We start from the raw sequence: 57535 nt of genomic DNA, 5'->3' as shown, positions 1-57535 counted from the left end.
GGACACATTTTGTTTCCAAATATTTCTCCTGTTGCGATTCCAAGCTGACATTTCTTACTTTGTAATTGTCAATTTGATACTGTCATCTGGAAAAAAAATGGAGAAGTCAAGTTAAATGTGAGAATTTCTAACTTGTAAACAAAATACGAAATTTGAACTTGGAACTCTGGAAATAAAATTTGAACTTGGAACTGTGAAAAGGTCAGATTTTAACTTGAAACTTTCAAAAGGTCAAATTTGAACTTGGAATTTTGAAAAGGTCAAATTTAATCTTGGAAATGTGAACTTGAATATGAGAAATGTCAGGTGCAAACTGCAAACAGCTTATTTAGAACTGCGATAACATGGAATTAAAAAATATCCATTTGGAACTGCGAAATAGCAACTAGTAAATTCGAAATAGCAACTTGAAGTTGAGAAATTGATACTAGTGTTACGAGAAGCTCACGTTTTGTTTGTTTAGCTCTTGGGATTCCATTAATTTCATCACAAAACTAGGTTAAACCCACCACTCTTCTTTAAAAAAATGTCCTGCACCAAGGCACATGGCAGTTGTTATCTTATAGTTAGTTTCTGTGTATGTTGCATTGTCGTATGGTTTTTTGTTACACTTTTGAATCGGAGTTTCTGTTGTTTCGTTGTTTTCCTCTTGTAGTTGGTGAGTTTTGCTAGGTTTTGGTTGGTTGCCCAAATTAATTTTCTCTCAATCGAATTATGACTTTTGAATAGCAGTATACTACTGTTGCCTTAATTCGTCTCGTTAACATGGATTTTCAAATTTTAAGCATCGGTTAAATTGTCACCATAATGAATGTAAACTTGGAATTGAGAAATATTAAGTTCTAATAATATATGGTCCTGATGATGTATCTGTATGGGAAATAACCTTCAACAATTTACAAACCAAATTAACATTTGAAATAGGTAAAATGATTTTTGTGACAAGAATTGATGCACAATAAAACACGTATGTCATAAAAATTTGTTTTCGTAGTGATTAATAGAGAGAAATTATTACAAAATCCGGTTTACAAGCATATATAAACCAGTTAACATTTAAAACAAAGAAACATTTATCTATCCACTAACAGACGGTAAGATATATGTAATGTTTGACTGTTAAATCTTTACTCTTTTTTTCCTTTATGACATGTATGATATGAGATGTATAATTCTTTTAAAACCTGCTATAACAAGAAAACATTACCATTTTATACAAACCATATGCAAGGCTTATAAGATCTTATACACTTTTGACTGCTTTTTAGTTTTTGTCTCGTATATTTTTTTATTTTCAGATTACATCCGTCCAATTGATTGTATAATATTAAGAGATCATTAATCGATTTGTGTCCTCATTTGCTCATGTTGTTACGGTACCGGCTTAAGTCAGATGATGAAATGTTGTGATAATAATCTATCTGTGACATATAATAAAAAAACAAACATTATTGCTTACGAAAATATAATCGTTTTTGTCTTTATAATATTTTCAAATGGTTTTGATATTATTTATTACATTTGTTGAATACATGTTTGATAAAACGTTTATAAATTGAACTGACAGTCTCAATATTGAACAACATACAGACATCTTTATTTCAGAACAACGAACAGTCTCAATATCGAACATTATACAGACATCTTTATTTCAGAACCACAATGAAGCTAACAATAGTGACCATCGTTTGCGTTGTGTTGATAAATTTAATTTCTGAGGCCTATGGATGTTCCTGTTTTCCTGGAACAAATCAAGAAAGGTTCTGTTCCGCTACATTTGGTAATAAACATATATATTTGCAGATACTGTGATTTAACTAATTCCTCACTTTTCTCATACATTTGATAACTATAATTGACACTAATCACAAATAATTCTGTTAGAAAAAGGAATGTATATTCCGTACCTTATCTTTTTATCAAAACGATTGTTTAATACATTATACAGATATACTCTCTATGGTCGGGTGGTTGTCGCTTTGACATATTCACCATTTCCTTTCTCAATTTTATCTCTGAATGAATTATTTATTAAAACAAGATGATTAGGTCTCAAACACTTCTATTGAATCAACAAATTTTATTTATTTTTGAGTAACCAAACAAAGTTGAAATGGATTTAATTCGGTTATTCTGCTGAAGTTCTTTATGGTGATTATGCATCGTACGTTTCATCATATCAATGCTTCACTGAATTCAAATGTTTATTTTTCAATTTTATAACCACTTTTATACTGCCAGGTTACTAATAATGATAATCATTCCACTGTTGTTTTTCAATTTACCTTAAATTTCATGTGGTATTGAGATACCACTTTCTTCTCATGAAAATTAAACAGAGAGGGAAAAAGACAAATCATTTAATACGCTTTGTTTATATTTCAAAGCTTCTCGAGGACGAGTAACATATAAGAAGACTCTCCAAGGAGGCGATATCGAATACACAGTAGCAGTGAATTATAATTTTAAGGTAATTTATACTTCATATGATTTAGTTTAGATACACAAAAATAAAGTAATTGACACAAAAACTACTAGGCCAATGGGACAATAAGACATACAACACAACAAACTTAAGTAGCCAAACAAACATAAAATTAAATATAAATTAACCTATAGCTGTACAATGTAACCTATGGGAATGCAACACGAGTATAAATCCCAATAACCGAAAATTATACCATAGCTATCTATGGTATAATTTTCACAATTATACCATAGTTTGTGAGAACAGCTCTGTTCCTGTAAAGGTTCCGGTTTTCGTTTTTTTATGAAAAGCAGATGTCAATCATTTTGTTGTTGTAGCGAAATAAAAGTTTGTGACAACCATAAAACTGAATGAAAAGACAAAATTGAATACAAGTACGAAAAAATGACTTTCAAAGTAATTCACTAGATTTATTTCTAGAAATGATAGGGCGAGACAAATTACCGTACTAGGTTTAGATTCTCAAAACGTGACGAAGCACTTTCATACAAAATACATTTTTTTCCAGAATAGTGAAGCAGCAGACTTGCTATGCAGTATGGGTATTGCTCATAGTTGAAGGCTGTATAGTGACCTGTAGTTTCTCTGCATTTTTGTATAGCCTCAATGCATTTTTGTCTCTGGTGTAGTTTCTCTTTGGCAAGCATACGAGATCTTTTTAATATTATTTTTTACGTTTAACTTGATACAAATTATCTGAGGATAACAACAGACTTTACCATAATTATTTTTCAAGAACTAAACATACTTTTTCTATAATTGTATGTATTCTAATAACAGATTTATAAAAAGATTACACAAAGATTTATTGAGAATTACTTCACATTAACCTTCCTAAAAGAAAAGTTTTCTTTCAAACTTTAATTATAGAAAACAATATTTCGGAAATAGTAATTTAACTGTCACAAATCAAATAATCTCAGGATTCCACAACTGAAATTTAAAACTGAAACACACACAAAAAAAAGGCATTCCCAGTCTTTTTTACACCGCATTTACCGGCTGCATTTTTACTTCCCAATGTTAAAGGTAACATTACAGTTGTTAAATCCTCCGAATGGTACGCAACTCTTACTCTGACTTTGAAGTTCAACAATATGGCACTTTTCGTTTTCCTTTCCGTCAGAAGAATTGTTCTCAGTTTTGATTTTAGATGATTTACAGTTCGGCTCCAAAACGTTTGATATGTCTCGTAGCTGATCATCTGAAGGCCTTTTGTATTTTCGAACACCCTGGACACTGCGGTGACCAGTTCGCGACATTATAGTTTGCTCATCTATTCCTGACTGGAACATAGTAGTTGCACAGGTACGCTTCCCGCTATGATTAGTAAAGTTGCCAGAGAGTCCAGCTTTGGTGCACATGGTTTTCATAAGGTTTTCAAGCTTGTTGATGCCAAGGTTTTGTTTGGAGAATCTCAATGAATCTTGCAATGGACGCTTATAGAACTTTGAATTTCCCTCCGGACTAATTTCAGAATGTCCAATGTAGAGCTCGTATAGCTTAAATAAATCCCTGTCGCTGCTCGCATTTGTGTAATGCTTAATATTCTTGTTCTCAACATTTTTCTGCTTTAGCCCACCTTTAAATGTTTTACTGTTTGTCTCTATGAACTGAATATACTTTCCTTTATCGTCAGTTCCTATATTAATCTGAGATGCATCCAAGCTATGGTGTTCATCTCTCCCACGAATCCCAAATAATTTGCAATTATAAAAGAAGACACCATTTAAAAGAGCCGCCGACGAATCGTACCCAACAACTTCTTTATCCCATAAAATCATTTCCTGTTCTTGCGAAATAGGGTCTGCTTGCTTGGTAGTCATACCATAGCCTGAAATGATCAAATTTAAATTCATATTATTATTCTACTGAATAATATTAAATTCTAAGGCTAAATAAAATAATATGTGTATAGAAAGGTACCAAATTGGAATCCCCGTCCAAGCCTTTACACCGCATACGAAGTTGACCAAAAAAAGGTCATAGGAACATAGTTATGCACTATAAACATAGTGACACGGACGGACAGACGGACAGAATGGTTTCTATGTTTTTCTTAACCTTGTTGGAGGAGAATCATTGACAATAACTTATAAAAGATTTTGATTTTCAATGTTTTTTCTGGTTATCGGCTCAATACAAAAAAAGTGTTTAAGAAAATTAACGGATTTTACTAAAAAAAAAAATATTTATTATCAATGAAAATGAAAATATCATCATGAAAACGTTGAATAGTGAATATATATAATGCGAAGTCATCTATTATAGGACTAGTCTCGAATTAAAACGTAAATCATGGTTTATTGAAATTCTAGGAATTATTTTCTTGAAATTGATTTCATTAGATTAGTAGATCTGTTTTTCGTTCATTTTTTTACATAAATGAGGCCGTTAGTTTTCTCGTTTGAATTGTTTTACATTGTCTTATCGGGGCCTTTTATTGCTGACTGTGCGGTATGGGCTTTGCTCATTGTTGAAGGCCGTACGGTGACCTATAGTTGTTAATGTTTGTGTCATTTTGGTCTTTTGTGGATATTTGTCTCATTGGCAATCATACCACATCTTCTTTTTTATACTATATAATAAAAAAATAATTGAATAACAAATATAAAACTTGAATTGCTTTCATTTGAAAAAAAATAACTCACCCTTTGCAGTTAAACTTTTCATCTGGGAATCAAGAACTCTTCTAAATCTTAAGAATGTATCATCTCTCTCGTCCATAAAGTTCATGCTAATTCCAGCGTCTCTGATACTTCTCAATAGCCCGACGGATAGGAGATATAGTGATTTTGGTGGATAAAAGTCTCCATTTTTTTTCCGAACCTCTACTATGAATCTGGACAACAATTTATTAACATCATCAACTGAAAATTTCTCAATTTCAGGAATTCCTTCCCCTAGTGATGTCCTATAATTTCTCCATGCTTCGAAAACATTTTTTGCCCAGTTTGTACTCTTTTTGGTGTTTTTCGGGATAGTGTCCGATATTAACTCGTTCATGTCATCCTCTGTTGTCAGGTTGCCGAATCTAGAACTTTCATCGTCTGTGTAGACTTCGGCATTGACAAAACTGTTCACATCCGCTACCGCATCAATATGAAAGTCCCCATAACTAATATTATCAAGGTCCGGAAGAGGCACATCAAAATTAATATCCAAAATATCTTCTGTTTTAAAAAAATCTTTTTCTGCTTGGGCGGCAATCTATGATAGACTGTTATTTTCATCATCGTCGCCTAGAAATTGGTCTTTACTTATTTCTGCACATAATTGTGTCAGGCTTACATCTGTGTCAATGTCACATAACATATCAATAACGTCCAGATCCTTCATCAGAATTTGATCAGAAACGTGGTCCATGTTATCGGAGGCCAAAATAAATGCTGCCATCACTGTCGAATTTCTTTTCCATCTGATATTCGCGCCGTTTTTGAAGTCCGTGCGTTTTAGAAAAAAATGGGCGGGTTTCATTTGTTAGGCACAACCAGGGGAAATTAAGCCGATTTTATAAAAAAAAAGAAAAAAAGTAAAAAGTGATAATACGATGCAATATACTTTTTCAACAGTGAAAGCTGCGATAGGTTAAAACAGATATTTCATTTTTTTTGGTTAGTTTTATGGTGTTTCGTAAATTATACCATAGTTTTTGGTGAATCCCCTCGGCAACCCCACTCGACTTCGTCTCGTGGGGTTATTGCCGGGGGATTCACCAAAAACTATGGTATAATTTACGAAACACCATAAAACTATCCAAAAGATATGAAATATCTATAACTTAACCTATAGCTGTACAATGTAACCTATGGGAATGCAACACGAGTATAAATCCCAATAACCGAAAATTATACCATAGCTATCTATGGTATAATTTTCACAATTATACCATAGTTTGTGAGAACAGCTCTGTTCCTGTAAAGGTTCCGGTTTTCGTTTTTTTATGAAAAGCAGATGTCAATCATTTTGTTGTTGTAGCGAAATAAAAGTTTGTGACAACCATAAAACTGAATGAAAAGACAAAATTGAATACAAGTACGAAAAAATGACTTTCAAAGTAATTCACTAGATTTATTTCTAGAAATGATAGGGCGAGACAAATTACCGTACTAGGTTTAGATTCTCAAAACGTGACGAAGCACTTTCATACAAAATACATTTTTTTCCAGAATAGTGAAGCAGCAGACTTGCTATGCAGTATGGGTATTGCTCATAGTTGAAGGCTGTATAGTGACCTGTAGTTTCTCTGCATTTTTGTATAGCCTCAATGCATTTTTGTCTCTGGTGTAGTTTCTCTTTGGCAAGCATACGAGATCTTTTTAATATTATTTTTTACGTTTAACTTGATACAAATTATCTGAGGATAACAACAGACTTTACCATAATTATTTTTCAAGAACTAAACATACCTTTTCTATAATTGTATGTATTCTAATAACAGATTTATAAAAAGATTACACAAAGATTTATTGAGAATTACTTCACATTAACCTTCCTAAAAGAAAAGTTTTCTTTCAAACTTTAATTATAGAAAACAATATTTCGGAAATAGTAATTTAACTGTCACAAATCAAATAATCTCAGGATTCCACAACTGAAATTTAAAACTGAAACACACACAAAAAAAAGGCATTCCCAGTCTTTTTTACACCGCATTTACCGGCTGCATTTTTACTTCCCAATGTTAAAGGTAACATTACAGTTGTTAAATCCTCCGAATGGTACGCAACTCTTACTCTGACTTTGAAGTTCAACAATATGGCACTTTTCGTTTTCCTTTCCGTCAGAAGAATTGTTCTCAGTTTTGATTTTAGATGATTTACAGTTCGGCTCCAAAACGTTTGATATGTCTCGTAGCTGATCATCTGAAGGCCTTTTGTATTTTCGAACACCCTGGACACTGCGGTGACCAGTTCGCGACATTATAGTTTGCTCATCTATTCCTGACTGGAACATAGTAGTTGCACAGGTACGCTTCCCGCTATGATTAGTAAAGTTGCCAGAGAGTCCAGCTTTGGTGCACATGGTTTTCATAAGGTTTTCAAGCTTGTTGATGCCAAGGTTTTGTTTGGAGAATCTCAATGAATCTTGCAATGGACGCTTATAGAACTTTGAATTTCCCTCCGGACTAATTTCAGAATGTCCAATGTAGAGCTCGTATAGCTTAAATAAATCCCTGTCGCTGCTCGCATTTGTGTAATGCTTAATATTCTTGTTCTCAACATTTTTCTGCTTTAGCCCACCTTTAAATGTTTTACTGTTTGTCTCTATGAACTGAATATACTTTCCTTTATCGTCAGTTCCTATATTAATCTGAGATGCATCCAAGCTATGGTGTTCATCTCTCCCACGCATCCCAAATAATTTGCAATTATAAAAGAAGACACCATTTAAAAGAGCCGCCGACGAATCGTACCCAACAACTTCTTTATCCCATAAAATCATTTCCTGTTCTTGCGAAATAGGGTCTGCTTGCTTGGTAGTCATACCATAGCCTGAAATGATCAAATTTAAATTCATATTATTATTCTACTGAATAATATTAAATTCTAAGGCTAAATAAAATAATATGTGTATAGAAAGGTACCAAATTGGAATCCCCGTCCAAGCCTTTACACCGCATACGAAGTTGACCAAAAAAAGGTCATAGGAACATAGTTATGCACTATAAACATAGTGACACGGACGGACAGACGGACAGAATGGTTTCTATGTTTTTCTTAACCTTGTTGGAGGAGAATCATTGACAATAACTTATAAAAGATTTTGATTTTCAATGTTTTTTCTGGTTATCGGCTCAATACAAAAAAAGTGTTTAAGAAAATTAACGGATTTTACTAAAAAAAAAAATATTTATTATCAATGAAAATGAAAATATCATCATGAAAACGTTGAATAGTGAATATATATAATGCGAAGTCATCTATTATAGGACTAGTCTCGAATTAAAACGTAAATCATGGTTTATTGAAATTCTAGGAATTATTTTCTTGAAATTGATTTCATTAGATTAGTAGATCTGTTTTTCGTTCATTTTTTTACATAAATGAGGCCGTTAGTTTTCTCGTTTGAATTGTTTTACATTGTCTTATCGGGGCCTTTTATAGCTGACTGTGCGGTATGGGCTTTGCTCATTGTTGAAGGCCGTACGGTGACCTATAGTTGTTAATGTTTGTGTCATTTTGGTCTTTTGTGGATATTTGTCTCATTGGCAATTATACCACATCTTCTTTTTTATACTATATAATAAAAAAATAATTGAATAACAAATATAAAACTTGAATTGCTTTCATTTGAAAAAAAATAACTCACCCTTTGCAGTTAAACTTTTCATCTGGGAATCAAGAACTCTTCTAAATCTTAAGAATGTATCATCTCTCTCGTCCATAAAGTTCATGCTAATTCCAGCGTCTCTGATACTTCTCAATAGCCCGACGGATAGGAGATATAGTGATTTTGGTGGATAAAAGTCTCCATTTTTTTTCCGAACCTCTACTATGAATCTGGACAACAATTTATTAACATCATCAACTGAAAATTTCTCAATTTCAGGAATTCCTTCCCCTAGTGATGTCCTATAATTTCTCCATGCTTCGAAAACATTTTTTGCCCAGTTTGTACTCTTTTTGGTGTTTTTCGGGATAGTGTCCGATATTAACTCGTTCATGTCATCCTCTGTTGTCAGGTTGCCGAATCTAGAACTTTCATCGTCTGTGTAGACTTCGGCATTGACAAAACTGTTCACATCCGCTACCGCATCAATATGAAAGTCCCCATAACTAATATTATCAAGGTCCGGAAGAGGCACATCAAAATTAATATCCAAAATATCTTCTGTTTTAAAAAAATCTTTTTCTGCTTGGGCGGCAATCTGTGATAGACTGTTATTTTCATCATCGTCGCCTAGAAATTGGTCTTTACTTATTTCTGCACATAATTGTGTCAGGCTTACATCTGTGTCAATGTCACATAACATATCAATAACGTCCAGATCCTTCATCAGAATTTGATCAGAAACGTGGTCCATGTTATCGGAGGCCAAAATAAATGCTGTCATCACTGTCGAATTTCTTTTCCATCTGATATTCGCGCCGTTTTTGAAGTCCGTGCGTTTTAGAAAAAAATGGGCGGGTTTCATTTGTTAGGCACAACCAGGGGAAATTAAGCCGATTTTATAAAAAAAAAGAAAAAAAGTAAAAAGTGATAATACGATGCAATATACTTTTTCAACAGTGAAAGCTGCGATAGGTTAAAACAGATATTTCATTTTTTTTGGTTAGTTTTATGGTGTTTCGTAAATTATACCATAGTTTTTGGTGAATCCCCTCGGCAACCCCACTCGACTTCGTCTCGTGGGGTTATTGCCGGGGGATTCACCAAAAACTATGGTATAATTTACGAAACACCATAAAACTATCCAAAAGATATGAAATATCTATAACTTAACCTATAGCTGTACAATGTAACCTATGGGAATGCAACACGAGTATAAATCCCAATAACCGAAAATTATACCATAGCTATCTATGGTATAATTTTCACAATTATACCATAGTTTGTGAGAACAGCTCTGTTCCTGTAAAGGTTCCGGTTTTCGTTTTTTTATGAAAAGCAGATGTCAATCATTTTGTTGTTGTAGCGAAATAAAAGTTTGTGACAACCATAAAACTGAATGAAAAGACAAAATTGAATACAAGTACGAAAAAATGACTTTCAAAGTAATTCACTAGATTTATTTCTAGAAATGATAGGGCGAGACAAATTACCGTACTAGGTTTAGATTCTCAAAACGTGACGAAGCACTTTCATACAAAATACATTTTTTTCCAGAATAGTGAAGCAGCAGACTTGCTATGCAGTATGGGTATTGCTCATAGTTGAAGGCTGTATAGTGACCTGTAGTTTCTCTGCATTTTTGTATAGCCTCAATGCATTTTTGTCTCTGGTGTAGTTTCTCTTTGGCAAGCATACGAGATCTTTTTAATATTATTTTTTACGTTTAACTTGATACAAATTATCTGAGGATAACAACAGACTTTACCATAATTATTTTTCAAGAACTAAACATACTTTTTCTATAATTGTATGTATTCTAATAACAGATTTATAAAAAGATTACACAAAGATTTATTGAGAATTACTTCACATTAACCTTCCTAAAAGAAAAGTTTTCTTTCAAACTTTAATTATAGAAAACAATATTTCGGAAATAGTAATTTAACTGTCACAAATCAAATAATCTCAGGATTCCACAACTGAAATTTAAAACTGAAACACACACAAAAAAAAGGCATTCCCAGTCTTTTTTACACCGCATTTACCGGCTGCATTTTTACTTCCCAATGTTAAAGGTAACATTACAGTTGTTAAATCCTCCGAATGGTACGCAACTCTTACTCTGACTTTGAAGTTCAACAATATGGCACTTTTCGTTTTCCTTTCCGTCAGAAGAATTGTTCTCAGTTTTGATTTTAGATGATTTACAGTTCGGCTCCAAAACGTTTGATATGTCTCGTAGCTGATCATCTGAAGGCCTTTTGTATTTTCGAACACCCTGGACACTGCGGTGACCAGTTCGCGACATTATAGTTTGCTCATCTATTCCTGACTGGAACATAGTAGTTGCACAGGTACGCTTCCCGCTATGATTAGTAAAGTTGCCAGAGAGTCCAGCTTTGGTGCACATGGTTTTCATAAGGTTTTCAAGCTTGTTGATGCCAAGGTTTTGTTTGGAGAATCTCAATGAATCTTGCAATGGACGCTTATAGAACTTTGAATTTCCCTCCGGACTAATTTCAGAATGTCCAATGTAGAGCTCGTATAGCTTAAATAAATCCCTGTCGCTGCTCGCATTTGTGTAATGCTTAATATTCTTGTTCTCAACATTTTTCTGCTTTAGCCCACCTTTAAATGTTTTACTGTTTGTCTCTATGAACTGAATATACTTTCCTTTATCGTCAGTTCCTATATTAATCTGAGATGCATCCAAGCTATGGTGTTCATCTCTCCCACGCATCCCAAATAATTTGCAATTATAAAAGAAGACACCATTTAAAAGAGCCGCCGACGAATCGTACCCAACAACTTCTTTATCCCATAAAATCATTTCCTGTTCTTGCGAAATAGGGTCTGCTTGCTTGGTAGTCATACCATAGCCTGAAATGATCAAATTTAAATTCATATTATTATTCTACTGAATAATATTAAATTCTAAGGCTAAATAAAATAATATGTGTATAGAAAGGTACCAAATTGGAATCCCCGTCCAAGCCTTTACACCGCATACGAAGTTGACCAAAAAAAGGTCATAGGAACATAGTTATGCACTATAAACATAGTGACACGGACGGACAGACGGACAGAATGGTTTCTATGTTTTTCTTAACCTTGTTGGAGGAGAATCATTGACAATAACTTATAAAAGATTTTGATTTTCAATGTTTTTTCTGGTTATCGGCTCAATACAAAAAAAGTGTTTAAGAAAATTAACGGATTTTACTAAAAAAAAAAATATTTATTATCAATGAAAATGAAAATATCATCATGAAAACGTTGAATAGTGAATATATATAATGCGAAGTCATCTATTATAGGACTAGTCTCGAATTAAAACGTAAATCATGGTTTATTGAAATTCTAGGAATTATTTTCTTGAAATTGATTTCATTAGATTAGTAGATCTGTTTTTCGTTCATTTTTTTACATAAATGAGGCCGTTAGTTTTCTCGTTTGAATTGTTTTACATTGTCTTATCGGGGCCTTTTATAGCTGACTGTGCGGTATGGGCTTTGCTCATTGTTGAAGGCCGTACGGTGACCTATAGTTGTTAATGTTTGTGTCATTTTGGTCTTTTGTGGATATTTGTCTCATTGGCAATCATACCACATCTTCTTTTTTATACTATATAATAAAAAAATAATTGAATAACAAATATAAAACTTGAATTGCTTTCATTTGAAAAAAAATAACTCACCCTTTGCAGTTAAACTTTTCATCTGGGAATCAAGAACTCTTCTAAATCTTAAGAATGTATCATCTCTCTCGTCCATAAAGTTCATGCTAATTCCAGCGTCTCTGATACTTCTCAATAGCCCGACGGATAGGAGATATAGTGATTTTGGTGGATAAAAGTCTCCATTTTTTTTCCGAACCTCTACTATGAATCTGGACAACAATTTATTAACATCATCAACTGAAAATTTCTCAATTTCAGGAATTCCTTCCCCTAGTGATGTCCTATAATTTCTCCATGCTTCGAAAACATTTTTTGCCCAGTTTGTACTCTTTTTGGTGTTTTTCGGGATAGTGTCCGATATTAACTCGTTCATGTCATCCTCTGTTGTCAGGTTGCCGAATCTAGAACTTTCATCGTCTGTGTAGACTTCGGCATTGACAAAACTGTTCACATCCGCTACCGCATCAATATGAAAGTCCCCATAACTAATATTATCAAGGTCCGGAAGAGGCACATCAAAATTAATATCCAAAATATCTTCTGTTTTAAAAAAATCTTTTTCTGCTTGGGCGGCAATCTGTGATAGACTGTTATTTTCATCATCGTCGCCTAGAAATTGGTCTTTACTTATTTCTGCACATAATTGTGTCAGGCTTACATCTGTGTCAATGTCACATAACATATCAATAACGTCCAGATCCTTCATCAGAATTTGATCAGAAACGTGGTCCATGTTATCGGAGGCCAAAATAAATGCTGCCATCACTGTCGAATTTCTTTTCCATCTGATATTCGCGCCGTTTTTGAAGTCCGTGCGTTTTAGAAAAAAATGGGCGGGTTTCATTTGTTAGGCACAACCAGGGGAAATTAAGCCGATTTTATAAAAAAAAAGAAAAAAAGTAAAAAGTGATAATACGATGCAATATACTTTTTCAACAGTGAAAGCTGCGATAGGTTAAAACAGATATTTCATTTTTTTTGGTTAGTTTTATGGTGTTTCGTAAATTATACCATAGTTTTTGGTGAATCCCCTCGGCAACCCCACTCGACTTCGTCTCGTGGGGTTATTGCCGGGGGATTCACCAAAAACTATGGTATAATTTACGAAACACCATAAAACTATCCAAAAGATATGAAATATCTATAACAAATACGCTGACAAAATATGTGTAAACACTCAGTGTGCTTGAATTGTGCAAGATGACTCTTCTTCATCATAACCAAAAATGAAAAGCCGGAGTCGGGATGCATAAATACCGAGTCAAATCGCAATTCAGAAGACCAATAGAAATATAATGTCACGAAGACAAATAACAGGAAACCTTATATATATTTACTGAATCTGTTATTTCTTGATACTTACTAATGAAGTTTTTGTGAGAGAGAGAAAAGACTTTCCATTGACAAAACCCATGCTCATTACATTTTTGCTCAGATAACAATGACAATTCAACAAACTTTGCGAAGCAGCTTGAACACCGGAGTATCGCATGAGTTGAAATTACATGTACAGTTCATACGCTCATTTCATTGGTTTATTGTTGCTATTTGAGGAAAAGATTTTTCATAGAATCTAGTACTGACGGTTTTCATACTTTAAACCTCATACTTAACAATTACACATTGTCACACATACTGGGCGACTAAATTACCAGTTAAATTTAAAGATAAATTAGTTATTTTACATTCGTTGCTGCCTTTTGGGGTTTTTTTCATTTTTTTGTGATTTTTTGTTTAAATATCTTAATATTTGTGTAGCCCGGTGGTCTTTTATATTTGATAGTCATAGTAGGTTTTTGTTCATTTTTGAAGACCTTATGTTGAACTATGGGGGCTTTAGTCGTTTTCCATTATGTATAGTTGTTCATTGGCAAGCATAATATATATAAATATATATATATACAACTCGTCTGAACATCAACCCAACAATGTTAGATCTGTAAATTTGCTTTCGCAAATTTTTGTTCTTCCCTCGCCGGGTTTCGAACCCATGCAACTGAGATATTGTGACACCAAATCGCCTGCATTGGAGCCACCCCGCTTGACAACACGACCACCTGGGCTTCAAAAATAAAGCTTTCGGTGGCCGTGTGTTACCTTTCCTCGTCAATTTTAATCTAGCGTCGTACTACAGTACATGATATATAAGGCATGGAGATGTTATTTACTAGAAAAGATACGCGACATCTCGGAAGCGTGATTGCATCAAAGTACCTTCCTTTGCCTTATTTTAAGCCTGGAATTTGAGTATTGGTATTGTTACCAAATAAAGTCTTGTAGATTATAAGGTTTATAATTTTCTCTGCTATCACAATCTGTCTGTTTTAAACCGTTCAAGTTTTCTAACTACAACCGGAAAATATATGTAACAAATTTTAAATTTAGTAGTATTAATCCCTTCATAATAACGACGTTTATGACATCGTTATTTAAGTAATGATCTAAAAGAGGAACGAAAGATACCAAAGGGGCAGTCAAACTCATAAATCGAAAATAAACTGAAAACGCCATAGCTGAAAATGAAAAAGACAAACAGACAACAATAGTACACATGACACAACATAGAAAACTAAAAAATAAACAACACGAACCCAACCAAAACTAGGGGTGTTCTCAGGTGCCCCGGAAGGTTATTTAACATACTAGACTGAGCCTGCGCAAAAGCGTATAAGAAACGGATGGATAACGGATTCCAAATTTTTATATTATCTCAAAAGTGTGCATTTTTTGTAGTGAAAATATTGTTTCAGAGACAAATTTAGGAATTTGAAACACTTCATGAAATTATCTTTTCAAAAATGTTTCCAACTCTGTATATTTTCTATATCGATTTCAGAGCAGTTGGGGCTCAATGAAATCGATCTCCTTCTCTAGTAGTATATATAATTATATGAGAAATTTATACATTCATATTTTTTGTTAACCCTTACGGTTATCTATAGTTGTTAATGTCTGTGTCATTTTGGTCTCTTGTGGACAGTTGTCTTATTGGCAATCATACCACACATTATTTTTTTATATTATTTTAAAATAAGATACACAATTGAACGTACGTTGTTATGGAAGCAGAAAAACAATTGTGTTGGTTATCCTTGAACATCGAGAAACTAATATTCATGTAATAAGTTAATAAAACACATTGATACCATTAGGTATTAAATTTTGACTACCTTAAGAAAGTGCTGCATATTTGCTTCTCAGCATCTATTTGTCAATGATAAACAATACTGTCTTCCTATGACACATTTTCGTGTATATTTGAATACCGTTTTTTTTTGGCACTAAACATTCGAGCTATAAAAACAAAAACAAACCAATTGATTATTATAAATTATGTTCTGCTAGTGATCATTGGATCAAAATATTTGAAATCCACACCCCAATTGGAAACTCGAAGGGCAAACCTATAACTAAAAAGACCAAGCAGAGTGAAAAGGAAACATATATATGCACAATGACATATATTTGATAACAAACAAAAGAGGGTGTGGCATAACTGTCAACAAAGCAGTACTCCGCCGGAGTCTACATAACAGTTTAATTGATAAAGATATATGAACGCAAATCACTAAAGTGCCTTTCTTTCAGACCGTAGCAAAGTTCAATAAAAGCAATATGGAAATTGTTTTTTCGAGGTATGAATAAAAACTTAAAGATACATGTAGTGTTCAGTGACAATTGGATTTTAAATTGAGAGACACATACTGTAAACCAACTTATTTTCGCGGATACTTTATTTCGCGTTTTACCCTTTCTAAACCATTTCGCGGCTATTTGATTTCGCGATTTTCTGATTGACTTGATGTAGTTTAATAAAGAATGATCAAAGTTTTGCATATTCGCGACGATTCATATTAGCGGGTTTTTTTCTATTCGCGAAAGTCGCGAAAATAAGTTGGTTTGCAGTATGCATTCTAACCTTATCTAACCTTATCAATCTTTTCATATCTTATCTAATTTACAGATCAAGGTTCCAAGCACACTTAAAGTTCGAACTAACCAAAGTTCAGCTGCGTGTGGAGTCCTTTTAAAAATAGGAGTTGAATATTTGATTTCAGGTGAGAACTCGATTAAATCACTGCTGTAGAATGTGGTACAGTGCTTTCCATTAAAGACTTGGTCATTACATTGTCTAGATAAAAGTAAAATCACAAAAATACTGAACTAAGAGGAAATCCAATCAAAAAGTCCATAATCACATGGCAAAACACAGAGTTTTCTATAATTTTATTCACTAACTCAGTAACGTGCACGTGGGTGTGCATTTTGATCGTTGCAAGATGACACACTACCCTCACATCCTGTACAGTTTTTGTTGTGCTGTAAGGACAACAGTCATTTATCATTGCCTTGTATGTCGTTCATTTATTTATTTAAGCTAAGTTTGTTTCTTCATAACCTAGATCACAAAAACCATGACAAAATATGTAGCAGTTTAAACAAAAAATCAAACTGCCTGATTTATGCCTAAACAGTAAACTTTAAAAAATGTATATATATTTACATCATCCAAGAAAAATTACAGCCTCCTGACTTATTTATAAATCATAACCAACCAGAGGGAAAAGAGTTACATACAACGTAAGAATGACATGTGGAATTCTATTTTTAAGGGCAAGTCATGAATCACAAAAGCTAATCAACAAAATACCAAAACGGAAAAGAGTACTATATTTTCCGACAGCGCCTTAAGCCCAAATTACGTACCAGTATTAGATATTAGCTTTTTCTAATGCTACCTTATAAATCAGTACATACACAAAAAACTACATGTAAAGACGTCATTATATATTGTGATACAAAAAAACGACTGGAAATGTTACATAACTATGCAATTTTTCAGGAACTGTTAGTAAGGACAGATATAGAACAAGATACCTTACAAATAGTTGCCGGTGGAATCAGAGATGGCAGGACATTAAGTCCGATACACAACAGAAGCTCTTAAAAGGACAATTTAATAATTGTTAGTCATTAAGGACTTTATGATTGGTTTATGTCGAAAGCTATTATAATATATAACACGAAGTCAAGCCAAATAAAGGAATTAATCAAAAAGTGTTTAGTTATGATAAAAACAATGATTTCATTGTAAGCATTATTTGTCAAATATATTTTTACCGGTAGGATTACTGTAAACCAGCTAATTTTCCCGAACGATTTATTTTCGCGACTTTCGTATGTAGAAAAATAATATGAATAAAAAGCGTCTCAAAAATGTAAAACATGGACCTGTCATTAATAAACTAAATAAAACAAATTTGAAAATCTTGGAATTAGATCGCCGCGAACAGTGCTAGTAAATATAAACGCGAAATAAAGTACCCGCGAAAATAAGTTGGTTTACAATATCTAAGTCATTTACTTGGATAGGTTGCTCCGATAATTCGTTGGGTATATTTTCGAGTGATTCCAGATGTCTCTTTACTTTCACATGAAACCAAAAACTGGCATATATTAATAATTTGATAATAAACATTCAATTTAGACTTCCTGTCTCATATGATAACACTATTTCAATGATTCCAAACCAGATAATATATAGGTGATTTGCCTGAAATAAGGGAGATAATGAGCTATTAATGTTTTTTGCACGGCCACTACTGGTTTTAATTTATCGGTTTTTAGATGTCAATTAAAAATATTGAAAAAAACTGCTACATCAGGTTTTCCCCAAGTCTCGATGGTTGATTTTTTCAGTGTCAAATGTTATCCAATATTATTAGAAAGACCCATTTACTTTATCATACAACATATCATGGCAACTATCAATCAAACTTTAATAGAAATTTGTAATCCGGATAATATTATTTCAGTTATTTACGTATTTGATTGACAAAAACTTAAATATTGTTCACCTTCACACAGGTTAAAATATGAATGCAACATACAGTATGGATCTTGCACTTCAATTTCCGTTGGGAATTTTTTTTACTAGCAGATGAAATATCATTTCAAACCTGCTGTTATATCGGTTTATCTATTTCTTTGACCTGTCACTAAGAGCACACTCCTTTTTATTGCAGTTTTGTATCTTGTAGGAAAATAACAATTGTCATCTTATCCTAAGTTAGTACCACAGCAGAATATTCATTCCACAATCTTTATTTCACACAAAGTGTGCTCAGACACTCATGAGATTGATCAACTGCATCAACTTCTGTACAAGGTTTTGACAATGTGTTTGCAGTCAGACATGCAACTAATTTTTAGCTGCACACTGATTTTATATCGTTTTTCTAAACATCTACTGGACAGTGTCGAATTGACTGCAAGCGATTTGTCTGAAAAGAGCTAATTTAAAATTTACCACGGTGAATAAGTCTGGAGGTTGATTAAAAGACAGATAATGACTTATTTATTTACTGTTCAAGCTTGTCATATGAGCTTATCATCAAAATTACTATTTTATACTATAACCTAATTACTAGATGTGCAAATCGGAAGACGTATATTAAAAGACAGGACTACTGAATGGTTAACATATTGTCATAAGAAGGGTATCCAAGCCTCATAATTATTATTTATTTATTTATGAAAAAAATGACATAATTATGGTTACTACAAATATTTCATCTTGTGCCTTCCTTTTAAAGCATATATAGACTTGTCTTATTTTAAGTTTGTTACCATCATGTTAACATTAAGTAAATGAGACACGGTATTAAATGTTTCACAAATAACCATTAAAATATTATCTTTGTGGTAGCTCTGAATTTAGATTATAGTGTAAGAATTGTCTATTGCCAAATTAGGTCTGGTTTTCTATACACAAGGTTGAAGTCATCCAACATTTTATTGAAAGTTTAATGGCTCGATTGACCTCTGTGGAATACATTTGGTCACAATTCATTTCTCGTTTCTTTTGTTGGGATAACGCAATTTTTAACGTAACTTTAAATAAGACGTGCTGTTTTCGTTTTGCATACAACTTCATGGTTAAATTTTGAAAATATCTATATTAAAACCGATGGAGCACATAAATTTCCAGCTGCTACAATTTACTTCATTGCATTACTATAGGCCTTGTTTCAGTTATTTTTTCGGTGCATTATAAGCACATCTTGTCGTTGATAGTCTGGTATGATTTTTAGTTTTCGTTTCTTTAATTTTTTTCGGAGTTTAGTATGACATCAATAATCACTGAACTAGTATACCTTTTTTTCTTGCTACATTGAATATATACAAATTGGTGGCCTTCGTCTGTATCTGCTCTTTCGTCAGGTTGTTGTCTTTTTGACACATTCCACATTTTCATTTTCAATTTTCTACAGGTGGATTCAGGTCAGGAGACGAAAAATGACTTTATTCATTCCTTCGTCTTTGCTACTCAGTATGACTGCTATAAAAGTCTCCATTTAGAACTACCATGAAATCAACAATAGTATTACTCGATTTATTTCACTTGAGTTTCACCAGTTCGCTCATAACAAACCAGTCCATCTATGAATAGGTGTTTTAGAATAAACTCATTAATGAAGTGTACAGTTATTCTTTTGTAAATTACTTTAATGACACTGATAGGTGATTAGAAATCAGTAAAAATTAGAACGGCAATCATCCTTACCACACACATCTTCAAATATTCTGAGATTATGCAAATTAAAACTTAAGCTCCGCCCGATCAGTTTAGGTAACATTGGTAATAACTATCATTAGTTTTGTGTTGATAACTAAAATTTTAGAAATCATTTGGTGTATTCACTGTTTTGATTTTGTAAGAATGCACAAAAATGCGAGTTTAATTGTTGGGTAACAGAAAAAAATCTGCATAAGATCAATGATTTAATCATCAGAATGTGAGAACTCAACCGATTGCAATTTTTGCATTAATTAAAACCTCGCAATAATTTCTGAATTTATAGTATTATTTTTTACCTAACGATAGTAAATAACATATCGCTTGATATCGGCTTTAATTATCATGATAGAAATTATATTCAAAATATTGTTAAGAAGCGATATCCAAGTCTTACGCATTGTTAAACTTATAATTGTATATAACATGTATAAACAATGCATGCATCGAATCTACTTAGTTAATCACACATACAAAATGACATGGTAGGACCATTGTTGCAGTTTAGACGTTGCTCAAAGTTCTTTGCAATGTCAATGCAATGTGCTGGGTTTTTGATTTAGCGTTTCATTCATGATAATCAAATCGAGAAATGTCAGTTATCATCTAGGTATAGAAGCATCATAAAAATAATATTCTGTGAAATGTTGCGTTTCGTCCCCGAGGGTATCACCAGCCCAGTAGTCAGCACTTCGGTGTTGACATGAATATCAATTATATGGTCATTTTTATAAATTTTCTGTTTACAAAACTTTGAACTTTTCGAAAAACTAAGGATTTTCTTACCCCAGGAGTAGATTACCTTAGCCGTATTTGGCACAACTTTTTGGAATTTTTGGTCCTCAATGCTCTTCAACTTTGTATATGTTTTGGCTTTTTCACTATTTTGATCTGAGCGTCACTGATGAGTCTTATGTAGACGAAACGCGCGTCTGGCGTATGAAATTATAATCCTGGTACTTTTGATAACTATTTCCCCAATATACACATAAACAGCTTGAATTCATATGTACGCTGTTTTGGAAAATATGTAAACATCAGACATTTTGAGGCCATTGAACCGCTTCAGAATGTAAACGAATGACAAATAGAAAATAATTTAAGTATAAAATATAATGTTTTTTTTATTGAACTAGTGACAGTTGTTAGTTGTAATTTTCCTATCAATTAACCAATGAAACGTCACGTATTAATATCACATTTTAGAATAACCAATTGAGCGTAATCATGGTATCAAAGCACACTTTTTTCAATGTTATGACAAAAATATCTTTTTCATGCGGAAAATTGAAAATAAGCATGATTAGCAACAATAATCAGGACTTTCTTATTTCCGAGAGAATACAGAGATGATGGTTAAAAAAATTCAAAAGAATATAATGAAGTATTTTTGAACGCTCAGCAATTTATAGAAATATAAAAAATATAAAAAACGAGTTGAGCTTTTTTAAAACATTTCGCATAAAACGGTTATCTGTATTTCTAATGCAACATAATTTAGTGTCCGTTTTCTTTTAGGATATAGCAGGTACATTGTATGGTAATATCTTATCAAGTACTTTTACCTTCATAAACAATCTGAAAGTATTGCATAATTACAATTTTTTGTATCTTTCCTATATGTATCATAATTTCTGTACTGATCCAGCTTTTAACACATACATTATTCCGTAACTGATAATGTCTCTTTTTTTAAGTTTTGTTTTAGACTTCGGCACGTCCACATTATATTTATGTAAGCTTTTATAAATCATGATAAAAAAAAAAGCATTGAATGTTGAGAGAAAATGAAATTAACAAGGTATAACCATTTTTTTTTATTCCACTCGTTTTTATTGTTATACACTACTATTCTATTACCTGTGACATGTTTTTACGGTCGAAATATATTTTTACATATAAACGATGTAAGATAAACAAGATAGATGACCTTTACGATCATTTAGACACCATTAAATCGGGAAATTACCTTTAGTTTTACTAGACAACTTCATATTTCTAGAAGATGTAAATAACAAATTCATGTAATAAACGATGTATATGTGACAATAAGTAATTCATAGTGAAGGAATTTTAACGGTATTATAGGTTAAAATGAATGTGGCGGAACCATTACTATATCCTGGTATTTGTAATAACTTAAATTAGTTCATTGAAAATATTTCCCAAAGGTAAGATAAAACTGTTTTATTATGCTAGACAAAATGTAAATAACAAAAATACCAAATCCGAGAAAAATTCAAAACAGAATGTCCGATTAGTATGTTGTTCTATTTACGCCACGCTTTATGGGTACTAACTGATCATATCAAAAGGATAGGCAGAAAATGTCAATATGCAATTAAAATGGGTAAAGACAAAAAGTCCAAAATCTCAATAAAAGCACCGAATGTTGGGCAATGAGCAAGATAACAAAATAAAAACTCTGCTGCTTCCGGAAGCGAAACTGCTACATGTCTGAATGTCTTAAAAAAATTTTGATTTGTTTTACGAGCTGTTTGGATGCTTGTCTTTTCTAATGACATAAAATATTTATAGGTATTGTAATTCGGACCGCAGTGGACTTCGTCATAACAACTGACCAAATCTGTGTTTCCTTTTTAAGATATGTTAACTAAGTAACTATGAAATGTTTATTCTAAGTGTAAAGTAACTGTATGGTGAACTATGTGATTGTTAACCTAAATCTTACTTCCCTTGTTTCCATGGGTATGCCTTATTTTTTTAACTATGACTGCTGATTTAATCTGATTGACAGTGTAGTTTCCAATATGATTAAACTTAGCAATGACTGCCTCATCTTGGAATACATATATTAAAATCTTCTTTCAGATTAAAAATGAAGTATACACTAGATGCTATCTTTTTTCTTGTGCTTATGAATTTAATTTATGAGGCATACGGATGCAAATGTGATCTGAAAACAAATAAGCAGAAGTTTTGTGAGCCTACTTACGGTAAGCTAATAAATTAATGCAAATCAAGATGATGATGATATAGGGTTTCGTTCTGTAAATAACAGTAAACTTTACACAACATATATCTTTAAACGAGAGTCTGACACTATTCATGTACGTTGTATGGTTAAATATAAACTCATGACACCCAGACTAGGACCTCGATCTGCCGTAAAATAAAACATAATGTATTAAAACCTGAACAATGCAGCAAGAATGTCACATAATTTTGTAACTAAGGGCAATATATTGCCAGGTACTTCAGTAAACTAGCTCATGTAGTTACAGTTGTCGGTTGGATACCAAACTAATTAGAAACATCACTCCTTGTATGTTTGATAAAGTCGCATCGTAAAAAAAGCTTGTTTGGCATCAGTAGTTTTTCAAAATAAACACATTTATTTCAAACATATTCTATTGTTCAAAATGGCAATAGATCAGATTCTAGTTTTACAACTTGGTACCGTTATAAGAAATATACACAGTGATTTATTATCACATCAACTTTTCCACTCTGACAAATGATTTACGCATAAAGACATGAACATAAATGGTAACTTGTTTACAGAAATCAATGGATTCAATTGAGTTCAGATTTTTACACTAATATTGAAAATAACTAAATAAGAAATTTGCTGTTATCAATTTTTTTCGAAATTGCTTTAAATCAAAAAGTATTTCTCCCTAATCATAAGATTTGTTTTCATAGTCCGGGTTTGACTACTAGTATGTGTTTGAACCTAATTGGTTTTGTCAGCTTCTCAATATTCTTATCTTTGGATTATTTCGGCCTTGAGCATCACTGAACAGAAAGAGTTGATTTAAAATCTTCAATAAAGCAGTACCAAACATTAGTTGTACCTTTCCATTCAAATCTCTGAATAAATTAGAATATATAGTCATGTTAATTTAGAAAAGTAAAAAATGGTTACATATATATCCGAGCATTTTATTGATTCTGCTATCGCTTATATATATTTGCATACGGTATATTCTTGTCGATATCCTTACTAACACTTACATTCGATTTCTGAATTAAAGTTACTCGAGGAAAAGTTACCAGCAGGAAGTTCTTGAACAGACATCATATTGAGTACACAGTGGACGTCAATTATAACTTTAAGGTAGTATATATATGATAGTTACAGTGTTGAATATTAACAAGACGTTATGCGTATTCGTTCCTTAACAGCCGAGTGTTTTTGTTCTTGTTGATATAGATGTACACATATTTAAAATAAGATAATAGCTCCTTACAGGTTGTCAAGGTAACGGACCTACAGTCAGTGGTAATACAAGTTGGATGTCATACTAGTTTTACGAACCTGCCGGTTTTAACTTCCATTTCCTTTAGAAAAAAAACCATGTAAAAAGTCAATAATTTGATCATTTGTTTCTAGTCCAAATACATTTTTATCTTAGTTTTAAATCCAGAGAAAAATGCCGAAAATAGCCTGATTTGCAGATTTAATATCAAAAACCAATGCAAAGAGGAAAGCATTTGCTAGGACAGGTTGAGCATATCCATCGTTATTTGTCCTTATTTGTGACATATATGTTCATTTACAACTAAATCATTGGTATTTTGAACCTTCCGAAGGAATGGCGTTACAATTTGAAGCACTTGATGGGATGAATTCTTTGTAAGCAAAATGTTCCTTCATCCAAGCATATCTTGGATGTGCAGGATGAAGGTCATTCTTAGAATATGAGCCTGAGGCTCGAAAGTAATGAATTAGCTTAACTTCTCTATGAGGGGTGAAGCTTACATATAATAACTCTGTTTAAAGAAACAAACTATAACCACCTATAGCTGGCCAGTGACCTTGACCCTAGTATATAAGCACCTGTTCCATAATAACTTGTCATAATTTAAAGCAAGTTTGTGTCGACCAAATATAAAACCCAGTGGAAAAGGGTGGGTCTGACTGATAATCCCTAGGGTGGGAATTAATTACCTTCGAGCCTCAGGCTCATATTCTAAGAATGACCTTCATCCTGCACATCCAAGATATGCTTGGATGAAGGAACATTCTTATTCATATTTCGCCTTCGGTCTCAAGTAATGAATTAGCTTGTTTAAGGTGTAGACACAAACTAAAAACAATTTTTATATAAATGCCAACATTTAATAAAGGATAAAAATCACAAGATCATCCAGTAACTACAACTGAAGAAAAGTGTTTTAGTACTGATATTATTTACGTTCCTGTTATAGAACTTGTAAAAAGTTTTACCATATGTCCAGACAAAACTGTTGCCATAATGTCCTTAATAGAACATCCTGAAGCTAAATGCACTTATGAAGAGGTTCCTCTAAATGAGTTAACCTTAAAACCTCGGATAAAATTAGAACTCTCTCTAACTATCTAAACTTTACGAAAAGACTTAGATGAATTCTCTCACCTATTTTGTACACAAAACATGATAAATCATTGTCTTAATCAACACAAAGTTTTGGTTTATCAAAACCTCTGATCACCTCATTAGGTAAACTAACTAACAGATCTAGTATTTTTCAAAAACTCATGTATATGAAAAAATAAAGTGCCATGTCTCTGAATGAAAGACATAGAATGTAAATCTACAGCTGATAAAGATAGTACTTCAATGCAGATGTAGTCAAGGCAAATAAAGACACAAGTATAAAAGGAAGTCTTCAATGTTAAATACTCCAATGAATATTAAGAACTTAAAAAAGATAGCACTAAATTCATCTCCCAAATGAAAGAGTATCTAACTCTTCAATTGCAGATTCAGGTTTAAGAAACCTTCCACAAATACATGTAGTAAACAAACAAATTCAGTAAAATCTATTTCTTAAAGGATAAAGTCTGTTTCAACATAGACCAAGAAAAATTCACATTAAACATGCTGAATATGAAAAGCTTGTGTTTTACAAAAAATTCAATAATCAATAACATCCTTTTTAGATGGTGATAAGGAATTGGTTCTCTGATTGAACACACCAAATAATAAAATTTCTCAAAAAAATATTGATAATGCTTGATTATAGATGCATGGTCTCCAAGATGAAGTGTAAATATATTTTACAAATGATTCTGAAATCTCCTGTTTATATTAAAGTGATTTCTGAGTATAATACACCCGTTTTTACCCTACTGCACAATCAACCCTTCAGGTGTTGGTTCACTTTAATTTTTTACAATATACAGTTAAATTAAGTCTCTTCCTGACGGAAAGACATTATCTACAGTATGTAACATTGTTACAAATTTTTATGCTTAACAGTTTAACTGGCAAAAAAAATAAAATTGGTCTTAGCAAAGAAAACCAACTCTGAGCAAGCCAAAAAGGATAATCAAAAGAGCCTTCTGAACTTTATCACTTATAATTTTCTTTATAAATATCCCAAACAATGAAAAAGATGGGAAAATATAAGGTCTTAATTCTGATCATGAAAATAAAAACATCTCTGAAAGGAGCTTGTTGGTCAAAAGACAACGAAGTAATTATCTACAGATTGAAAATGAAAACGTAATAACAACAAAACAAATATATCTTCTTTCAATTGACATCCTTTTGAATCTGTAAATTTTTTAGACATATGATAAGCATCAAAAATTTTCTTACCAGGAATATAAAGAGCTGTGATAAAAATGTTCTTTCTTGAACACCAAGCCCAAATAATGAAATATTTGTAGTAAGCAGGTTAAGTGACAAAGAGGTTACACCTCCTATTGCATAATAAAAGCTACTGAAATTGTATCTTCTGATTGTATAACTCTCTGTGACTAAAACTTTTTCTCCAGAAGAATATTATAGCCAACAATACTATGAAATCTATATGAAATGAGTGCATACTCTTAAAGAAGCTCCGTCTACCAACAGAAACATTTTCTTCAAATTTGGATCCCAAATCCTTATGTCAGAGGAATCTGATACAACCCAAAAACTTATTTGGATGGGACTATAAATCAAATTTATAATTTCTGATTTTAAATTGTTAAAAAATTTCACCTATTGATGATAATAAACACTGTAACAACTATACAGTGTTTCAACATTATTTCTCGCCATGTTTCTGCAATGTAACATTCCCACAGATACTGCATTAAAAGCATTCATGATGGCACAAGACCAATATATGATGTAAATCATCTATAATACAGTTACACAATTCTATTTAAAAAGAATTTCCCAAGGGAGATAATTTTACCATTTCTCATCTGTCAGAAAAAACTTAAATAGCTCAGTATCAATAATGAGACAAAGGAAAACAATGTGCTTCCAAGGAATGAGTACCAACTTCTCAAAATTTTTCTGAAGCACAGCTTATCAAGCATTTGCACCACTTCTTCTGTATTCACAATACAATCATCTAAACTCTGATCCATAATAAAAGAATCATCAATGTATAAACTATAGCATGTATATACTTCAAGTGACATTATTTCATAAATACATAGACAGGTTTTAAAACCTTAGTAAAATCTCTTGATGCAGAAGCCAATCGAAAACAAAAAACATAAATATCCTATCAATGTCTTTTCCACATAAATCAGGAAATTGTGATATAAACACAAATGATACTTAAATATGCATCTGTGAGATCTGTAGATGTTAGCTCTATCTATATATATATATATATATTGATGGCGATCCGATGGATACATCTGTTGTAGGGTTGTCACTGACTCAGATGTACTTATGAATATAATTATTTTCTGTGACTGTATCTTACATTAATTTGTAGAATCCTTTACTATAGATAATTTAGCTGATCTGTAAACAATAACATCTTCATGCCTTATATATCATGTACTGTAGTACGCCGCTAGATTAAAACTGACGTGGAAAGGTAACATATGCCCACCGAAAGCTCTTTTTTTGAGAGCCCAGGTGGTCGTGTGGTCTAGCGGGACGGCTGCAGTGCAGGCGATTTGGTGTCACGATATCACAGTAGCATGGGTTCGAATCCCGGCGAGGGAAGAACCAAAAATTTGCGAAAGCAAATTTACAGATCTAACATTGTTGGGTTGATGTTTAGACGAGTTATATATATATATATATATATATATATAAGTGTCTAAGAATGTAACTTTAACACACTAATGAGTGTTATAAAATTAGGTGTTATATTTTATATATTATTCACGCAATATTTCGCTAAACAAATTAGCTTCATCGGGCGTGTGCATCTATCTAGGTGAAATCGGATGCATGACAAAAAATATCTTTGTAGCTTGAGCTACACAAAAGTTTAACATATTGATTAATGATCTGTATAAAACAAATTTTTGCCGTTTATTGTACATAAACATTTTTTCAAAAATTCAAACAAATAGTTGTTTTAATTAAATAGAAGTAAAATTTATGAGTTATTCCTTTGGTTTCGGGTAGAACTGTTTTTCATCCCTCTCATTAAGTCCATCAGGTTCAAGAGTACGTAGCTGATGCATCCAGAACCTTTCTCTCTTTTTTCTCATTTCTGAGTCCCAATTTTGGTTTACCTCAATAATTTGAAAGGTGATATTTTCAAAAGTATGTCCTGTTTTTAAGAACAACTATTTGTTTGAATTTTTGAAAAAATGTTTATGTACAATAAACGGCAAAAATTTGTTTTATACAGATCATTAATCAATATGTTAAACTTTTGTGTAGCTCAAGCTACAAAGATATTTTTTGTCATGCATCCGATTTCACCTAGATAGATGCACACGCCCGATGAAGCTAATTTGTTTAGCGAAATATTGCGTGAATAATATATAAAATATAACACCTAATTTTATAACACTCATTAGTGTGTTAAAGTTACATTCTTAGACACTTATATAATTCAATTTAGTAACTGCATCAGTTTATTTACAAACTGATCCACACCTAGATAGATTGAATGTTGATTGTTGCTATTTTTAGACACTATATATATATATATATATATATATATATAGATAATTATCCTTATGAATTACATCTAAACAAAAGATAAATGGTCTTGCTCCAAATGCTGATAAGCCACAAACTAAGTTTGTTTTAATTTTTCAAATAGATACAGGCCTTGAAGACCAATCTTTCTTAGGAACCAAGAAAATATAGGAAATAAACTGATTTTCCATTGATCGATCAACCTTTTAAATAGCTCTCTTAGCTATCAATGTTTGGACTTTTGAAATTAATTCATCCTTATGAAAGGTGAAATGTATTTAATTCAAAAAGAATAAACCTTGTGGTACATCATTAAAAATAATTTTATAGCCATTTCTTAATAAATTTAATATCAATAGATCATTAGTAACATTTTCCAAATCATAATATTTAAGTTATCTACTGTATATATAGCAACTGGTTGAGAAATGTGACCTCTTCGATATTCTCTGTTCCCTTTTTGGAAACCTCTCCCTCTCAATGAAGGGAATTGCCTTCTAGTATAGTCGCCCTGTTGACCAACAGAGCCTCTGCAGTTAAAAAACTGATATTGCCTTTCCCATAACAGCTGGGAGTAAATTAATTGCTAGACCTGGAACCTCTTCCAAGGAATCTATAATTTGCTTTAGAATCTTTGTATAAACACTAAGTTTGCTTTTTGCAATCATAACTAGAAATGTGATAAAGCAACTATCACAACAGAATTACAAATAAGTTTTATTATCTAAATATTTCTGAGCATCTCCTATGGGTTTAACCAGAAAACCATGGTAAAACAAACAAATATAATTTTACAATAAAATCCTTGTAGTATCAAGATCTAACGGCTCATTCTTACAACAAGAAATAGCCAACTCAACAATAGGGGTGATGATCAACCCCTTAATAAAGTATCTCTGGGTTTCCTGCATCTTTGAAACCACAGAGTGGGCCTGTCTAGGCATTGCCATTTCGATTTTTTAATTATCCTAGACACACTAGGATTGTCACAGTTCTCAGTGTGATAGTATTTCCTCTATGAACTTTATATATTCCTGATTTTATCAAAATCATGATTAAACTGTTCAACAAACAGGATGAGATAATGGACCATTAATCTCACTAAAAGAAGCCTTAAAGGCTTCTGAAAACCTTAATGCAGGATCAAAAGACCTTAATGCAGGATCAAAAGACGTATCAAATTCAACTCTGGCTGGACTATCATCAGCCATGGCACATACTCCAAAAGGAGATACATACACCGTATCATTTCAGTAGATAAGATCAAAATTTAGAACTAAATCTTCATTAAAGTAAGCCTCTAATGGCAAAATTCAAATATAGCAACAGGTTTATCTACAAACTCTGCTAGAGTTGAAGGCAGTGAAACTGTCTCAAACCTCATGATTCATACAGGTTCTTTAATACATTAATAATAAATAGTAAATGTATCAATATACATGCCCATCTAAATCTCAACAGCACTTTCGTTAGAAACAATCACAAATCAAGTAGATTTTGAAGTTAAACAAGTAACACTAGATTTTAAAACTTACTTTTTACAGGTTCTGTTGCTTTGTCAATTATTTCCAATTGCCATGCCATTATGATCTATTATAAAACTACTAGGTTTTATAACTGTTTAAGAAGAGGATTTATTAAAAATACCTCTTGTATTCCTATTAAATTTATCATCTTTAATTTCTAAAACATTCCAGAGGTGATGAAAATCACCCTTGTAAGTGTAAACATCATTCTAAACATCTTGCAAAAACAATACATTTGCATAAACAAATTCAGCCATTGTAATACAAAAATGTGTACCTGTGCAGGTAAAACACGTGTAAATTGTGAAGAGTACTCACGACCTTCAGGTGAATAGAAATACTTTTAAATATCTACCTGTTTAACAAACAGGAGTATGAATTAAGTAACAAATGTGCTATTAGGCAAAAACTTAATGAATATATAAAATTGTCATACATCGTAGACAATAAAATATTTAATTAATTTCCATGAACACTTGTCATACATCGTAGACAAGAAATCTTTAAATTCATTCCCATCAACAATTGTCATACATAGTAGACAATTGAGGAATTATTATTTGTAAATAACAAAATAACATTAGAACTTGTCGTACATCGTAGACAAGTTAATGTAACTTTAATAACTCTCTGCCAAATTTAAAATAAAAATGAAATAACTAAAAAGAACTTATGTGAAGTGTTCACTTTAAACCCTCTAGAAAAATAATGACAAGTTATTATGGAACAGGTGCTTATATACTAGGGTCAAGGTCACTGGCCAGCTATAGGTGGTTATAGTTTGTTTCTTTAAACAGAGATATTATATGTAAGCTTCACCCCTCATAGAGAAGTTAAGCTAATTCATTACTTGAGACCGAAGGCGAAATATGAATAAGAATTGTGTATCAGGAATATAACATTATTAAAGAACGGCAAACCCTTGCATTAAGTATAAAGTGTATGATATCTACTCCATGTGTAAATGCTGCTGAAATGTTGTCAAACAGAAATGAAAATCTCACAATGGCACATGTTTTGTCAACGTCAGTTTAATTTCAAACCGACGCTCATTGTTTAACTTTAGATGTAGGTAGAAAAATGTTGTTCGTTGTGGCTAATTGTTCATTACATTTCGTAGAAAACTAAGGTTCAACGTCAAACACATTTGACCTTAAATTAATCGTCTTTTATATCCCTTTTATCTATACAACTCTTTATTTTCTTTTTGAGTTTATTTACATCTTCTAGTTTTAATTTACAGTTGTGACTGTTCTTTTGACGGTTATGACGCAATATTTATGAATGTAATCATACATAAGCATTGTGTCTAACCTGTTGCTGATAAACTGTTAGTCCCAAGGGGGTACCATCAGCTCAATAGTCGTTGCTGCGGTACTGACATGGTTTTACTACAATTTTGCGACTGGAATCTTGATTCATACACAGGCTCATTAATGATCTGAGCAATGACAACTTTTAGTAGAAGATCGATGTTAAGTTTGTAGTCATGATTCATATCGACTCGATTTTTATCATTCGTATCTTATGTTTTTCCAATGTTGACGTAAAAGATAAAGCTCGAAGAAAAAGTTAAAGTTCGCACTAAAAGAAAATCATCCGCATGTGGAGTCGATTTACAGGTTGGGGAGGAATATTTGATTTCAGGTAAGTACTATTTAGTTCATTTCAAAAACATTGTTTTAAATTGCCAACTCTAATTTCTTTTGTAAGAAAAAAACCTCAACGGTACGTTAGCTTGATACACTAGACGATTGTTGTGTTTATATAAATCTCAATAGTAGAACTTAAACAGTTTGAGGTCGTTCACAAAAATGAAGTCGAACAGAACGAACAAACGAATTCCTAAACGTTTTGACAAAGACGGCTACGGCAACATGATGCAGTGAAGTATATTGAATCCAACTTTAAAAGGTAAATAAAAGTATGAACCGGTTGGTGTTTCTGTTTGTAATAAGATGATATTATATTTAGCAATATAACGACAAACGATTATTTATAGTCCGAGCTTAAAAAGTATTTACCACACAGTATGATATTTTTTTTTTCGTTTTATTTCTCTTATCGGAAGCATATGAAATAGAACAATGCATTATTTGCAGCCTTTAAACTAAGTAAAAGAGGGGTATTTGTTTAATTGAGTTGAAAACAACACTTATAAAACTAAAGACTGAGCACCACGAACCCAATCAAAAACTTTGGGGGGATATCTGGAGCTCTCGATGGGTTAGCAGATCGAATTAGTGGATGATAGACAATATAACAACAAACGATTATTTAGTCCGAGCTTGAAAAGTATTAACCACAAAGTATGATATTTTTTGTGTTTTATTTCTTTTATCAGAAGCATATAAAACAGAACAATGCATTTTTTGCAACCTTTAAACTAACTAAAAGGGGGTATTTGTTTAAATAATTTGGAAAACAACACCTCAACTAAAGACTGAGCAACACGAACCCAATCAAAAACATTTGTGCGATACTTGGTGCTCACGATGGGTTAGAAGATCCTGCTACACATAGGCACCCATTGTATTGCTGATATTAGTACAGACCCAGTGATGAGTACTATTCGGTAGGTCAAATTTTGAGGAAAAAGGGGAAAGGATTGATCAAAGATAAACAGTGAAAGGAAAACAATTGTATATAACGTTTTTGTATGTCTATGTTCTAGGACATGTAAAGAAAAGATCACGATATGAAACTATTTATGAAACAAATAGCTGCTTTTGGAATGACAAATGGCAGAGGATTGCAGTTGGTACGCAAAGAGCACTCTTTAAAAGAGAATTTGACAATTGTCATTTGTAATAAAACAAATAAATATGTATGATGATAATGTAATATTCTTCAATAACAAATTAAACGAACGAAACGACAGATAAAAGAGGGACAGTTAATCATAGATCAAAAGTTAACTGGCAATACTATGGCAAAAAATAAAAAGAACAACCAAACACATAATAGTACACAAGACACACAACTAGAGACTAAAAGTTATTAAAGGTACCAATATTATAATTTTATACGCCAGACGCGCGGTTCGTCTACATAAGACTCATCAGTGACGCTCATATCAAAATATTTATAACGCCAAACAAGTACAGAGTTTATGAGAATTGAGGGTCCAGAATTCCCAAAAGTTGTGCCAAATACGGCTAAGCAACACGAACCTCTACAAAAACTGTGGGTGATCGTATGTGCTCTTGAAAGGTAAGTAGAGTCTGCTCAATATGTAGGACCCGTCGTGTTGCTCATTTTATTAAAAAATACCGGGCAAACAGTCTTATTCATTGGGTCAAATTCGGAAAAGGGAACGGTTTGTAGTTTCGACATAAGGAACATAACCGATATCATCTGTGAAACGGATATTCCATGCCAGTCAATCAACTCGAGATTGAGTCAGTAAAATTTTCGAAGAGATGATTTCAACTTCAACATTAAGAACTATTGGTTAAATACCTTTCGTGTGAGAAGCAACCCTCTATCAAGGAAATACAAGGCGGGGAATATCGTATCAATTTTGAGACATATACTTTGTATGCAGGTGGTACTGAAATGTTGCTACATAGAAATCGGCCCTCATTGTCATTTTCTGAATGTACTTCAAGATATGAGGAAGACTCTTAACATGTATCTTTTGTATTCTTTAAAAGTAAAAAGAAAAGTAAAGGGATATTGCTAACTTTTTTTTCGTTCTTCCTAAGAAATTTTTGTATGAAGTCAGCCTCATGAGAATAAAGGAACAATTTGTACCCATAGGAATCCCGATAGTTTGTTAAAAAAAACACGTCCTCCAAACGTCAAAAATGTGTTGTCAGTCAAGAAATCAAGATACTCGTATTTACGTTGGCCATTCCTTTTTATGAAACCAAGCTATACCAACTCTTGAAATTTGTCTTTCACTTTGGAATGGGAAATACTTGTGAAAAGTGTTAAAAAGTCAAATGTGTCAATGCTAATGCAAGATAAAAGTGTCTTAGATTGTTAATACTCATAAAAACCTTAGGTTTTTTTTTAGTATGTACATCTGATGCACGCTACATCTAGAATGACAGTTTCGCAATAATTCTGACGCCCCTCTTTGATTGCTGATAAAATTTATGATAATAACTTGGAAGACCACGCAATATACCGTTGTTTGTAATGAAACTTATGTAGTTGAGGAACCAATACAGTGATGGAAGATTCGGTTCTTCATCTTTGCTTGAAATTCCAAAGGACAATAGAACAGACCTGTGATTTTCTAGAACATCCTCTCTAGTAATTGTCGATGAGGTTTATATTGAGTTTCCAACTGAATTGTCAATACCTTATTCATTTATCAAGCAGTTTATGAAATGAAGTTAACACATAAAACGATGTTATTTGGGCTTAATCAGCGGGGACAACAACATATTTGTCAAAAAGGTTGGTCAAGTGTTTTGCAACATTTGGGTCTTTAAATATTTACGTAGCATGAGTATTGATAGATTGGGTTTCGAGACGAGGTAGGCAATTCCTTATACGGAGTCCACTTCATTTCCAAGAATGCTGGACACAAGAATTATACTGCATTGAGAAGTAGTCTTTATGTGAACTGTTTGTTAGTTTAATCATAGACTTCATTAATGTGCTAGTAGTAATTATTAGCTTTGAACTTCCTTTCTGTTCAAACATTTCAAACTAATCTATGACTGAGTTGTGGGACTGTTATCATAGTCTCAGGTGAGAACAAGCATTTTCTTATGTGGAAAAAATTATTAATCCTTTATCATAACAGAATTATTGTACGATAGTCGCATAAAAATTCTATCAAGTTTACAACAAAGTTCTAACAAAACATACATACATCATAGATATATGACGTTGTGGTGTAAGTGACAATTAGACAACTCTCCATCCAAGTAACAATTTATCAAAGTTAACCATTATAGGTAAATGTACGGCCTTCAACACGGAGCCTTGGGTCACACCGAACAACATACATGCTATAGGTGAAAATGTCAAAATGTTAGAACAAGGGTCAACACTGTGTTATAGTCGTTATCACCACAATGAGATCAAACAACTAAGTTAACGAAGAAAATGGCATCTAGACATAGAATATTACTCAAAATGGACAAATAAATATTGCGTTATTTGAAAACAATAATAAAAGTTCGAACTTGTATTCTATATTTAAAGCTTTAATGTATTATTTGTGACTTCGATACGGAGTAGGTATCAACAAGGTTTTGGTATCTTACAATGAACTTATTTTGTCAAAACCTTGATTAATCCACTTTCTGGTCAGACACTGTTTACGCTTCAAAAAGTCCTGAGTAGCAGCTGCAAGCTCTTCAATACCGAATGAGCTAGAAAATGTGTATCCCATAAGATAACGGAAAACATTGAACATGATCCCAAAAAATATTTTATGTCCAATGAATCATATTGATAAATGTTTCCTATAAATATTATTAAAATAATATGTTAAAGAATGATTTATTTTCCAAACTTATTCACTTGAATACTGGGAAGACTTTATTTTCTTCTTTTCGTGTTGCGCTTTCAATTTGAATGACTTAATATTTTAATATAAATACCAGGTACAATACTAACAAGGTTCATGTGTAAAGTGTCAAAATTAAAGTTAATGTTTAGCTACAATAAAAAAGGAACATGTTACAATTTTATTCTAGCTAAACATGTCATATATCGTGTTGCCTTTAAACATGTGTTAACGTCCGAGAATATTCGTAACAGACACATGAAGTCAAGACGAGATAGATTACTGTACAATGATTTTAAGAACAACAAACGGGAAATAACCTTTTCTTCTCTACAAATAATTTATTTAACAAAAATAAGTAATAACAAATGCATCTAACATAAAAACTAATAGTGCACAACAATTAGTGCAAAGTAAAATTAATTCGTCTTATTAAGGTTGTTTTTCGTAATGATAGATAGCAGTTTCTTTTTCATAATCCGGTTCATTAGTATATACATATAAACGACGTAATAATTGTTAATGTAGAAAACATTGTAATATTAAACAAGGTAAGACATTCTCATATTGCACTGTTTAGACTATTTTGTTTTTTTCTTATGATTGTTTGTGCCAGAATGAACAAAATAAACAATCTAATGTTAGTTTTCATTTAACATTTGGAACATGTTGAATAGTTTTTCTAAATTGCGAATGGCAAGTGATATACATCTTGTATGATTTTAAATTTTAGTTTCTTGTGTATAATTCGGAGTTAAGTATGACGTCCATTATCACTGTACTATTATGCATATTTTTAGGGGCTAGCTGAAGGACACCTACGGGTGCGGGAATTCTCGCTACATTGAAGACCCATTGGTTGCCTTCGGTTGTTGTCTGCTCTATGGTCGGGTGGTTGTCGCTTTGACATATTCACCATTTCCTTTCTCAATTTTATACACACAAGAAGATGTGGTATGAGTGTCAATTAGACCATCCAAATCACTATTTGCAATATTAAAACATTATAGGTCAAATTCCGGTACAAAAAATATATTTACAAAAAAAGAGAGAAGAAAGATCCCAAAAGTCAAACCCATTAAATGTTTTTTTCAGGATTAAAGGATTAAGTCTGCGTAAAATAAAATAAGTGATAAAATCACGTGGTCATTTGTATAAAAATTGAGAATGGAAATGGGGAATATGTCAAAGAGACAACTACCCGACCTAAGAGCATACAACAGCAGAAGGTCACCAACAGGTCTTCAATGCAGCGAGAAATTCCTGCACCCGGAGGCGTCTTTCAGCTGGCCCCTAAACAAATATATATACTAGTTCAGTGATAATGAACGCCATACTAAACCCCAAATTGTACACAAGAAACTAGAATTAAAATAATACAAAACTATCAAAGGCCAGAGGCTCCTGACTTGGGACAGGCGAAAAAAGGCGGCGGGGTTAAACATGTTTGTGAGGTTATTTTTTTATAAATTTAATTCAAGTTTCTACAGAACACATAATTTTATCTAATTTCTTGATGACACTTGATATTATAAAGGCGTTAATAAATATAAGAAATGTCTTCCGTAATCTCAGATCTTGCTCTTAATCACATAATCGATTAAATCTAACCAGCTTTGATTAGAACATAACATTTTAGGCGAAGTATACGTAATTTGGCATTATAATATGACGTCCGTATTACGCTTTGTAAATAAAGCCGTGTTCTTATTAGCACAAAATATGTTTTACACACAAATATACTGTTTATTTTCTCGTAATTGTAATTGGTTTTTTTTCTAATAATATATACATTTTACACGCTTACATAAACTTTTATCAAGCAACTTATATTTAACCTACTTTTAGTTTGTAAACTTATTAATTTGAAAGTGAAAAATCCTCGAGGAGGAACAGACAAACATGTTTAATGTATTTTCGTACGCTACGACCTATCGAAATACTGTATTTGTCCTATTGATATTGAAATAATTCCTTCATGACTTACTCTGTGCTCATTTTAAATTGATTATGCATGATAATTTACCATATTTTACGATATCGACATATAGAATGCCTACCGTGGTTAAAAGGAACAAAGAGCTTTATATGAAGTTTTTGTTTCTTGTAATTTTGAATATATTTGGAACTCGTTAAATTACATTTGAGTTTGTTCAAAATAGCATATTTCGCATCCGAAATATATTCAAAAAATAAAACAATTTCGGAAATTTTAAATCATATTTTGAAGAATTGGTGTTTGAATATATTTTCTATAGTAATATACGTTCAATATTATACAATACATTGAAAATACTGTCAAATGATGTAAACATACATATTCAAGTTTACAGCGCGTGATATGGATTCAGTAATCGTGAAAGCTTCAGGTATTGATTGAAGTTTTTTTTCCTAAAACAAAGTCTATCTGTTGTCAATATTTTAACAAACTTTCGTACAGTTATTTATTTTTTGTTTCTATGCTTATGCCATCAGATTTCCCTATGATTCATGGAATGTATAAATGTCTTAATGTAGTAAGCCGGTGTGTTATTTATAAAATGTAGGAAATTTTCTTTTAAAACATCAGAATGTACGTAAAAAGAATACAACTTCCAACGAAAAAAATCGAATGCATCAAGCCTGGGTCAGCAGTCAGAGAAATAATTTTGGATAAATTTGATATTCTGGATGGATGTACTCAATATAGATGGCTTATTAAGTATTTAATTGCAAGTTTTACTTACATTTTGATTTTAATCACCGATTTTAATTTTTTTTTCAAAGGAAAAAAAGTTTTTTTACATTTTCCCGGCTTTAGGCTGACCTTTCGAGTACCGTGGTCAGATGAAAGAGAGATGACAATATATTTTTTTTATTTATAAATAACTGTAGGGTGTATATTTACAATTTAAGTTTTGAAACTCTTATTAACGGGAATTATTCGAAAAAAACTTTTTTTTCAAACATTTGATGTAAAATGAAGGTGAACAAGGATACAGGCGTACACCCCTAGTCGCATTTGGCACAATGGTTTGGAACTTTCGGTCCTCAATCCTCTTTAACTTTGTACCATTTTTTTTTATTTCGAACGTTCTCCCTTTTATTTGTATTATAGTCCTATCATGTAATGTTGGCATTTGAATGTTATATTCAACATTGCCATAACATAGCTTGGGATGTATAGTGACGTAAAGGATAACAGATATTAAACGTTTACAATGTGTAGAGAATCCGAAAACCTATAACTATCGAATTGTTGACCATTACGAATAAATTATAATGAATTTTGATTGCATATATACGATAACAATTATTATGATATGTTTCAACCCCATGATTGTTATAATTACTTCTTCTTCTTAACAACAAACAGATAAATGAAAAGTCATATACTGATTTTATTCTGTATAGATATATATATAATATTGGTCGGGTTTCTTTTATCTTGTGTATGTAGTCTAACAACTTTTTTTTAAACTTGAGTTTTTTTCCTATTCAAATTCAAAGATTTTGAAGGATTTTTAGAATTCTACTATTTTGCAGTTCAACGACAAAAAATGGCTTTCATAACAGAACCGCCTTTGCTTTAAGAATGTTTGGTGTTAGTGTTCTACAAAATAGTTGTAATTAAAAATTACAGTCTTAGTATTACAACATAAAATAGTCTTTTTTCAGTATAACCATGAAGCCAACTGTAGTGACTATTTGTTGTCTTGTGTTGATTCATTTTATTTCTGATGCTTATGGATGCAGATGTGTTCCTGAAACAAAGAAACAGAAATACTGTAGATCTACCATAGGTAAACTTAGTCATATGTTAGTAAGATATGTAAAACATTTCAAAATATTAAATTCCTTTACAAATGGAAAAAGCGACGAGTGTTAACCCTGTAGCTATATATCAGTACAGTACTTCGAAAACGGTTTAGTTGTATTTACATGATTTAGGCTATATCTTATTTCTGCGAAATTTGAGATATGTTCTGCTTCTCAGTCAAGTACGCAGCATTTAGGAGTAGGCGAATGACTTTTCGGCTTCAAATGAAGCTATAGAAAGCAACGTGTCTTCGTATTCTCTATTATTGTATGAATATTTTGTTAAAAATCTAGTTCATCATAACAGTAAAATGTGGACTTCAAAATCATTGTTAAACTAGTGTGATACTAATAAATGTCAAAGTTATTTTAGAGGATATATGATTTAAGACCCTTTCATCTGGCAATAAAAATATTTGACTTCTCCATGCTTTACACAAGTATTACCCATTCCAATCTGAATGAAAAATTAAAGGAGTTGGTCCTATGCTGTTTCACCTCAGAAACTTACAAAAAGTTTGAATAGACTTATTAAGAAGGGATATAATTACGATACGGTTGTCAAGTCATTAAAGACTGCATATTTTGGCGTTAATATTGAGTCACTGATAAGGTCTTTGCATCGGAACTAAACACATTTATTCTAAAAACAGTTGTTGGCATGACACGGGTTGTGTTCTTCTCATATATGTTATGATGGTATGATACTAAACCCCTAACGGGAATGATTGTGCCTGATGTTCATATGATGAAATCATAATCTTTCAGTCAGTTTAATTGAAGTCTGGAGCTGACATGTCAGTTAACTGCTAGTAGTCTGTTGTTATTTATGTATTATTGTCATTTTGTTTATTTTCTTTGGTTACATCTTCTGACATCAGACTCGGACTTCTCTTGAACTGAATTTTAATGTGCGTATTGTTATGCGTTTACTTTTCTACATTGGTTAGAGGTTTAGGGGGAGGGTTGAGATCTCACAAACATGTTTAACCCCGCCGCATTTTTGCGCCTGTCCCAAGTCAGGAGCCTCTGGCCTTTGTTAGTCTTGTATTATTTTAGTTTCTTGTGTACAATTTGGAAATTAGTATGGCGTTCATTATCACTGAACTAGTATATATTTGTTTAGGGGCCAGCTGAAGGACGCCTCCGGGTGCGGGAATTTCTCGCTACATTGAAGACCTGTTGGTGACCTTCTGCTGTTGATTTTTTATTTGGTCGGGTTGTTGTCTCTTTGACACATTCCCCATTTCCATTTTCAATTTTATCATAAATAAACAAAAATTACGAACAACGATTCAAGTATCTCGTCTTAGGCATGGGTAAATCGTAGTTGGTCGATGCCTCTGCTGGTGGACTATCAGTCCCCGAGGATATTACCAGCCCAGTAGCCAGTACTTCGGTACTGGCATGAAAATACGGATGTGTTTTTGTTATTAAAATTTGCTGTTACAAAATATTAGCAATTATTAAAATTAAGGAATGTATCTCTCTATTCCTTTCACGGATTTGGCTATACTTTTTAGACCCTTTGGATTATAGCTCTTAATCTTTTATATAAGCTTTGGATTTTAATATTTTGGCCACGGGCATCACTGAAGAGACATGTATTGTCGAAATGCGCATCTGGTGCAAGAAATTTGATACCGTTAATTTTATTGCAAAAAATCACTCTGATTCAAACAAACATTCTCTGAAACTTGCATCATCAGCTTATCCAGATGGTTGACCATTTGGATAAATATCTGTTGCACAGATGACGACAAATATGTCCCCCTTTTCCCGGAATGTGAACAACTGAATTTGACTTATAACCGGGTTTTGTGCAACATGACAGGTGCTTCATGTTAAACATGATCTGGTTTCCCATCAAGATTGAGTGTTTTATTGTTTAACGCCACTTTGAACATCAATTGTGATGTTTCACGGTGATCAGTTTGTGTTGGTGAAAAGATTCGTAGTGAAGTGATCAGGAAGTTTCGGTAGCGAAAATGACAATCAAGGTCAATCAAGATTGGAGTCGAGTACACCTGCCACATTTCTCACTTTTCAGTTTTCTATGATGTATGTACCTTTGTTTGTCTGCTTGTCTTTTATTTTTTTAGCCATAACTGTGTCAGGTTTCTTTTCTATTTCTCAGGTTATTAGTTTACATATGCTTTCGGTATCTTTCGATTCCCTTTTATAGCAACTTTGATTATACATGTATTCTGATATCATTGTAAAACTAAATCAGGATTGGTAAACCAAAACATAAAAAAAAACTGTATCTATTCTTTATGCTATTTATACACCTTCATGACGTTAATAAGGTTTTTGTGGTTGAAAAAATGTGTTGTCGTTAATTTGCTACCATTCAGAGGTGGAATATATTACTTATGTGACTGGTAATGATAATTTCTGTAATTCTATTTTACTTGTTTATGTTATGGACATCACAACAAAAGAGTTTGTAAAGCATCTAGACACCCATATTGCATAAAGATTGCTGTTTCATGTAAACGACATTTTGTATTCCTGACTATTTCACAGACTTAACATTTATATTTAAGTTTCACGTGGTTTAATTCAAACCAAGAATAAAGTGGGAAGAAATCAATTTGAATACACATGGTCATTGAATTATAATTTTAAGGTAAATGTAATGTTACAATTAGTTAACTCTTAACTGTTGTCTGGTTGTATTAAATCTTTTCTTTGTGGCACCAAAATGTCTTACATTTACGAAAAATTACAAATACAGTAAATAATAATCTCACGTTGACCTTTTCGAACTATCGAGAAGAGATATTTCACCTCCTAACTACAATAAAAATTAAACAATATAACCTGTACAATTAGTTAAACAAACTTGTTTGCAGTATTATTTCTCGTACAAAGATAGGTGTATAATATCATTTTTGATTGGTGTATACGATCAGATAGGAAAGGTCTATCCAGTAGCCGCAAAAGTTAAATAAAAAAACAGAATCCGTACACGATGTAATAAATATTATAAACAGAAATGATTCAAAAGAAAAAATTCTAAAACGTTAAACCATATAAGTATCAATAAAATTGAGAATGGAAATGGGTAATGTGTCAAAGAGAGAACAACCCGACAATAGAAAAAACAACAGCAGGTCACCAACAGGTTTTAAATGTAGCGAGAAATTCCCGCATCCGGAGTCGTCCTTCGGCTGGCCTTTAAACAAATATATACTAGTTCATTTATAATGAACGCCATACTAATTTCCAAATTGTACACAAAAACCTAAATTAAAATAATACAAGACTAACAAAGGCCAGAGGACCTTGCTTGGGACATGATCAAAATGCGGGGTTATTCATGTTTATGAGATATCAACCCACCTCCTATACCTCTAGTCAATTTAAAAGAGTAAATGATGTTAACTTTTGAATGATAATATATGCCGTTTGTATTCTATTGTTGTTTCTAATATTTTTAAACGTTACAGTTCAGACTAAATGATGAAAAGTTTCGTTCAGCGAGAAGTTCATCGAAGTGCGGAGTAAATTTACAAGTAGGAGTTGAATATTTGATTTCAGGTGAGTATGATGACTCCTTTGAAAATGTTGTTGCATCATTAATTTTCTCCAGCAAAAGGTTACCCTCCGACTTTCTCTCCTTTTAGCTTTGTGAATTAATTTGTGTATTACTCCGCCGAATGCATCATTCTTGAACAATGACAGTTATTAAACTATAATTTACCCGAATGTGTGAAAATGGCTTTAAACGTAAATTGGTTGGGTGCTAAATTTACAAGTGTCGCTGAATACCGTCCTATGCTAACAGTACCGTTTTCTTAACACTGTAAAGATATAAAGATAAAGATAGATCGCCAATGAGTCACATTCCACAGTAAAAATACAAATATGAAACACAGCAACAAACAACATTCAAAACATAACATGTACAGTATATTTGAAGGTTTGTCTAATGACAAATGGGTAAGCTTTAGAACTTGTTTACCAAAAATAAGATAATTATGTAAGAAAATATCAATGTAAACAGCTTATGAGTAATTCTCTCGATTAATATCGAAAAATGACATGAAACAAAAATATATTTTTAAGATGGTACCCAACACCTTCACTAAAACATTTGGCTCGTTTAATTTTCATAAAATGTTGATAAAGTATTCAATTTGACCCTTTGACAAAAATATAAAACTATAAAAAAAAAATTGGAACCAACCGTTTTATCAGAAACATTAAACTGATTATATAGCAGTTTGACAAACACTAATTTTGATCATTGAGAAGCTAAATATTCCATTCACAACGTAACGTTATTAAAACGTTAAGCTGATTTTACAGAGTTATCGTCCTGTAGTTTTTTGTACCACCTTAATGTCATTTTCTATAAATATTTCAGGAGATTTTAAGACGAGATATGGAACAACTTTTATGGAGACGAATAGTTGTAATTGGATTGAAAAATGGAATGACATTCCACTCGCTACAGAAATAGATATGACATGGAAGAACTTTACTACTTGCTACTCGTAAATTATAAGTGAAATTCATCGAATGTATTATTGCATATGCGAAATAAAAATAATCTTCTAAAACAAATAAGATATATGCTTTGTATGTGTATGTGTCATTATCTTTTATCTCACTTTTGGTATCATCTGGTACAACAATTTTTATTGGAGGATTCTTCGTTATATTAATTTGTATGTTTGTTTGTTTTTTGTGTTGTATATCCGTGGTCTATTTTTCACAGAATTATGACTGCCGGGTCCCGCTTATTGTCATTCCAAGTATTTCCGTTGATTGATATAATCGAGTGTTATAGATTTTCATTTTCATTTTCTAATTTAAATTGTAATTGTGTATATCTGTTTTTTTTTCTTTAATAGGAAGAATGAAGTTTGCAGTTTCCTTTGATTTCAGCTTAATAGGTTATGTTCTAAGAAATTCGAAAACAATATTTCAACGGATATGTTCCAATTGTAGTAATTCGTCCTTTTTTTCCTAATTTGACTGTTCCTCTGGTATCTTTCGTCCTTCTTGTATCTACCGAATGAGACCAATAAACAGCTTTGTACTATCATGAGTAGCACAACGGATGACACATGTGGAGCAGGATCTGCTCATCCTCTCGGAGCACCTTAGATCACTCATAGTTTTGTGTGGGGTTTGTGTTACTCATTTTTTTGGTTTTAGATGTCGTGTTTTGGTGTACGGGTGTTTATATGTTTGTCGTATTTTCAGACATGTTGTCAGTGTATTTTTAGCATATGAGTTTGAATATCTCTTTGGTATCATTTGCTTCTCTTTATAAAATGTATGATTTCGAAAGAAAAGTTCATTCTGTTAATCATCGGACATGTAATTATAATGAAATTATACCAGCACTTGAAGTAAAACAATATCAAATTAAAATCTAGCAGCTATAAGTTTTTTTTTTTTAATTTATTTAAAAATCATTCTTCAGATATTTACACTTCAGACAAACTTATAATACACTTTTAATTTGTATTAGAGATGTGTTAAGTATGCTTTGCCGTTGGAAAATAAACAAACAAGCAAACAGGAATTACAAAGTATAATCCACGGTATAAACAGACTACACTACATCTAACATCCTTTTACTCCACTTAAATAACCAGACATATATTGAGATCTACAAATGATGATCATTCATCAGAATGACAACTCAAATAGAATTGAGGTACTATTTAAGGTACTAAATATCTTTATTATAAAATATAGTTATCAAATAAGTTTAATAATTTTCCATCAAGTCAATTTCAGAGAACGAAAGAGAGGCTCTTATCATTTCACTCCAGAGTATTAACACTATTCTGTCAAGGTTATATTAAACTTAAGTCGTACGGAAGTACAATATTACACGTCGATCCAAATTTGCCGATCCTGTCAAGTGCTTTAATCAATATTAAAACGGTTGGCCTCGGATATTTCATCTGACTCCATTGACGCAAAACCTCTCTGGTCTGTACTAGAAGTTTGTTCTTATGATCCTGTTGAATGCGTTGTATTGTCGGAATATCTATATATAACTCAATAGCAAGCTGCATAATACTGCTTCCTATATGATTGGATATATCGTAAAGTACGCTGACTGTTGGAACCCTTTTCAGTGTGTCTTCTGATATACCTGCAATATCGTATACAATTTAGATTATATTAAATACAGGACTCATGTACAGCAGAATTACTACATGTCATATATATTCAAATAAGTAGATGTGGTATGATTGTAATTGAAAAAAAATCTCCATCTGAGACGTAGACGTTTACAATTCTAGATCATCGTACGGCCTTCAAACATGATCAAAACCCACAACAAGAGTAAAATAGTAAATGCCCCGAAATGAAAAACGTTACATTATTCACACGAAAGCACTTACGGCCTGATTAAAGTACTTAACAATAAACGAAAAACACAAATATAATATACAGCAGCAAACGGCATCCACTGACATACAGGTTTTTGATTAAGGACAGGCAGAAACATAGTTTGGCAGATTAAAATATGTTTGCTGGCACTACAAACTGCTGAATTAAGTCTGAATTGACCAGTTTTTGTGCTCGACCAGTAAAATCGAGCACACATTTTACTCGACTAGTCTCGACATTGTCTCGACTGGACTAACTGTACTTAAGTGTATCTCTACTTTGTCCAAATTGCAAATCCTAGCATTTTTTACAGAGATGACTTTAATTCTTAAATTTTACAGCAATACAACAAAAAAAGTAAATGAAATGTGATTCAGTAAGCTTGATATATATCTAAGATAGCTGCATAGTTTGATGACAATCCAAGTTGATTTGAAAAAGTTATTAAAAAAATTAAAGTGTACTAGCTCTATTTTGTCCAAATTGCAAATCCTAGCTTTTTTTTACCGAGATTCAGTAAGCTTGATATAAACCGGTTTTTTTTCTAAAGTGAACATTGATTGGTTAAATATTTCTCAGTGATGTCCTGTGTTTGAATTTGTTTGTTAGCTTTTTGGTCATGAATGTTTGTCTCTAATATGTAATTAGCTGTGCATTTGTATTCAGATATTTAATATATACGTGTTTCTCGTTTCTCGTTTTGTTTATATAGATTAGACCGTTGGTTTTCCCGTTTGAATGGTTTTACACTAGTAATTTTGGGGCCCTTTATAGCTTGTTGTTTGGTGTGAGCCAAGGCTCCGTGTTGAAGGCCGTACTTTAACCTATAATGGTTTACTTTTTAAATTGTTATTTGGATGGAGAGTTGTCTCATTGGCACTCACACCACATCTTCCTATATCTATCTCTATTTTGTCCGAAATTGCAAATCCTATTATTTTTTACCAACATTACTTTAATTCTTAAATTTTACAGCAATACAACAAAAAAGTGAATGAAATCGGATTCAGTAAGCTTGATACATATCTAAGTTAGCTGCATAGTTTGATGACAATCCAAATTGATTTGAAAAAGTTATAAAAAAAATTAAAGATGCCTTTCTGAATTTATATAATAATTTTTATTTTTTACCTATTGTATATTGAAAAAAAAAAAAAATATTTCACAGCCAGTAATCAAACTACATAATAATCTTGAATTTTGTAAGATCAATATTTAATTTAGTTAGATGGGCTTCTTTATGCTAGTCAAAACTAAATTTGAAGGTCAAGACTAGTCGAGACAGGTCAAGACTGGTTCAGACTGAGTCGAGACTGGTCGAGACAGGTCGAGACTGGTTCAGACTGAGTCGAGACAGGTCGAGCCTTGGTCAAGACCATTTCAGACTAATTAAGTAAAGTTGAGACCTAGTCGAGTACACTTAGGTACAGTTAAGTCCAGTCGAGACAATGTCGAGACTAGTCGAGTAAAATGTGTGCTCGATTTTACTGGTCGAGCACAAAAACTGGTCAATTCAGACTCTGAGCAGTTTGTAGTGTGGTGACATTGCATACAACACATATTTTACCTACAGCAAGTGGTTCCCCAAATACTGACATAATCACAAATGATACATTGTTAAAGAAGCTTACATATTGCAAAATCAAAGTGTATTATTCCAATATAGCAGGGGTTTCAAATTAAAAGGTAACGCGATTCTTTTTTGCCATACATCATTTAATTTGGAACAGGTTTTAAAAATTTTACATCTCAAATCCGTTTTTCTTTGTCTAATATGTTCTCCTATTTATTTGTATTGTAGTCCTGTAATATTATGATGTCATCTCAATGTTATATTTAACTTTGCCATTAAAGTGCGAGGTTTCGCATGCCACAAAACCAGGTTCAACCCTCCACTTTTATTCCCCTTTAAAAGTGTCCTGTACCAAGTCAGGAAGATGGCCATTGTTATATTATTGTTCGTTTATGTGTGTGTTGCATTTTTACGTTGAGTAGTTTGTGTTTTCTCTTATTTTTGAGATATTGAGATAAGACGTGGCACGGTACTTGTCTATCCCAAATTCATGTATTTAGTTTTCATGTTATATTTGTTATTCTCGTGGTGTTTTGTATGATGCTTGGTCCGTTTCTGTGTGTGTTACGTTTCGGTGTTATGTCGTTGTTCTCCTCTTATATTTAATGCATTTCCCTCGGTTTTAGTTTGTTACCCCGATTTTGGTTTTTTGTTTATGGATTTATGAGTTTTGAACAACAGTATACTACTGTTGCCTTTATTTATACAACACATATTTTACCTACAGCAAGTGGTTCCCCAAATACTGACATAATCACAAATGATACATTGTTGAAGAAGCCTACATATTGCAAAATCAAAGTGTATTGTTCCAATATAGCAGGGGTTTCAAATAAAAAGGTAACGCGATTCTTTTTTGCCATACATCATTTTATTTGGAACAGGTTTTAAAAATTTTACATCTCAAATCCGTAACCCCCGTTTGCAGATGTGTATTGTTTCAAAGTGTAAACCGTTTTTAAAAAAAATAGTATTAGTAATAGCACAAAATGAAGCTTACCAGGTATGTCTATGATGACATCTCTGAACACCTGAAATATATTTCTATAACAGTGAACAATTAAGATATTTTATTCGGATTCTTGAAAACAAATGTCATAATTAAACACTAGATATAGAGTACTCTACCTTGACATGCATATCTATATAATATAATTATAGACATAACAACTTTTGAGTAATAAGCAATATCAAATATGTATGAAGTTGGTCCCGATTGAAACGTTTAAACTTGCTGCATTTGTTTGCACTAAGTCAGGAAATGGGACGGAAGATAACAGAGGAACATTCAAACTCATAAATCTAAAAATAAACTTGAAATACCATGGCTACAAATAAAAAAGACAAACTGACAAACAATAGCTCACATGACACAACATGGAAAACTAAGAAACACGAACATCACCAAAAAGTAGGGGTGATCTCAGGTGCTCCGGTAGGGTAAGCAGATCCTACTCCACATGGAACACCCGTCGTATTGCTTATGCTATAACAAATCCGGTAACTTGTTGTTTAGTTGGTTGTCATTGTTGGTGAGGTTCATTACCGTTTCTTGTTTCTTGTTTTTATACAGATTAGACAATTGGTTTTCCTGTTTGAATGATTTAACACAAGTATTTTTTGGGGTCTTTTATAGCTTGTTGTTCAGAATGATCCAATGCTCCAAGTCCGTTCTTCGACCTATAAAGTTTAACTTTTATATATTGTGACTTGGAAGGAGTGTTGTCGCATTTGCGCTCATACCACAAATTCTTGTATCTATGAATGAAATACAGTTACATAACGAGCATGATAATGTTTTTTTCATTTTTAATTTGCGAAAACAATAATGGTACTCCATAAAGAAATGTTTTGTAAAACAAAATGAATAAATATCTTATTAGAATTGTAATATTTGCGTTAAATATGTTAGATTGGATGTCAATAAAATATTTCAAATATTTTTTTAATATTGTACCATCTAATGGTATACTATGTACATTAATCAAATTGTAAGAAATATGCATCATTATCAGTAAACGATTTACATATTAGGTCGATGACACTGCTGGTGGACGTTTCGTCCCCGAGGGTATTACTAGCCCAGTAGTCACCACTTCAGTGTTGACATGAATATCAATAACGTGGTCATTTCTATAAATTTACTGTTGAAAAACTATGAATTTTCTTATCCCAGGTCTAGATTACCTTAGCCGTATTTGGCACAACTTTTTGGAATTTCGGATCCTCAATGCCCTTCACCTTTGTACTTGTTTGTCTTTATAAATATTTTGATTTGAGCGTAACTGATGAGACTTATGTAGACGAAATGAGCGTCTGGCGTACAAATTTATAATCCTGGTACCTTTGATAACTAACCACAACTTAATGGATTATAGTTAACAGTCCCCCGTTTTTTTAAGGGTTTTTTCTTGTCTTTCGAACAATGGACATATGAAGAAAAACATACCTGACAAAGTAAATGCTCATCAATTTCTTTGTTTATTAGAACATTTTTCAAATGATCGAAGGTAACATTTCTGCTTTTTTCCGTACACGTCCATAATGCCATGAATTTAAGGTCAATTGAAGGTTGGTGTTGGAACTGATGCTCAAAATCATTCCATTTTTGAACCGGAAGACCAAGTTCAATTGCATATTCACGACACTCAACGGGCGAGAGTTGTTCCGCCAAACGTCTTATATGTTGTGCGGATGGATACTGCTCCTTTTCTAATCGACCAAGTCCTTAAACATTGACACAAAAGTTACTAGTACAGTAAAATACTTGTCCATACAGTAATATCTCAATAAGATTTAAGCATTTGTTTTTCCTCAAAAAAAAATATATATAAAAATAATAATCATGATAACAACTATACACTATAGGATAATTTACCTTAGTATAATTTTATTTTTTTGAAGAAAAAAACACTCATTGACAATATACTCCATGTCAATAGTTTATTCATAACTTCAAGTTTATTAGACAATAACAATCAAAACCAAGGAGAAAACAAAGACTAAAAAAAAACAAAGAACATTTACATCAACAGTTATAAATAAAAGACACGAAACAACACGAACTCTCTTGCTTTTTTAAAAAATGTAATCGTTATGAAAATTATTTCTTTTCTCAAAATGTCGATCTATGAATTGATGAAAAGGGATTGTTAGTAACCCCAATTACTTTTAGTTTTATTATCAACAGTCCGCCAAAAGTTTAGCACCACATAATTATTTTTGTTGCGTCGAAATTTTTTTTTCGATTTAAAAAAAAATCTGTTTATCCTTGAAAAAGAAACAATAATAATGTAGCAATTTTACTAACATATACCACAAATAAACAATCAGCAATTTCCTCCCTTAAATCGCCAAGGATGTGCAAAGGTTCGATAGGGTTCATGTCAAGAGAAATGAAAAGCCAAAAAAAAGTGTCAATAGCTTCTTGATCGTTGTACTCGGTTACGATCCTTGTCCTGTGTAGTCTGTTAGTGTTATCAGAATTGTGCAAGGACCTTGAAGCAAGTTATCAAAAAGATGAACTATAATGTTTCTAAGCACCAAATCCCTGTATGTCTGTCTATTCATGTTACCCTTGTTACCCTGCAAACTATGCATACCCAGCTTACAACAGTATGAGACGAAAACATATACTGTACCACGACCAGCAACGATTGCAGTCGTTGGACAATGTTGTTTTCGTCATATGCAGTTTTATTTCCTCTCTAAACTCGTATTCTGTCGTCTTTTGGTCGTAACAGAAACCGATTCTCATCTGACCAATGAAAGTTGGTCAGCTACAAATTTTCATGTTCCAGCGTCGATGACCCTTTAAAACCTTAACTGTTAATGCAATTAACACGAGGTAGGTAGCATCTATGAAGTCAACGGACCAATATTTGATCACTAGCACGATCACCTGATGGACATTGGTGTCTGAGCTGTGGTGCAGGAGAAAGTGGTGGATTTAGCACGCCTAATAGGCAGTCTGTCATTACGATAGGTAGTTAAACGGGGTCTCCCGGACCTTGGTCTATCATTTGCAGTTCATGTGTCCAAAAGACGTTGTAAAAATCCGACAATGATGGTGCAATGCACATTAAAATGGTTAATTTAAGTTTCTTGTGTACATTTAGAAATTAGTAGGTCGTTCTTTATCACTGAACTAATATATATTTGTTTAGGGGCCAGCTGAAGGACGCCGCCGGGTGCAGGAATTCTCGCTACATTGAAGACTTGTTGGTGACCTTCTGCTGTTGTTTTTTGTATGGTCGGGTTGTTGTCTCTGTGACACATTCCCCATATCCACTCAAATTTATTTAGTATGCTCCTATTGCTCATACCTGCATTTGACGTGCCAATTGCTTAACACCGTTCAGCCTCTGATAACTGACGCATTGCTAAATTGCACAGTGACTTGATGAAGGCAAAACTTCAACTGTACGCGGGGAATAACGAAGATGATTTAAAGGAAACAAAGTTAAAAGTGCAGGTGCCTTTTGATAAAAAGTTGCTTGGCCGGTTTATTGGAGTTTATTTTTGAGTCTTAATGAATCTTCTTAGCGTATTTATTTGGCAATTCTTAACACCAAACATAAATATTTGTTCGCAAAAGTATTGACAGGTGCTTAATGTTTGGTGGACTGTGTATATCGATAAATTCTTTGACGCTACTTTATACTGTTTGGCATCTGTTACTTATTTTAGAAAATATATAGTCATAACTACCTTTGCAACAGCTTGTACAACGGTCACTTGGTTTCTGAAAATGAAAGTATTGCATCATCTAATCACAAACAAATACAGTTTTCATCAGAAACCAACAACAAAATGATTAGAAAATCCTTTCTTTTTTTAATTTTAAAGGGTAGGATGTATCAAGTGAAATTATGGTCAGTTTTTTTCCTTCTTAATCTACAAATAGCCTATCATTTTTTCCTGCTTTTGACAAAAGGTGTCTATCTTTTTTTTTGACAGTCGTGACTTGTTGAAACTGTACATGAATAGAATAGACAGCACAACTAAAAATACAAACAACCAGTAGACAAACAACATTTCACAACTACACAGAACACTACGACAAAGCAACACGAAGCTCGTTGACAACAAGTTATAAATAAAAGTGCATCAAAACACGAATAGTTCATGCTTTACATGTGGCACTCGTCGTGTTATTTATTTAAGTGTTGTTATACGTTGGATTAGTTGAGGTTTTATGTATATTATCACATTTTGATGTAGAAAGTTTCATTTTACTTTACCCTTTGTACTAACTAACATATAAATGTTTCTCATATAAACGATTTATCAATTAAGTGTTACTTTTCATATGTAATTTTATCTGCTGTTTTAAAGTATGCATTATGCTCTGGCTGATTGAAACTAATTCCAATTGCGTCCTTTACCGACCAAGAAATGAAATATGTGATTACTAACGCGTCCACCTAGGTTTTTTTTCATTTCAGTAAAGATATTAGTGGTTCATGCGATTTCCATTGTTTTTGATAAAGTTTTTGCGAACTTTACCCTAACCTTTGTCATAGTTTAAGGATAGATGCACCTCTGATTTATAAATAAATAAACCTCTTAACTTTGTCATAGTTTTAGGATAGATGCACCTCTGATTTATAAATAAATAAACCCCTTAACTTTGTCATAGTTTTAGGATAGATGTATCTCTGATTTATAAATAAGATACTTTGCGAAAAACAGGTATACAAAAACCAAATAGACAAACATTTAATTGCATGGCGTTGTCTGTGCTTCTTACAAATCCATATTAGTCCATCAGTTGATAATGGCATTTCCTGGTGCTTGAAGAAGCACAAATCTGACTTACAGAATACACCAAATTCAATGTTGAATGGTATGACAGAATTTACATTCTTTATGTTTGAATCTTCAGACAACATAGAGTAGAATTCGGAAATTCTTACTATTGCTGCTGTCATACACTCCTGGAGAGAAGATGCCAGAGTTGGAATTATATCTTCTTTTGATTTGGAATGGATGAGTGACACAATTAATCTCTTATTTATTACTTGAACTGCTACGTCATGATAACTGTCAACCTTTATTACAGCTAGATCACTGAATAACATCCTTGTTTCGGTGTTTCCGTCTTTAAAATTCTTTATATCCCATGATGTAATAAATGAACTTAAAAAGCGATATGACAATGCTGGCGGTATCACCTCATCTATAAATGTAAATGCCAGAATGATGCAATGATCCGAATTCCAAAACCTTTTCAGGAACGATGTGTTGTTTCCTGCTGTTATCATACAGGGAATCAGAAATTGAGAAATGTTTTGTATTTGACTATTTACGTCTTTGAGCTTGGTAATAGGAGCAATTATAACATCAAGATGGACAAGAATTTGGAGCATATACTCCTTGTAGGGAAGAATATGTTTGAAATTCTCTTGTTGCCAAAGGAAGTAAATATCATTCCTTTCAATCATTCCAAATTCCTGCAGGTTTCTCAAAATTCCTGAAAATCTACTCCCTATGGGCCAGAACTGCTTCTCAGTAACTATAGACCTGAGAACCTCCACTAAGTATGCTGGTGATATAATGATAAATTCGCGTAAATTTTCTACATCAAAGTACAAGAGTTTTCCTAGCGAATGTTGTACACTCAAAAAGGTTTCTATTTGCCTTTCTGTTAAAACCATTGATCCATTTTTAGAATTAAGGTGTCTTAGTTGATCACGCGAAACAATATTGATTCCTTCCTCTGATTTTTGTGCCAACTGTAACTCCATTGGAATCCATATTGTTGGCATTGGTTCTCCCCATCTTGGATGTTCAGTAGCCCTTTGCATTAATATTTTCTTTAGGCGAAAAATTTCTGGATCCGCTGGATTTGTAGCATCTACATATATCAGTGGTTTGAATTCTAAATGCGGCAAACCAGCATGCGACCCAAACAACTTGTTCAGCTCGTCTTCAAGCTGTTTTCGGCGACCGTTCCGAGTCCACTGTAATCGAGATATAGATTGATAACAAACAAATAATGATAAATGTATCTAAAATGTGCAAACAAATCTTCATAAATTTCATGCGTCGAAAGCGCTTTGTCTTCATCAGAAACACTCATAGCGGATTAATTGGAAAGCTTAACATGTTTAAAACAAAGCAGTTGATGTAAAAACACGATAAATGTAATTATTTCATAATATTCCTTGTTTGTCTGGATACACACTCGGATAACATCTTAAAACTGGACAACTATTACAAACACATATAAAAAAAAATTGTAAGGGTTCCGCGGAACCCAGTGTCTCGCCTACTTTTATTGTAAATCGCAGGCTCAACAAAAAATGAGGAAAAAAATCAATAAATAAATTCCTCTTGATACTATCTTTTGATTGTAAGAGGCTTCTGTCCAAGTTTGGTAAAAATCTAGGATAGTTAATGAATCTAATTAATGTTTTGAAAACTTAAACTGCCGACTGTATGTAATGTTAACTGGAAGAAAATCTAAGTCCATTTAAAAGTAAAATACAGAAAAATTGGAGTTATCTTTTTACAATATTTACTTCTGGATAATATCTTATGGTCATAAATAAGCTTCTGTCCATGTTTGGTACAAACCCAGGATAGTTTAAGAAAGTTATTAAAATTTTAAAAACTTTAACCACAGAGTGAATGTAATGTTTCCGCGCAGAAAAACTATATCCATTTAAAAGTAAAATACGGAAAAAATGGATTTATTTTTTTACAATATTTACTTCTGGATACTATCTTATGATCATAAACAAGCTTCTGTCAAAATTTGGTTCAAACCAAGGATAGTTTAAGAAAGTTAGTAAAATTCTAAAAACTTTAACCACAGAGTGAATGTAATGTTTCCCCGCAGAAAAAACTAAGTCCATTTATAAGTAAAATACGAAAAAAATGGAATTTTATTTTTTACAAAATTTACTTCTGGATTCTATCTTATGATCATAAACAAGCTTCTGTCCAAGTTTGGTAGAAATCCAGTATAGTTTAAAAAAGTTATTAAAATTTCAAAAACTTTAACCACAGAGTGAATATTTGTGGACGCCGCCGACGACGACGACGCCGACGGAATGTAGGATCGCGTAGTCTCGCTTTTTCGACTAAAGTCGAAGGCTCGACAAAAAACCATATATTGGAAAACGGCAAAAGCAATTCGTTCGTTGTTTTAAAAGGTTTAACACTTTAAATCTAGAATATTTTACCTCAAACCATTTTGAATCTTTGTGTGTAGCTACAAATATAATCCTTGGAAATCCGTTATCTGTTCTCTTGCAGTATGTCAAAATCGAGTTAACCCAGTGTAGCAGATAAACTGAGCAAATTTAAAATGTTGCATGATAAAATAAGTTCACGTTTACATTCATTAGGTTATATTTATTATATTTTTATTATGTATAAAACACAAATTGTGTTTAATTTCTCAAATACAGAAATATAAAAACAAAATTCAATTGACATGAATGTGTACCACATGTCAAAATAGTATGACTGTTCATCACATTAGAGAGGATTTTGCAAGGGGTGTCATCACCATTTCTGTGTTGAACTTGTACTTGTTTTCTTCGTTGGTTTTTTTGTCAAATTTGTACTATTTCCTTCTACAATGTTGTCTTTACCTGTTCTCCCGATCTTTATTGAATAATTTAATTTTATAATCTAAAACTTTTGGCTTCAGTAATGTATCAGGATCAGAACGCTTTCATGCACTTATTTGTTTTCGAAATGGTTATGAATGATGGTTTGACAAGCTTTATTTTTTTATGAGCAAGTGCATGTCACATCTGTACAAATCATTAATATTGTAACTTGTCAGTTGTCAGTTGTCATTACAGAGCAGATACTGTTGAGCAAACAACTATCTTGGCAAAAGCTTTAGATTATTACTTAAGTCAATAAGGGTTTTTTTTCTGTAAATGTTTTGGGGGACTATTTTTTAAGGTAATTGTACATGTGATGTATTTCTTGCTTTGAGAAAGGTCCCAACAGACTTAACACCATTGTCATCACACTACACAAGTTTAAAGTTCTTCCTAAATAGTTGGTTGATCTATTTAATGTGTATGTATTTTAACTTACTAATTTCCATTGTTTCTACCTCATAAATCTGGATTAATAGTTTTTTAAGGAATATATACACGTTCGGACTATAGATCGCATCATTTAGACAAATCTTAGATAAATGAGTATCTATAAATGACTGATATGATTTAAATATAATCATAGTTTTACGACTGCGGTGATCCTGAATTCTAATAAGTGGCAATTTGTAACTTTTATTGTCATGTTTCTTTTGTTGCTGTACATTTGTGTCACTTCTCTCACAAAAGATAACAATTGTTAAAATAACAATATGAAAACAGTAATAAAAGTAACTATTGTACCTGCAACTGTTGGTTTCCCAAAGTGTCCCGGTAGAAAGTCTAAGTCGGGCATATTTTTATGCAGGTCAATAGCGCCATTAAACATCAAAACAAAGATTCCTCTGCTTGTGATAAAAAGTTGGTGGGTCATGTAATAATCCTTTTGTCCTCCAAAGTCCCAAATGTCTATAGGCACTACCATCTGCTTGTATTTACCTTCTTCAACTGCTTTGCAAATCAGCTTATGTAACTTGTCGTGAGTCATATCGCTTGGTATTTCATTTATAAATTTATATTCTGAATCATCTTTAACGATGATGACACTTTGTTCTTTCTTGATTTTTTGTGCCATTTTTCGGGAACCTGTTTTTTTCTGAATATTTGACTTTTCATAACCTTCCGCTGAAGAATTGCTATCTTTTCGTAGCACTGTTCTAGAATATTTTCTATCTTTTATTTTGGTGATGGCTGATCCGTCTGTCTTTAAGTGCTTGTCTGTATGTATTGTATTAACAGAAGAAACATTTAAAGTGCCAAAAGATAAGGTCGCTGTTTTACTCGGTTCATCATTTTCTTCA

At 32.4% G+C, this 57535-nt stretch overlaps 5 protein-coding genes across 5 annotated transcripts in view; 2 read left to right on the top strand and 3 right to left on the bottom strand.

Moving 5' to 3' along the window:
* Positions 1-1619: 1619 nt before the first annotated feature.
* Positions 1620-17654, top strand: LOC134681629 (NTR domain-containing protein-like). Its single transcript, XM_063541280.1, has 4 exons — positions 1620-1780; positions 2388-2470; positions 16408-16501; positions 17287-17654. The coding sequence occupies exons 1-4, from the start codon at positions 1663-1665 to the stop codon at positions 17412-17414; spliced, it is 423 nt and encodes a 140-aa protein (XP_063397350.1). The 5' UTR covers positions 1620-1662; the 3' UTR covers positions 17415-17654.
* Positions 7135-9515, bottom strand: LOC134681459 (uncharacterized). Its single transcript, XM_063541095.1, has 2 exons — positions 8801-9515; positions 7135-7983 (listed from the first exon to the last, which is right to left on the bottom strand). The coding sequence occupies exons 1-2, from the start codon at positions 9513-9515 to the stop codon at positions 7160-7162; spliced, it is 1539 nt and encodes a 512-aa protein (XP_063397165.1). The 3' UTR covers positions 7135-7159.
* Positions 10798-13216, bottom strand: LOC134681628 (uncharacterized). The gene is made up of 2 exons (XM_063541279.1): positions 12462-13216; positions 10798-11644 (listed from the first exon to the last, which is right to left on the bottom strand). The coding sequence occupies exons 1-2, from the start codon at positions 13204-13206 to the stop codon at positions 10821-10823; spliced, it is 1569 nt and encodes a 522-aa protein (XP_063397349.1). The 5' UTR covers positions 13207-13216; the 3' UTR covers positions 10798-10820.
* Positions 17655-21943: 4289 nt separating the features above from the next.
* LOC134727310 (uncharacterized) lies at positions 21944-44211 on the top strand. Its single transcript, XM_063591687.1, has 9 exons — positions 21944-22193; positions 22855-22979; positions 24021-24103; positions 31948-32041; positions 33069-33201; positions 39525-39649; positions 42215-42297; positions 43121-43211; positions 44041-44211. The coding sequence occupies exons 2-9, from the start codon at positions 22862-22864 to the stop codon at positions 44172-44174; spliced, it is 861 nt and encodes a 286-aa protein (XP_063447757.1). The 5' UTR covers positions 21944-22193; positions 22855-22861; the 3' UTR covers positions 44175-44211.
* Positions 44212-45424: 1213 nt separating this feature from the next.
* The window catches only part of LOC134727309 (uncharacterized), a 12945-nt gene continuing 834 nt past the window's right edge, over positions 45425-57535 (bottom strand). The window contains exons 2-8 of the mRNA XM_063591686.1: positions 56979-57535; positions 55800-55909; positions 53360-54572; positions 52851-52862; positions 50057-50334; positions 48608-48638; positions 45425-45792 (exon numbers count right to left, since the gene is read on the bottom strand). The exon at positions 56979-57535 is cut by the window's right edge and continues 262 nt beyond it. Of these exons, the coding sequence (XP_063447756.1) occupies positions 45488-45792; positions 48608-48638; positions 50057-50334; positions 52851-52862; positions 53360-54572; positions 55800-55909; positions 56979-57535 (2506 nt within the window). The 3' untranslated portion in view covers positions 45425-45487. The remainder of the gene's footprint in view (positions 45793-48607; positions 48639-50056; positions 50335-52850; positions 52863-53359; positions 54573-55799; positions 55910-56978) is intronic.

The sequence above is a fragment of the Mytilus trossulus genome, chromosome 8 (assembly GCF_036588685.1).
Source record: "Mytilus trossulus isolate FHL-02 chromosome 8, PNRI_Mtr1.1.1.hap1, whole genome shotgun sequence".
NCBI classification, from domain to species: domain Eukaryota; kingdom Metazoa; phylum Mollusca; class Bivalvia; order Mytilida; family Mytilidae; genus Mytilus; species Mytilus trossulus.
The sequence above is the reverse complement of the archived record's forward strand: the minus strand, read 5'-3'. Positions and strand labels throughout refer to the sequence as shown.

Excerpts from the sequence above, each read along its gene's own strand:
- LOC134681459 (XM_063541095.1), bottom strand. The coding sequence starts at position 9,515 with ATGGACCACGTTTCTGATCAAATTCTGATGAAGGATCTGGACGTTATT. Across the intron at positions 7,984-8,800 it reads GAAAAGTTTAACTGCAAAGG|GCTATGGTATGACTACCAAG; the intron begins GTGAGTTATTTT and ends TGATCATTTCAG.
- LOC134681629 (XM_063541280.1), top strand. The coding sequence starts at position 1,663 with ATGAAGCTAACAATAGTGACCATCGTTTGCGTTGTGTTGATAAATTTA. Across the intron at positions 1,781-2,387 it reads GTTCTGTTCCGCTACATTTG|CTTCTCGAGGACGAGTAACA; the intron begins GTAATAAACATA and ends TATATTTCAAAG. Across the intron at positions 2,471-16,407 it reads CAGTGAATTATAATTTTAAG|ATCAAGGTTCCAAGCACACT; the intron begins GTAATTTATACT and ends TCTAATTTACAG.
- LOC134727310 (XM_063591687.1), top strand. The coding sequence starts at position 22,862 with ATGAAGTATACACTAGATGCTATCTTTTTTCTTGTGCTTATGAATTTA. Across the intron at positions 24,104-31,947 it reads ACGTCAATTATAACTTTAAG|ATAAAGCTCGAAGAAAAAGT; the intron begins GTAGTATATATA and ends TTGACGTAAAAG. Across the intron at positions 32,042-33,068 it reads GGAGGAATATTTGATTTCAG|GACATGTAAAGAAAAGATCA; the intron begins GTAAGTACTATT and ends TCTATGTTCTAG.
- LOC134681628 (XM_063541279.1), bottom strand. The coding sequence starts at position 13,206 with ATGGCAGCATTTATTTTGGCCTCCGATAACATGGACCACGTTTCTGAT. Across the intron at positions 11,645-12,461 it reads GAAAAGTTTAACTGCAAAGG|GCTATGGTATGACTACCAAG; the intron begins GTGAGTTATTTT and ends TGATCATTTCAG.